Source organism: Arachis ipaensis, chromosome B4 (assembly GCF_059453495.1).
Source record: "Arachis ipaensis isolate K30076 ecotype BB chromosome B4, ASM5945349v1, whole genome shotgun sequence".
Taxonomy (NCBI): domain Eukaryota; kingdom Viridiplantae; phylum Streptophyta; class Magnoliopsida; order Fabales; family Fabaceae; genus Arachis; species Arachis ipaensis.
Genome location: NC_142439.1, coordinates 85633137 through 85705225, shown reverse-complemented (window position 1 = coordinate 85705225; position 72089 = coordinate 85633137). Strand labels below are relative to the sequence as shown.

Below are 72089 nucleotides of genomic sequence, written 5' to 3'. Positions count from 1 at the left end.
TCTTCCTCTGAAGAGGATAAAGATATTATTGAAGAGCAAGTTGCTCAGTATTTATGAGCAATCATGAAACTGAATGCCAAGTTATTTGGTAATGAGACTTGGAAGGATGAACCTACATTGCTCATCAATGAACTGAATGCTTTGGGGCAACTAAAGTTACCTCAAAAGAAATCGGATCCCAGAAAGTTCTTAATCCCTTGTACCATAGGCACCATGACCTTTAAGAAGGCTCTGTGTGACCTTGGTTCAAGTATAAACCTCATGCCACTCTTTGTAATGGAGAAACTAGGGATCTTTAAGGTACAAGCTGCTAAATTCTCACTAGAATTGGCAGACAATTCAAGGAAACAGGCATATGGACTTGTAGAGGATGTCTTAGTGAAGGTTGAAGGCCTGTACATTGATGCCAAGGCATCTTAGCCAAGTTTTACTAGTCTTTTTCCTTTGTTTTTAATAGGTTTTATACACTTTCTTGAGTTACAAGTAAGCCATTTGGATGGAAATTCATGTGTATTTAGATTTAGTCAACCATGAGTAAATTGATGCATTTTCATGAGATTTTGTGCTATAATTACTTATATGTCAAGGATGATAATAAGTCTCATGATTTTAGCATAGGTTTGATGCATTTGTTAATTGATGACAGGTGACGAAAAGGCTTGGAGGAAAGTTGAAGAATGTGGATGGCAGAAGGCAGCAAAACCACCCTAGGGGAAGCTCAAGTTTGTGCCAACGTTTGCCTCAAACTTGAGGTCAAACGTTGGCTTAAGAAAGAACCCAGGAGATGCCAAAGTTTGCACCAACGTTTACCTCAAACTTGAGGTCAAACGTTGGTTCAAAAACTAACTCTGTAGGAGCCAACGTTCACGCCAACGTTTGCCTCAAACTTGAGGTCAAACGTTGGATAAATTACTACCCAGGGGAGGCCAACGTTCACGCCAATGTTTGCCTCAAACTTGAGGTCAAACGTTGGCTCAACAACAAGCCCTGGAGGAGCCAACGTTCACGCCAACGTTTGCCTCAAACTTGAGGTCAAACGTTGGCACAGTTACTACACCAGGGGAGGCCAACGTTCACGCCAACGTTTGCCTGGCTTCAAAATGTTCTTGGAGGGAGCGCGTTTGAGCTTACGTTTAACCTCAAACGTGAACTCAAACGTGAGTGATAGAAAAGCACCGTTCTGCATAATTTGTGACACACATACGTTTGAGTTAAAGTTTGCCTCAAACGTTAACTCAAACTTAAAGGCTCCAAAGTCCAAATTGCAAAAGGATTTCTTCTCAAGTCCAAGACCAATCAACTGAGGCTATCTTCAATCCAATTCCATCAAGGCCAAGGCCCAAATTCAAGGCTTAATGATCAATAGAAGGAAATGTATAAATAGAAGTTAGTTTGATTTAGAATAGGACGTCAACTTTTATTTTTGAATTTTTCACCTCTCTTAGAATTTTGAATTGTAATTGGGAGAGCTTTTATTCGGATCCTGGAGAATTGGGAGAGGAATTGAGTTCTTCTCTCCTCTGGGTTTTCTATTTTCTTTTCTGCAAAGCTTGTTTGAGTCTTGAGTGTGGAGAGTTGAGGAAATTCTGTCTCAATCTCACCTTGAGATCTCTTTGTTTCTTTCTCTGCATAATTCAAATTTAGTGATTTGAATTCAAGTTTCTCTACTGTTTTAAATTTTAATTTATTGCAATTGCTTTCTGAATTGGATCGAGGAAGGTAGTGAGATCTAGACTTAGTTTTCTAGTCTCTTAACCCCAGAGATCTGAAATTTCCTTTTAATTCTTCTGTTGAATGCTTCTTCAAGCTAATTCACCTTTCTGTTTGAGATCTACTTCAATTCAATTCATCTTTTACTTTCCTGCTTGTTACAATTTACTTTTCCCTGTTTAAATTTCTGCAATCCCAATTCCCAATTCCTTTTATAATTCAAGCAATTTACAGTCCTTGCACTTTAAGCTTCAGTCATTTACATTTCTTACAATTTAAGTTTATGAAATTTACATTACTTACACTTTAAGATTTAGCTTCTTTACTTTCTTTGTCCTTTAATTTACAGTCAATTACCCCTCTCCTTTTACAACTCATGCAATTTAGCTTCTGTCAAATACAAATCACTCAAATCAACTCTTGTTCGCTTGACTAAATCAACCACTAAACTAAAATTGCTCAATCCTTCAATCCCTGTGGGATTGACCTCACTCACGTGAGTTATTATCACTTGATGCGACCCGGTACACTTGCCGTTGAGTTTTGTGTTGGATCGTTTTCCACACATTAAGTTTTTGGCACCGTTGCCAGGGATTGATTAGATTGACAATGATTAAGTGAAGTGGAGGTCTAGATCAAGCACTTTTTCTTTTCTGTTTCTTTACTTTTCGAGTAACCCACTAACTGTTTGAATTTTTGCCTAAGCTAACCAAAACTTCACTCTAGCAATGGATTGAAGTGTTACTGTTTTTCTGGGTTGTGTGTGATTTTCTTTGTTTTAGTTGTATGTCAGGAACAAGGGGAGCTATACCCACTTTTTGTGAACAAGACGAAAGAACCCTCAGGAGATTAAGAAGAGCAGAAAGAGGAAAAGGCATTGTTGGAGAAGAGGATTCAAAAGAAGAATTCTAGGACATGGAAGAACACTCAACAAACCCAACAAATCCTCCAGGAGGAGCAGCCAACAACAACAATAATCCACCACAGAGAAGAGTTTTCGCTTCCTACACATTTGCAAATCCTAGACATTGTGGGAGTAGCATCCTTACCCCAAATGTCAATGCAAACAACTTTGAACTGAAGCCACAACTCATCACCTTGGTTCAAAACAACTGCTCTTTTGGAGGAGGGCCACTTGAAGACCCAAACCAACACTTATCCACTTTCCTGAGGATATGTGATACTGTCAAATCTAACGGTGTGCATCCAGACATCTATAAGCTTTTGCTATTCCCATTCTCTCTCAGAGACAAAGCCACTCAGTGGTTGGAGACATTTCCAAGAGAGAGCATCAACACTTGGGAAGATCTAGTGAGCAAGTTCCTTGCCAAATTTTACCCACCTTAAAGGATTATTAGATTGAAGACTAAAGTACAAACATTCACACAATTGGATGCTGAAACTCTATATGAGGCATGGGAGAGATACAAGGCTTTTCTCAAGAAATGTCCACTAGACATGTTCACTAAATGGGACAAGCTTCAAAACTTCTATGAAGGACTTACTTTGAAGGCTCAAGAAGCACTGGATCACTCAGCTGGAGGTTCTTTGCAACTCATGAAAACTGCAGAGGAGGCCCAAAATCTCATTGATATGGTGGCTAACAACCAATATTTCTTTGCTCACCAAAGGCAACGCCAACCATCACAAAGGAAAGGAGTGATGGAGTTGGAAGGAGTGGACTCAATCCTAGCACAAAACAAAATGATGCAGTAGCAAATTCAGTAATAATTTGAGCAAATGGCCAAGAGGATTGATAGCCTCCAAGTTGCAGTAGTAAATACAAGTCAGCCATCAACCACATGGGGACAAGGTGAAGAAGTTTGTGAAGATCAACAGCAAGAGCAAGTGAACTACATGCACAATCAAGGCTCTGGACACAATGAGGTCTATGGTGACACTTACAACCCCTCCTAGAAGAACCATCCGAACCTTAAATGGGGAGACAATCACACTCAGACTCAACAGCCATGGCAAAGGAATTCAAACCAAAACTGTTGGAAAAACACAAACCACAACAACCAGTAGAATAATAACTAAAATACATACAGAAAATCACAAAACACTTACCCCAACTCTAACCATCATCCGTCCAATAACCAAGCCCCCAATCAAAATACTTACCATCAACCCTCAACATCTCATAACCAACCAATCTCACAAGACTCTCAGAGGATTACCAACTTGGAGCTCTTAATGGAGAAAATGATGAAGCACCAAGAGATGACAACAAAGAACCAGGAAGCATCCATGAAGAATATGGAGAGGCAGATTGGATAGCTTTCCAAGCAAATTGCTATTGAGAGACCATCAAGCTCATTACCAAGCGACACCATTCCTAATCCAAAATAAAAGTTCAAAGCTATACAACTGAGGAGTGGAAAGACATTGGTGGGCAACAAAGAAGCAACCAAGAAGCCTAAGGAAAGCAAAAAAGAGCCAACAGAGAAAGAGGGAGCCAGCAACAAGGACATGACAACAAGCAAAAATGTCCCAGAGAAGCTCAAAGAGAAGGACAGCCAGCCACACAATTCAAGGGGAGAAAAGGAGGAACAAACCCAAGGACAGCAGCAAGTAGAGAAGAGCTTTACACCTCCACTGCCATATCCCCAAAGATTCAACAAAGAAGCAAAGGATCAACACTTTCATAAGTTCCTTGAGACTTTTAAGAAATTGGAGATCAACATTCCCTTGGCTGAGGTATTAGAGAAGATGCCTCTATATGTGAAATTTTTGAAGGAGCTTATTAACAAGAAGAGAAGTTGGCACGAGAAAGAAACTATACTGCTCACTGAAGAATGCAGGGCATTAATTCAGAAAGGGCTTCCACCCAAACTTGAAGATCCTGGAAGTTTCCTTCTACCTTGTACCATGGGCAGTATGATCATCAACAAGGCAATGTGTGACTTAGGGGCTAGTATCAATCCGATGCCCTCATCACTGGTGAGAAAACTGTGCATAGAGGAAGTAAAGCCAATACAAATGTCTCTAGAATTAGTAGACAAGTCAATAACCTGTCCTAGGGGTGTGATTGAAAACCTTCTAGTTAAGGTGGACAAATTCATATTCCCTGTAGACTTTGTGTTCTTAGACTCAGATGCGGATGAAGGTGATTCCGTCATACTTGGAAGACCATTCTTGGCCACTGCTAGGGCCATTATAGATGTGGAGCAAGAAAAGCTAACCCTCAGAATGCATGATGAAAGCATCACTCTGAATTTATTTCCGGAAACACAAACCATTAATGAAAAGAAGAATTGCATGGAAATTGACAAGGAAGACTTGCAATGGAAGGAAGGAATCAACAAGACAACCAGTAGTCACCTTCCAAAGCAAGAAACAGACAACACAGCAAGAAGAAAAGGGAATGAGACAATGCAGAGTGATGAAGGAACTCAAAAAGAAATTGAAGCGTTGACCACTAAGAAGGAGAAGCCCAAAACAAAGTCCACTGTCAAAGAAGAAGGATCAACAAAAAGAAGAAAGAAAAGCAAGAAAAAGACTCAAAAGGGGTGGAAGAACAAGAAGATCCCAACTGAGGGGTTCTCCAAGGGTGATGATGTACAGTTGATCTATCAACAGTTAGGAACAAGCCAACAAGCCAATGACTACTACACAGTTTACAAAATACTCTCACTTGAGCATGCTGAAATTGAGCACCAAGGAACAAAAAGGAAGCTCACAGTGAGGGGAGACAAGCTGAGACACTACAGTCATCAACCACCCTAATGGGGGCTCAATGTCAAGCTAGTGACAATAAACGAGCGCTCCATGGGAGGCAACCCATGATTTAATTTTCTTGTCTTTAATAATTCAATATGAATAATAATTGTTGCACTAACTTGAATTCAATTCTTTCTAGACAAAATTGGCAACTGTTCATTGCATTAGAGGGCATATGATCGAATTCTAAGTTTGGTGTGCCCACAAGCACACCATGACATATGTTCCTTGGGCTGTGTAATCAATCATTCAGCCTGATTTGGTACATATTGCAAGAACAAGCCATGAAAGTCAAGAATCTTTTAAGTTTTGAATCTCATGAAAGTACAACAATATAAAAAAATAAATAAATAAATAAATATATATATATATATATATATATATATATATATATATATATATATATATAAAGATCTAACCGAAAGTGGCATTGAAATTTTAAAAAGGCAATAGTTGGAGTAAGTATCATTTTGGACTATAGAACCAAACATTAAGTTTGGTGTTTTCCAAAAATGTACAAAAGAAAGCCACGGTTAAATAAGCATAAGGAATGATATTCAATCTATAGTTTTAGATATGAAAGGTTCTCTTGTTGCAATTTGATAATGCTTGTTTTGTTGTGATTATTAGGTAGTCAGAGAACTATTCAATGGAGGGGACAAGACAAAGAAAGGCAATCTATCATGAGGACAAAAATGGATCACATGGCTTGAAGGGAGAATCTGCACAACCCTGGGAAAGCAGCTTGATGGCCGAAGAGATACACTTCATGAAGAGGCAAAACTTTGTCCTTATTCAACTTTGCATGCACTCCCTTGATTTGCAAATTGTCCAAATGAATCCTAACCATCCATCCCTCATTAAAGTGACTATAAAAAGCCTCCCTTAAGCCATGCACATGAACGAAGAAACTGCACACATCTTGGATTCCAACCATTCAAACCTTGTGTTCTTCATTACCAAAATCCTAACACCTTGGTTCATCATCATCTACCATACTACCTTAGCCTCAAACACTTCTCCTCCAAGAGCACACAAAAATATCCAATCTTCTCCACACACCCGTAACCTCAACAATATCAACCAATCAAAGGAGCATGGCTTCTTCTTCAAGGACCAAACGAAGAAGAGGAAAGGAACCCATGGTTGAAGAAAGTGAACCTGAATATGATCAATAGAAGTTCAAATTATGGTACCATCAATTGTAAATGGAATGGATGAATGGTAGACATATATATTCGGAAGTCCCACTTTTATTACCGGATGAAGGATGCCAGGAAATGAAAGCCAAGATTAAAAAGAGGAGATGGGAAGAGCTCACCTCACCAATCACTAGGATCAATGCAAACATTACAAGGGAATTTTATGCTAATACCCCAAGGCTTGACGTGAATGAAGCCCCAACTTACAAGAGTTATGTACGGTGAACGGAAGTGGATTTTAGTTCAAAGAATATCATGAAAGTCTTAGGACTAAAAACAGTCCATTTTTATGAGCCAGGGTACCACCAAAGAATAAATGAAGACCCTAATTATGATGAAATTGCTAGTGAAATCTGTGTGGTGAACACGGAGTGGGTAAAAGATGCTGACAACAAGTACAAATACTTGAGAAGAGGAGAGCTCACCCCTGAAGCAAAAGGGTGGTATGAGCTAATAAAGAGATCGATCTTAGGCACAGTGAACACTTCAGAGGTCATAAAAAAAAGAGCTATCATGTTATATTGTATAATAATCGGAGGAGAAGTGAAGGTTCACGAGCTCATTGCAAGTGATATTCAAAGGATTGTAGAGAAGAGTTCATCTAAAGCTTGGCTAGACTACCCAAGTACCATTATGCGGCTATGCAGGAAGGCTAAAGTGCCAATGGAGGATGCAAAACCAACATGGTTGAATCCAGGCCTACTTGTGACATTCGAGAGGATGATGATTGTCACAGAGGCACAACAGGGTCGAAGGCCAGAAAAAGGGAGAAGAAGAGAAGAACCACAAGAAGAACCACAAGGAGAACAAGAGGAACAGCAACAATTCCAACCACAGAACAACATGGACATAGTTCAGATGCAAGAGGCAATTAAGAGGTTGTCACAACAATACATGGGGATTCAAGAGAAGCAGGAAGAATTTCATTCACAGTATATGAGGTCTCAACAAAGACAAGAGGAGCTTCAGTTGAGGATGATGAGTCAACAAAGGGATTATGGGTCAAGATCCTTAGTGATGCAACAGGAACAAGCCTTCCAATTTCATGAATCATTTAACCAGTTAACCCAACTGCAATCTGAGAACATGAGAGCTTTCAAAAAATTCACAACCCTTCAAGATGCAAGGTATGGAGTTCAAGCTGACTATAACATAAATAGCCAAATAAAGTTGAGCTACATTACGGAACATCTATACAATATGGATCCAGCATTTCCAACTTATGATGAATACTTCAAGGGAAGGAGTGAAAGAGAAGTAGACAAAGCACTGCTCCTTGAAGACAGAGTAAAAGAGACAATGAAGAAAGATGGATTCTGGCAAAAGCTAAAAAGCAAAAACAAGGGAAAAACTAGTGAACAAGCAAGTGAGAAGAAAAAGAAAGACAAATGAAAGGTGGAATTGCTCTTATCTTATCACATTCAATAAAGAAAGAGCATGCTTGTTTAGTTGATAGTCTTTTTATTTTAATAGTTTTTATATCCTGTCTGTTTAACTTTGAAATAAGTAGGCTAGCCTATGTGTGTTCTTGTGTTTATTCACTATCACTTGACTAAATGCATGCTTGGTCCCCTGTGCCTTTTTAATTCAATAAAAGAGAAATGTTTGAATCAGGAAATAAATATCCAATGTTGCATAAGAAAGAATGAAAGTTAGTGGTGGTATTTATTGAATTAATGTCTGGTTCATAAAATAAATGCTGCATAATGATATGTTCTTTGAAGAAGAAACTAGTTTGTTGTTATAAAGGCTTGTATCATTAAAAGATCCCTTGAGAAGGAAATAACAAAAAGAAAAAGGAAGAGAAAAAGCCAAAAGTGGCAAAGAAAATAAACAATAAGGCTAGGCACCAATAGCTTGGACCCTAGGACACATGCCTGTGGTGTTTTTGTATTAGGATATGCTTGGACAAGTAAGTTCTGAGGAGTATTTCAAAACTTGGCCGCTTAGATCAACTGATTTGGGATTGCCAACTGAAAGTCCACAATAAAGAGCAACCTAGCTACAAAACACTTAGTTATCCAAAGAGAGGCTGGGCATCAATGATCCTAGGAAGAAAAGGGTGAGCCATGTGTCTGTGGTGAAGGAATGTTGAGCAAACTTAAGCCAAAGGCTGCTGCAACATTTGCCACCAAGCCTTCAAAGAATAACAAGCTCTCTGAGCAAAACAAAGAAGGAAAAGTTAGCAAGGGAACAAGCCAAAGTAAAGCCTTATAGCAGCAAACTTAGTGAATCTTTGAGGAAACATCTCTTATGTAACAGCAAACAATAAATGAACCACCATTGTCTGGATAAAAATCCCATCAACTGAATTCAACTATATGCTCAATAAGGATATGCACACTTCTCTGTTTCATGTCATTCTCTCTTATGTTTGATGCCTGTTAGGGAACAAGCAAGATTTAAGTTTGGTGTTGTGATGCCAAGGCATCTTAGCCTAGTTTTACTAGTCTTTTTTCTTTGTTTTTAATAGGTTTTATACACTTTCTTGAGTTACAAGTAAGCCATTTGGGTGGAAATTCATGTGTATTTGGATTCAGTTAACCATGAGTAAATTGATGCATTTTCATGAGGTTTTGTGCTATAAATGCTTATATGTTAAGGATGATAATAAGTCTCATGATTTTAGCATAGCTTTGATGCACTTGTTGATTGATGACAGGTGACCAAAAGGCTTGGAGGAAGGTTGAAGAAAGGGGATGGCAGGAGGCAGCAAAACCACCCTGGGGAAAGCTCAAGTTTGTGCCAACGTTTGCCTCAAACTTGAGGTCAAACGTTGGCTTAAGAAAGAACCCAGGAGATGCCAAAGTTTGCACCAACGTTTGCCTCAAACTTGAGGTCAAATGTTGGTTCAAAAACTAACCCTGGAGGAGCCAACATTCACGCCAACGTTTGCCTCAAACTTGAGGTCAAACGTTGGCACAATTACTACCCAGGGGAGGCCAACATTCACGCCAATGTTTGCCTCAAACTTGAGGTCAAACGTTGGCTCAACAACAAGCCCTGGAGGAGCCAACGTTCACGCCAACGTTTGCCTTAAACTTGAGGTCAAACGTTGGCACAGTTACTACACCAGGGGAGGCCAACGTTCACGCCAACGTTTGCCTCAAACTTGAGGTCAAATGTTGGCTTCAAAATGTTCATGGAGGGAGCACGTTTGAGCTCACGTTTGACCTCAAACATGAACTCAAATGTGAGTGATAGAAAAGCACTGTTCTGCATAATTTGTAACACGCAAACGTTTGAGTTAAAGTTTGCCTGAAACGTTAACTCAAACTTAAAGGCTCCAAAGTCCAAATTACAAATGGATTTCTTCTCAAGTCCAAGACCAATCAACTGAGGCTATCTTCAATCCAATTCCATCAAGGCCAAGGCCCAAATTCAAGGCTTAATGATCAACAGAAGGAAATGTATAAATAGAAGTTAGTTTGATTTAGAATAGGACGTCAACTTTTATTTTTGAATTTTTAACCTCTATTAGAATTTTGAATTGTAATTAGGAGAGCTTTTATTCAGATCCTGTAGAATTGGGAGGGGAATTGAGTGCTCCTCTCCTATGGGTTTTCTATTTTCTTTTCTGCAAAGCTTGTTTGAGTCTTAGGTGTGGAGAATTGAGGAAATTCTGTCTCAATCTCACCTTGAGATCACTTTGTTTCATTCTCTGCATAATTCAGATTTAGTGATTTGAATTCAAGTTTCTCTACTGTTTTGAATTTTAATTTGTTGCAATTGCTTTCTGAATTGGATCAAGGAAGGTAGTGAGATCTAGACTTAGTTTTCTAGTCTCTTGACCCCTAACATCTGAAATTTCCTTTTAATTCTTCTGTTGAATGCTTCTTCAAGCTAATTCACCTTTTTGTTTGAGATCTACTTCAATTCAATTCATCTTTTACTTTCTTGCTTGTTGCAATTTACTTTTCCCTGTTTAAATTTCTGCAATCCCAATTCCCAATTCCTTTTATAATTCAAGCAATTTACATTCCTTGCACTTTAAGCTTCAGTCATTTGCATTTCTTGCAATTTAAGTTTCTGCAATTTACATTGCTTACACTTTAAGATTCAGCTTCTTTACTTTCTTTGTCCTTTAATTTACAGTCAATTACCCCTCTCCTTTTACAATTCATGTAATTTAGCTTCTGTCAAATACAAATCACTCAAATCAACTCTTGTTCGCTTGACTAAATCAACCACTAAACTAAAATTGCTCAATCCTTCAATCCCTGTGGGATCGACCTCACTCATGTGAGTTATTATTACTTGATGCGACCCGGTACACTTGCCGGTGAGTTTTGTGTTGGATCATTTTCCACACATCATACATCCCTACTGACTTCATAATCCTAGACACTGGGAAGGATGAGGATGAATCCATCATCCTTGGAAGACCCTGCCTAGCCATAGCAAGAGCTGTGATTGATGTGGACAGAGGAGAGTTAGTCCTTCAATTGAATGAGGACTACCTTGTGTTTAAGGATCAAGGATTTTCTTCTGTAACCATGGAGAGGAAGCATGAAAAGCTTCTCTCAACATAGAGTCAAATAGAGCTCCCACACTCAACTTCTAAGTTTGGTGTTGGGAGGCCACCACTAAGCTCTGAGTCTCTGTGAAGCTCTCTAAGAGCTTCACTGTCAAGCTATTGACATTAAAGAAGCTCTTATTGGGAGGCAACCCAATGTTATTTAATTATATTTATTTATTTTCCATTGTTATTTTATGTTTCCTTAGGATGATGATCATCTGAAGTCATAAAAACAACTGAAAAATAAAAAACAGAATCAAAAACAACATCAAAAATAGCACACCCTGGAGGACAGGTTTACTGGCATTTAAACGCCAGTAAGGATAGCAGAATGGGCATTTAACGCCAGAAAGGGCTGTCTGGCATCTGGCTGGCGTTAAACTCCAGAAATGGGCAGTAGACTGGTGTTTAACACTAGGAAAGGTAGCAGAGCTGGCGTTTAACGCCAGGAAAGGTAGCAGAGCTGGTGTTAAACGCCAGGATTGGCATACAGTGGGCATTTGAACGCCAGAATGGTGCAGGAAGCAGAATTTCTTGACACCTCAGGATCTGTGGACACCATAGGATCCCCACCTACCCCACCTCTTCTTCTCTCCTCTTCACACCTTTCCATAACTCTTCCCCAAATACCCTTCACCTATCAAATCTTACCCTCTTCTCCATAATCTCTTCACCACTCACATCTATCCATCCCCACATACCTCACCATTCAAATTCAAACCATTTCCCTCCCAAACCCACCCCTTCACAACCAAATTCCCTCTCTCTCTTACCCTATAAATACCCCTCCTTACCACCTTTCATTTCACACATCATACACAATACACCCCCCTTGGCCGAACCCTCTCCTCACCTCTATCTCCTCCATTTCTTCTTCTTCTACTCATTTCTTTCTTCTTTTGCTCGAGGACGAGCAAACCTTTTAAGTTTGGTGTGGGAAAAGCTAAGCTCTTTTGTTTTTCCATAACCATTAATGGCACCTAAGGCCGGAAAAACCTCTAGAAAGAGGAAAGGAAAGGCAATTGCTTCCACATCCGAGTCATGAGAGATGGAAAGATTCATCTCAAAAGTACATCAAGACCACTTTTATGAAGTTTTGGCCAAGAAAAAGGTGATCCCCGATGTCCCCTTCAAGCTCAAAAACAGTGAATATCCGAAGATCTGACATGAAATTCAAAGAAGAGGTTGGAAAACTCTCACCAACCCTATTCAACAAGTCAGAATCTTAATGGTTCAAGAGTTCTATGCTAATGCATGGATCACTAGGAACCATAACCAAAGTATGAACCCGAACCCAAAGAATTGGCTCACAATGGTTCGGGGGAATTACTTAGACTTCAGTTTGGAAAATGTGAGATTGGCATTCAACTTGCCAACAATGCAAGGAGATCCTCACCCTTTCACTAGAAGGGTTAACTTTGATCAAAGGTTGGACCAAGTCCTTAGGGACATTTGTGTGGAAGGTGCTCAATGGAAGAGAGACTCAAGAGGCAAGCCGGTTCAACTAAGAAGGCTTGACCTCAAACCCGTGGCTAGGGGATAGTTGGGGTTCATCCAATGCTCTATCATTCCTACTAGCAACCATTCTGAAGTTACAATAGACCGGGCTATCATGATCCATAGTATCATGATTGGAGAGGAAGTAGAAGTTCATGAGATCATATCCCTAGAACTCTACAAGCTGGCGGACAAGCCCTCCATTTTGGCAAGGTTAGCCTTCCCTCACTCATTTGCACCATATGCAATTTAGCTGGAATTGTCATAGAGGAAGACATACTCATTAAAGAGGACAAACCCATCACTAAGAAAAGGATGGAGCAATCCAAAGAGACATGAGGGAGGAGCAACAAAGGCAAGGAAGAGACATTGAGGAGCTCAAGCACTCGATAAGATCTTCAAGAGGAAGAACTAGCCGCCATCACTATGGTGGACCCATTCTTTAATTTCCTTGTTCTTATTTTTCTGTTTTTCGATTTATATGCTTTATGTTTTATCTATGTTTGTGTCTTTATTACATGATCATTAGTGTCTAGTGTCTATGTCTTAAAGCTATGAATGTCCTATAAATCCTTCACCTTTCTTAAATGAAAAATGTTTTCTGAAAAAGAAAAAGAAGTGCATGAATTTCGAATTACATCTTGAAAATAATCTAATTATTTTGATGTGGTGGCAATACTTTTTGTTTTCTGAATGAATGCTTGAACAGTGCATATTTTTGATATTGTTGTTTATGAATGTTAAAATTGTTGGCTCTTGAAAGAATAATGAAAAAGGAGAAATGTTGCTGATAATCTGAAAAATCATAAAATTGATTCTTGAAGCAAGAAAAAGCAGTGAAAAGCTTGCAGAAAAAAATTAGCGAAAAAAAGAGAAAAAAAAGAAAAAGAAAAAGCAAGCAGAAAAAGCCAATAGCCCTTTAAACCAAAAAGCAAGGGTAAAATAGAAAGGATCCAAGGCTTTGAGCATTAATGGATAGGAGGGCCCAAAGGAATAAAATCCTGGCCTAAGCAGCTAAACCAAGCTGTCCCTAACCATGTGCTTGTGGCGTGAAGGTGTCAAGTGAAAGCTTAAGACTGAGCGGTTAAAGTCGTGGTCCAAAGCAAAAAGAGTGTGCTTAAGATCTCTGTGCACCTCTAACTTGGGACTTTAGCAAAGCTGAGTCACAATCTGAAAAGGTTCACCCAGTCATGTGTCTGTGGCATTTATGTATCCGGTGGTAATACTGGAAAACAAAATGCTTAGGGTCACAGCCAAGACTCATAAAGTAGCTGTGTTCAAGAATCAACATACTGAACTAGGAGAATTAATAACACTATCTGAATTCTGAGTTCCTATAGATGCCAATCATTTTGAACTTCAAAGGATAAAGTGAGATGCCAAAACTGTTCAGAAGCAGAAAGCCACTAGCCCCGCTCATCTAATTAGAAATGAGCTTCATTGATATTTAGAATTCATTGTATTTTCTCTTCTTTTTATCCTATTTTATTTTTAGTTGCTTGGGGACAAGCAACAATTTAAGTTTGGTGTTGTGATGAGCGGATAATTTATACCCTTTTTGGCATTGTTTTTACATAATTTTTAGTATGATTTAATCACTTTTTATTATATTTTTATTAGTTTTTATTCAAAAATCACATTTCTGGACTTTACTATGAGTTTCTGTGTTTTTCTATGATTTCAGATGTTTTCTGGCTAAAATTGAGGGACCTGAGCAAAAATCTGATTCAGAGGCTGAAAATGGACTGAAGATGCTGTTGGATTCTGACCTCCCTGCACTCGAAGTAGATTTTCTGGAGCTACAAAATCCCAATTGGTGCGCTCTTAATTGCGTTAGAAAGTAGACATCCTGGGCTTTCCAACAATATATAATAGTTCATACTTTGCCTGGGATTTGATGGCCCAAACTGGAGTCCAAATTCCGATGCCAGGGCATTTTGGCCAGTTTCACTGACCTTTTCTTTACTGTTTTTAAGGTAGTTTCATGCATTTTCTTAGAAAATAAGCTAGTTTTGGGTAGATATTCACTTACATCTTGATTCAAGCATACATTGTGCACTTTACATGATTTCATGAGAATTTTACCTGAATTATATGACAAATTAGAGGATGCATGTCTCATGATTTGGATTAGAACTTTGATGCACTTTATTGCTTGATTTCAGGACAAAGGAAGCAAGGAAGAACCACGTTAGCAGCCACGTTAGTCTAACTAACGTGACCACTAACGTGGAATGGGAGCTAGCTTGCAACGTTAATGAGAAAAGTAATCACCAATAACGCCCTCGAAGACATCATAACCCACGTTAAGAGTCACGTTAACTAAGTTAACGTGAACTCTAACGTGGAAGAAAGAAAATGGAGCCAACGTTAGTGATACTTACCTTTGTCACTAACGTTGGACCAAGCTCATAAGTGGCCACGCCAAGAGCCACGTTAACTTAGTTAACGTAGACTCTAACGTTAAGAAGCAAAAGAGAAGCCAACGTTAGTGACATTCATCTTTGTCACTAACCTTAGCCAAGCCTCCATAAGCCACGTTAACTCCCACGTTAACTTAGTTAATGTGGAAGCTAACGTGGAGAGAGCAATTGAAAGCCAACGTTAGTGACACTTACCTTTGTCACTAACGTTGGGGTGAACCACTAAGAGCCACCATGAGCTACGTTAACTCCCACGTTAACTTAGTTAACGTGGAAGCTAACGTGGATAAAGAGATGATGAGCCAACGTTAGTGACACTCACCTTTGTCACTAACGTTAGAGATGGCTAGCATGACTACGTTGGAAGCCACGTTAACTTAGTTAACGTGGACTCTAACATGGAAAATAGGGGCACATTGGAACGTTAGTGACAAAGGTAAGTGTCACTAACGTTCTCGAAGGATTGGCATTACTACGTTAGATGCCACGTTAACCTAGTTAACATGGACGCTAACCTAGGGTCAAGGGAGGACTCTCCACGTTATTGGGAAAGGTAAGTCCCAATAACGTGTGCGAAGGACCAAGAGGCAAAGTTAGTGGTCACGTTAGTGCCACTAACGTTGAAGTCAACGTGATCATATTTGGGTTAGGAGCGTTAGTGAAAAAGGAGATTGTCACTAACGTTCTCGAACCCACACTTTCACTTAGCGTTGACACCACTAACGTCTTGAGTCAAAGTCCCTGCCTACTTCACCTTTTCTCTCTGCAAGCAAAGTTAAGCCCAATGAAAAGGATAACTGCTTCAAACTCAAGATTCAGAGGCCCATACCCAAGACTTGAAGAGCCAACTAGAAGATCGGAAGAGTATTATATATAGGAGTAGCTTTGAATTAGTTTGGAGTTGGAAACTTTAGGGAGCCTTTGGCATAGAACTACTCTCTGTATTTTACTTTCTCTGCACTTCTAGTTTTACTTTCATGATGTATTCTCCATCTTTGTTTTCATCTTCCAGAGCTATGAACAACTAAACCCCTTTCATTGGGTTAGGGAGCTCTGTTGTAATTTGATGGATCAATATTAGTTTTCATTCTCCTTCTTCTATCTTTTCTCTTGATTTTAGTTGAAAGCTTTCGATCTTCATCCAATTGGGTAGTTATCTTGGAAAAGAAGCTATTCATACTTGGATCTCTTCTGAACCTTGAAAGAGGAATGAAGAGATCATGCTAGAAATGCTTTCTCATGCTGTACCAAATTGGGTTTGGATGGATACGTGACTATAATCCCACCAACACCTGATTTGGGAAATGCATGTGGTATAATCAGTGACCATACTTCATTTCTTCTCATGAGCAATTGACCAAGAAATTGGCTATTGATCAAGATTTGAGAGATTGAATTACCAAAAAATTGGAATTCGATCACTTAAGATTGCCAAGGAGATCAATGAATGCATTGATTGAGGAAGAGATGAAAATGAACTTGATCCGGAGAATGCAACATCTCCTGAGCCCAATGAACTCCCATTTCTGATCTTACCCATTCTCTTTAATTTCTGCCATTTACTTTTATGAGAAATTACCCCATTCCATTTAAGATTCTGCAATTTACTTTCCGCCATTTACATTCAGCTCTTTATTTCTGGCATTTACTTTTTCTGCTATTTACTTTCCCGCCATTTACTTTTCTGCAAATCTCAAATCAATTTCTGGTTCGCTCAACTAGAACATTCCTCTAATTAAAGTTGCTTGATCATTCAATCTCTGTGGGATTCGACCTCACTCTATTGTGAGTTTTTACTTGACAACAAATTCGGTACACTTGCCGAAGGAAAATTGTTGAGAGACAAGTTTCCGTGCGTATCAAGTTCATGGCGCCGTTGCCGGGGATTGATTTTGTATCAACAATGATTAAGTTGGAGGATCACTAGATTGAGCGTTTGTTATTCTATTGATTTAAATTTCTGTTTGAGCACTTTACTTTCGGTTTCAGTTGTTTTGTATTCCCATCCCTTTAACCCCTTTATTTCAGTTGTTTACACTCTGTTTCACTCACCCACTAACTGTTTGATATATTGCATCACTCACACTAACAGCATTTTTTTAGAATAGTTTCTGGATCTATTTCCTTGCTTGTACCTTGTTGGTTGTATGACAGGGAGGAGAAGCGGGGCTTCAACTTCCTTTGATTCTGAACTAGAGAGGACCTTCCTTAGATTAAGGAGGAAAGCAAGAGGAAAGAGAGTAGTTGGTGCTGAGGAAGAGGAAGAGTACTTTGAACCAAACATGGAGGAGAATATGGAGAACCATCATGAAGAAGAGGCTCACAACCATGGTAGAGAAGGTCTAGCAAATCATGCTGGGCAAGAGAGAAGAGTTCTGGGTTCTTACATCAACCCAAACCCAGGAAACTACGGAAGTAGCATCCAAAAGCCAACCATACATGCCAACAACTTTGAACTAAAGCCACAACTCATCACTCTTGTTCAGAATAATTGTTCATTCGGAAGAGGTGTCCAAGAAGACCCCAATCATCACCTAACCACATTTCTGAGGATATGCGATACTGTGAAGTCTAATGGTGTTCATCCTGACACCTATAGACTACTTCTGTTCCCATTCTCACTCAAGGACAAGACATCTAAATGGCTGGAGTCTTTTCCGAAGGAGAGTTTGACAACCTGGGAAGATGTGGTGAACAAATTCTTGGCAAGATTCTATCCTCCTCAACGGATTAACAGGCTGAGAGCTGAGGTGCAAATATTCAAGCAACAGAATGGTGAGACTCTATATGAAGCATGGGAGAGGTTTAAGGACCTAACAAGGAGGTGTCCACCAGATATGTTCAATGAATGGGTGCAGCTACACATTTTCTATGAAGGCATTTCTTATGAATCAAAGAAGGTAGTAGACCACTCATCCGAGGGATCTCTGAACAAGAAGAAGACCATTGAGGAGGCCATAGATGTCATTGAAATTGTAGCAGAGAATTACTACTTCTATGCCTCCGAAAGAGGGAACACTAGAGGAGTGATGGAGCTAAACAATGTGGATGCACTGTTGGCCCAAAACAAGCTCATAACCAAACAGTTGGTTGACCTCACCAAGAAGATGGAGAGGAACCAAGTAGCAGCAATCACCACCTCATCAACGACCCAAGAAGAAGTGAATAAAGAAGCATAGGGTAGTCAGGAGCAAGCCAACTACATTGAGAATTCACCTAGGTAAAACCATGATCTATACTCCAAAACCTACAACCATGGATGGAGGAACCACCCAAACTTTGGCTGGGAAAATCAACAAGACCAAGGCCTAGATCATAGACGTCCAAATTCCAACAACTTAACTCACCAACATGCCACACCTAGACCATATCAGCACCCACATAACCACCCCTCTCAACACTTCTACCAAGGCCAAACTAACCTTTCTCATCCATCCAACCCCAACCCACCATCATCTGATGATAGACTCTCAAAGATTGAAAACCTACTTAAAGGCATATGCAAAGAGATTCAAGACAACAAGATGTTCAAGGAGGAAGTGCGAGCCAATTTTAAGAACGAGGGAGACACCATCAAGAGGTTGGAATATCAAGTGGGGTATCTCTCTGAGCATATTCCCAAACCTACAGATGGATTCCCAAGTGACACAGAGAAAAATTCGAGAGGTGAAACAAAGAAAGTAAGATGGGAAGATTGCAAGATGGTCACTACAAGTGATAAGGAGACTGAGGACAAGCCAAACAGGCCGCTAGAACAACCTGGAGATACCTCAGTAGAGAAGAAGGAAAAAGATCACCAAATGCTGGTGTTGATGTTATTGTAATAATCTTTGTTGTGATTGTTTACTATTATAAGAGACATTTATTACAAAAAAAACTTCTACTGATCAGCAAGTTGATATATTGATAAAAAGTTATGGTAATATAGCACCAGTAAGATATACTTATGTAGAAGTAAAATAGATAACAAACTTATTTGGTGAGAAATTGGGACAAGGAGGATATGGTAATATAAAGCAAGTTTAAATGATGGTCATCAAGTGGCAGTGAAGATATTATGGTCATCAAAAGGAAGTGTGGAAGAATTCGTAAACGATGTTGTTATTATCAGCAAAACATCTCATGTGAACATTATTTTACTTTTGGGATTTTGTTACGAAATGAATAAACAGGCTCTTATTTATGAATTCATGTGCAATGGCTCTTTCGATAGATATAAATATAAACAGGGACGTTCCTCTCTCATTTTTCTCTTTTCTATTTTAGATTGGAATGAATTATATCATATTGTAATTAGCATTTCTCAAAGATTAGACTACTTATATGAAAGATGAAATACAAGAATTTTGCATCTTGATATCAAACCTCAAAATATGCTTCTTGATGAAAATTTTTGTCCAAAAATTACAGATTTTGGATTAGCTAAAATATGCAAAAATGATGAAAATAGTGGTTAATATTTAGCATAAGAGGGACTCCAGGTTATATTGCACGAGAATTATTTAGTCAAACGTATGGAGGAATTTCTTCCCGGTTAGATGTGTATAGTTATGAAATGTTAATTCTTGAAATGATTGGAGAAAAAAGATAATTATGATATTAGAGGATCTCATGGTAATGAATCCTACTTTCCTGATTAGTTTTATAAGGATCTAGATGAAGATTTTATTCGTTTCACGAGTTTGACTTTTGAAGAAGAAGAAAAAATTATAAAAAAAAGATTTTATTGGTGGGCTTATGGTATATTCAAATAGATCCATTAAAAAGACCATCAATGTTAAAAGTGGTGGAAATGTTACAAGGACAACTTATATCAATACCATATCTTTAGAAATCTTTCATGTCTTCTTCTACATTACCTCTCTTATTGTATTCAGATGCACCTCAAAGCGGTGTATCTGAGACAAATTCGATAATTAAAGAACTAAATGGTTAAGTTTACTTAAGTAGAAGGTATGTATTTATAATTTAATACTCAATTTTTTTTAATTTTAATTTTTTTGTTAGAATTTAGTTTAAATTTAATTGGACCTAAATTTTTAAATTTAACTTAGTTTAAAATTAAGATTTTTAAATTAAAATTAATTTTAGTTAGTGAACTTTAAATATGTTATTTTAATTTTTGAGATTGATATTGTTGATAATTTGGATAATAATTTTTTATTGATTTTGATTTGTTGGGTTTAAAATTAAAGAATTACGTGCATTTGATTTGATTGGACTGTTCTAATTATTTAGTGATATACTGTTATGCCTCTATAACACTTTGAATTTTGAATTACATCTTTGATTGTGTATCATGTTTGCATAATTCTAAAGCAAAAATTCAGCTAAAAGATTACTGATTCTGTTCAGAGATAATAAAACAATTCAACTAGGTATCTTTTAAAATTTGTATAATATTCAGTTTTTTATTACAATAATTAAAAAAATAAAACAAACATATCTAAAAATTATGAATAGATTTAGTGTCTTTTAAAATTAAATACACATCTAAAATACAAACTAAATAAAACTAAAATTTAAAATTTAAATTTTAAATTTCTATTTCAGATTTAACATATTTAATTATTAAAATATTACAATTTAAATACACATCTGATGCCAGGGCATTTTGGCCAGTTTCACTGACCGTTTCTATATGGTTTTAGGGTAGTTTCATGCACTTTCTTAGGAAATAAGCAAGTTTTGGGTAAATAATCATTTACATCTTGATTCAAGCAAACATTGTGAATTTTATATGATTTCATGAGAATTATGCATGAATTGAATGGTAAATTGAATGATGCATGATCTCATGGGTTAGAACCTAGCTTTGATGCACTTTATTTGCTTGATTTCAGGACAAAGGAAGCAAGGAAGATGCCACGTTAATAGCCACGTTAGTCCAACTAACGTGACCATTAACGTGGAAAGGAGGCTAGCTTACAACGTTAATAAGAAAAGTGAACACCAATAACGCTTTCGTGAGCCATCATAGCCCACGTTAGTGTCCACGTTAACTACGTTAACGTGGAAGCTAACGTGGAAGAGAAGTAAAGCTCCAACGTTAGTGGTAAAAGTGAATGCCACTAACGTTGGGGAGAGGGGCACACTTAGCCACGTTAAGAGTCACGTTAACTACATTAACGTGAACTCTAACGTGGGAGAAGCAATAAAGAGCCAACGTTAGTGACACTTACCTTTGTCACTAACGTTGGACTAAGCCTTTATTAGCCACGTTAATTGCATTAACGTGGAAGCTAACGTGGAGGAAAGGAATGATGAGCCAACGTTAGTGACACTTACCTTTGTCACTAACGTTGGAGATGGCTATCACTACCACGTTAGAAGTCACGTTAACCTAAGTAACGTGAACTCTAATGTGGGAAGAAGGGTGTTGGGAGCGTTAGTGACAAAGGTAAGTGTCACTAACGCTCTCGAAGTTGAGGCATACCCACATTAAGAGTCACGTTAGCTACACTAACGTGGACTCTAACGTTGGGAAAAAGGGGCAAAGGGCAACGTTATTGGCAAAGGTAAACGCCAATAATGCTGGCGATGGATCAAGAGGCAACGTTAGTGGTCACGTTAGTGCCACTAACGTTGAAGTTAACATAACTCATCTTGGGCTAGGAACGTTAGTGCAAAAGGTGATTGTCACTAACGTTCTCGAACCCACATTTTCACTTAACGTTAACGCCACTAACGTCCTAGCCAAAGTCCATGCCTACTTCACACTTTCTCTGCAAGTAAAGCTGAGCCCACTGAAGATTCCAAACTGCTTCAACTCAAGATCCAAAGGCCCATATCCAAGACTTGAAGAGCCAACTAGAAGATCAGAAGAGTAATATATATAGGGGTAGTTTTGAACTAGAGAGGAGCTTTTGGGGGATTGAGAGGACTACTCTCTGTATAATTTTACTTTCTCTGCAACTTCTAGTTTTACTTCAGAATGTACACTCCATCTTTGCTTTTCATTCCCAGAGCCATGAACAACTAAACCCCTTTCATTGGGTTAGGGAGCTCTTTTGTAATTTGATGGATTAATAATAGTTTTCATTATTCTTCTTCTTTATTTTCTCTTGATTTTACTTGAAAGCTTTCATTCTTCATCCAATTGGATAGTTGTCTTGTGAAAGAAACTATTCATACTTGGATCTCTTCTGAACCTTGGAAGAGGAATGAAGAGATCATGCTAGAAATACTTTCTCATGTTGGACCAAATTGGGGTTTGGGCGGATATGGTGACATATAATTCTCCCAATACTTTGATTTGGAAATACATGTGGTATAATCAGTGACCGCACCTCATCTCTTCTCATGAGCAATTAGAACAAGGAATTGGCTATTAATCAAGATTTGAGAGATTGAGTTACCAAGGAATTTGAATTCAATCACTTAAGATTGCCAAGGAGATCAATGAATGCATTGATTGAGGAAGAGATGAAAATGAACTTGATCTGGAGAATGCAACATCTCCTAAGCCCAATGAATTCCCCATTTCTGATCTTACCCATTCTCTTTACTTTCTGTTCTTTACTTTCATGCTCATTTCCCCAAATCCCCATTTAAGATTCTGCAATTTACTTTCCGTCATTTACATTCCGTTATTTACCTCTCGCAATTACATCTTCTGTTGTTTACTTTTCCGCCATTTACTTTTCTGTAACTATCAACTCAATTATGCTTAGCTCAACTAGAACATTCCTCCAATTAAATTTGCTTGACCAATCAATCCCTGTGGGATTCGACCTCACTCTATTGTGAGTTTTTACTTGACGACAATTCGGTATAATTGCCGAGGAAAAATTGTTGAGAGACAAGTTTCCGTGCATCATATTTATGGCACCGTTGCCGGGGATTGATTTTGTATCAACAATGGTTAAATTGGTAGATAACTAGATTGAGCATTTTTTCATTTCGTTTGATTTCACTTTCTTCCCTTTCCCCTACCATTTCCTTAGTTGTTTACAATTCAGTTCACTAACCCACTAACTGTTTGATATATTACATCACTCACACTAACAGCAATTCTAACAAGAATACTCTCTACATCTACTCCCTTCTTGCTTTTGCTTTGTTGGTTGTATGAAAGGTAGAAGCGGGGCCTCAACTTCCTTTGATTCTGAACCTGAGAGGACCTTTCTTAGATTAAGGAGGGAAGCAAGAGGAAAGAGAGTAGTTAGTACGGAGGAAGAAGAGCAGTATTTTGAACCAGACATGGATGAGAATATGGAGGACCATCATGAAGAAGAGGCTCACAACCATGGTAGAGAAGGCCCAGTGCATCATGCTGGACAAGAGAGAAGAGTTCTAGGATCCTACATCAATCCAAACCCAGGAAACTGTGGAAGTAGCATCCAAAAGCCAACCATATATGCCAATAACTTTGAAGTAAAGCCACAGCTCATCACCCTTGTTCAGAACAACTGTTCATTCGGAGGAAGTGTGCAAGAAGATCCCAATCAATACCTAACCACCTTCCTGAGGATATGTGACACTGTGAAGTCTAATGGTGTTCATCTTGACACCTTCAGACTACTTCTATTCCCCTTCTCACTTAAGGACAAGGCATCTAAATGGCTAGAATCCTTCCCGAAGGAGAGCTTAACAACCTGAAAAGATATGGTAAACAAATTCTTGGCAAGATTCTATCCTCCTCAACGGATCAACAGGTTGAGAGCTGAGGTACAAACCTTCAGACAGCAAGATGGTGAGACTCTATATGAAGCATGGGAGACATTTAAAGACTTGACAAGAAGATGCCCGCCAGATATGTTCAATGAATGGGTGCAGTTGCACATTTTCTATGAAGGTCTGTCTTATGAATCAAAGAAGGCAGTAGACCACTCATCCGGGGGATCTCTGAACAAGAAGAAGACTATTGAAGAAGCCAAAGATGTCATTGAGACTGTAGCTGAGAATGACTACTTCTATGCTTCTGAAAGAGGCAACACTAGAGGAGTGATGGAGCTGAACAATGTGGATGCGCTGCTAGCTCAAAACAAGATGATTACCAAGCAATTGGCTGACCTCACCAAGAAGATGGAGAGGAATCAAGTAGCAGCAATCACCACTTCAGCAGCAACTCAAGAAGGAGTGAATGAAGAAGCAGAGGGTAGTCAGGAGCAAGCCAACTACATTGGAAATTCACCTAGGCAGAACCATGACCCATACTCCAAGACTTATAATCCTGGTTGGAGGAACCACCCAAACTTTGGGTGGGGAAATCAACAAGACCAAGGCCAAGATCAGAGATGCCACAACCCCAACAACAATGCAGCTCACCAACATCCCACAAAGAGATCATATCAGCACTCACCTAACAACACATCACAACATCCATACCAAAGCCAAAATGGCCCTTCTTATCCCTCCAATATCAATTCTCCATCATCGGAAGAAAGACTATCAAGGATTGAGACTCTACTTGAAGGCATATGCAAGGAAATCCAAGATAGTAAGGTGTTCCGAAAGGAAGTGCGATCCAACATGCAGAATCAAGACGCTGCCATCAAGAAATTTGAGACACAAATTGGCTACCTATTTTAGCAAGTTCCCAGCCATGACCTTCACATTAACATTGAACCAAATCGGAGGAAGGAGTGTCATACTATCACCCTCAGAAGTGGAAAGGAATTGAAGGATACTTCCAAGCAACCACAAGAGAAAGATGCAATTGGAAGAAAGGAGGAGCAAAATGAAGTTCAAGTCCCCACCTCCAATGCACATACAAAGGGAGAAGAGCTGAAGCCATATATTCCGAAAGCCCCATATCCTCAACAATTGAGGGAGAAGGGGGATGACAGCCAGTTCTCCAGATTTTTAGAAATCATCAAGAAACTACAGATTAACATACCCTTTGCTGAAGCAATAGAGCAAATGTCGCTCTATGCCAAGTTCTTGAAGGAGTTGATGACCAAGAAGCGAAGCTGGAAGAACAACGATACTGTGATACTAACCGAAGAATGTAGTGCTATCATTCAGTATAAACGGCCCCAGAAATTGAAGGATCCTGGGAGCTTCCAGATTCCCTGTATTATAGGAGAAATAACAGTGGAAAAGGCTCTATGTGATTTAGGAGCCAGCATAAATCTGATGTTTGTAGCTATGAGGAGAAAAATGAAGATTGAGGAGGCCAAACCAACAAAAATGGCCTTGCAACTGGCAGACCGATCATTCAAGTTTCCTCACGGCATAGTGGAAGACTTGCTAGTGAAGGTAGGAGACTTTATCTTTCCAGCAGATTTTGTAGTGTTAGACATGAAGGAAGGAGCTAAGGCTTCTATCATCTTGGGTAGACCATTCTTAGCTACTGCCGGAGCTGTCATCGATGTCCAAAAGGGCGAACTTACCCTTAGGCTACACAATGAAACAATGATGATCAATGTGTTCAAGGCCATGAACTACCGACAGGAACCATTGGGAGAATGTATGAGGTTGGACTCACTGGAAGATGTGGTACAAGAGACTTTTGAAGAAGAAGAACTTAAGGAGTTAACAGAAGAGGAGGAATCAGCATCAAGTGAAGAAGCTGCAACAGCTAAGGTTTAGGTTCAGGGCACAATAGAGGAGAAGAATGAAAAAAAAAGAAGCACCCAAACTTGAACTGAAGGCACTGCCACCCACTCTCAAGTATGCATATCTAAGGGAAAATAAAAGTTATCCAGTGATCATAAACTAATCTCTCAGCCAAGAACAAGAGGGGGAGCTACTCCAAGTGTTAAAAAGGCACAAGGAGGCCATTGGATGGACCCTTGCTGACTTAAAGGGAATCAGTTCAGTCATATGCATGCATAAGATACTATTGGAAGATGATGCCAAACCATCCATTCAACCCCAAAGAAGGCTGAATCCAGTCATGAAGGAAGTGGTAGAGAAAGAAGTCATGAAGTTGTGGCAAGTAGGGGTGATCTATCCGATCTCAGACAGCCCTTGGGTCAGCCCTGTGCAAGTTGTCCCAAAGAACGGAGGAATCACTGTAGTCCCCAATGAGAAGAATGAACTAATCCCTACAAGGACCGTCACAGGATGGCGGATGTGCATAGACTACAGAAAACTCAATGAAGCTACACAAAAAGATCATTTCCCCCTTCCTTTCTTGGATCAAATGCTGGAAAGACTTGCAGGACACGCATATTACTGTTTTCTCGATGGTTATTTAGGATATAACCAAATAGTGGTTGATCCAAGAGACCAAGAGAAAACCTCCTTCACTTGCCCATATGGAGTGTTTGCCTACAGGCGCATGCCATTTGGGCTATGCAATGCGCCTGCAACTTTCCAACGCTGCATGCTCTCCATTTTCTCAAATATGATAGAAAAATTCATCGAAGTCTTTATGGATGACTTCTCAGTATTCAAAGATTCCTTTCCTAATTGCCTAAATCACCTGGCCCTGGTATTGAAAAGATGTCAAGAGACTAATTTGGTTTTGAACTGGGAGAAATGTCACTTTATGGTGACAGGAGGAATAGTTCTTGGCCATAAGGTTTCTAACCCAGGCATTGAGGTGGACAGAGCTAAAGTGGAATTCATTGAAAAATTACCCCCACCAAGTGATGTTAAGGCAATTAGGAGTTTTCTAGGACATGCTGGCTTTTACAGAAGGTTTATTAAAGATTTTTCAAAGATAGCCAAGCCTTTAAGAAATCTCCTTGTATCTGATACACCATTTATCTTTGATGAGAAGTGCATGCTAGCATTCGAAAACTTGAAAAAGAGGCTATCCTCTGCCCCTATCATTTTCCCACCTAATTGGAATTTACCATTTGAACTGATGTGTGATGCATCTGATTTTGCAATTGGGGCAGTGTTAGGACAGAGGAAAGATAACTTGGTCCATGTGATATACTATGCCAGCAAAGTCCTCAATGATACTCAAAGAAACTATACCACTATTGAAAAGGAGTTGCTGGCAATAGTTTTTGCATTTGACAAGTTTAGATCATACCTCATTGGTGCCAAAGTGATTGTCTTCACAGACCACACAACATTTAAATATTTATTTGCCAAGCAAGAATCAAAACTAAGACTAATAAGATGGATCTTATTGTTGCATGAATTCAATATTAAAATCAGAGACAAGAAAGGAGTGGAGAACAAGGTAGCAGATCACCTATCCAGAATCCCTCATGATAAAGGAGGAACACATGATACAAATGTAAATGAGTTCTTCCCAGATGAACAATTGATGACAATTCACAGAGCACCCTGGTTTGCAGATATTGCCAATTTTAAGGCAACTGGGGCTTTACCTCCAGAAATAAACAAACATCAAAAAAGAAAGCTCATCAATGATGCAAAGTATTTTGTTTGGGATGAACCATATCTCTTCAAGAAGTGTTCAGATGGAATCCTGAGAAGATGTGTTTTGGAAGAAGAGGGACGAGAGGTCTTGTGGAACTGCCATGGCTCGTGCTATGGAGGCCATTTTGGAGGGGATAGAACTGCGGCCAAGGTGTTACAAAGCGGATTCTTTTGGCCCACCCTGTTCAAGGATGCCAAAGAACTAGTAAAGAACTGCAATGAATGTCAAAGAGCTGGAAACCTATCCAAAAGAAATGAGATGCCACATAATTTCATCTTAGAACTGGAACTGTTTGATGTGTGGGGAATCGATTTCATGGGACCATTCCCAACCTCATATTCAAACAAGTACATCTTGGTAACAGTGGATTACGTTTCTAAGTGGGTAGAGGCTATTGCAACCTCAACGAATGACAACAAAGTGGTCATGAACTTCCTCAGAAAGAACATCTTTAGCCGGTTCGAAGTCCCACGAGCACTCATCAGTGATGGAGGGAGCCATTTTTGTAACAGACCACTAGAAGCTCTCCTCCTACGATACAGAGTGAGACACAAGGTTGCCACACCTTACCACCCTCAAACTAGTGGGCAAATCGAGATATCTAACAAAGAGCTAAAAAGGATCCTGGAAAAGACTGTAGGAGCATCGAGAAAGGATTGGTCGAAAAAGCTGGATGATGCTCTTTGGGCATACAGAACGGCATTCAAAACACCAATCGGGATGTCCCCATATCAACTGGTGTATGGAAATGCCTGTCATTTACCATTGCAGCTGGAACACAAAGCCCTCTGGGCTCTCAAGCTACTAAATTTTGATAGCATTGCTGCTGGTGAAAAGAGGGTCTTGCAGGTGCAGGAAATGAAGGAATTCAGATCTCAAGCGTTTGAAAATGCCAAAATTTATAAAGAAAATGCAAAGAGAAGGCACGACCTCCATCTGACACCCAGAAGCTTCGAGAAAGGACAGCAAGTGCTCCTCTACAACTCCAAATTAAGACTTTTCCCTGGGAAACTCAAGTCAAGATGGTCAGGACCTTTTCTTATCACAAAGGTCTCGCCATATGGACACATAGAAATCATGGAGGAAAGTTCAAGGAGGACGTTCACTGTGAACAGACAAAGGCTCAAGCACTACATGGGCAACATGGGGGAAAGCCCCAAAATGAAATATCATCTCAACTGATGGAGAAATCATCGAGCTAGAGACGCTAAAAGAGCGCTTTGTTGGGAGGCAACCCAACCTAAGGTAGTTTTCTTTTCATGATCATCTCAATAAAGGGTATAAGTATGTCCCCGTATTGTGAGGAGCTAAGTTTGGTGTTGCACACCAAAATAATCCAAGAGTGAATATGTAATTCTAAGATTGGTGTTCCACCAAAGATTTCAGTTAGAATCACATTACACCTCTTCAATGGCAAGTGCTAGCCCCAACCAATCAGGGAAACCACTTAACAATAGTTTAGTTTCTATCTTACAGTCATTTTATTAATAAAAGCACATGATGTTCTCTGCATGTATTCAATCTGTGCATTAGGCAAGGAACTAAGTTTGGTGTTCGCACACCAAATGAAGTTCAGAAAATCATAAGTATACATGCATGCTAACTATCCCTCAAGTGCTTAGGAAACAAGCAACTTCCAATAACTTTGCAGGAATTCAATCAACCTTCTGGAAAAACAGTGCACCACCACCCAAGGAGGCGAAGAAGGACGCAGAAGCTATGGATGATGACAACAAAGAGATAGACAGAAAGCACCACCAAAAGGTTGTATTGTTACTTGATTCATTGTGCCCCTGATTAATAGTTACTCTTTAACTTAAACAACTAAAATTTAATAATTGCTTTCCCTGCTTTTGTCATATGTGTGCTGGTTCAAGTTACCTATTTTCATCTGCATCTTGCTTATTGTATGTTTGTCCTTTTAAGACAAATAAAAAGAGATGTTATGAAAGACCAGAGTGATGTTCAAGTTGTGGAGTAGGTCTTTAAATTTGTGGTGTAGTAATCACTTAGCTAAGTTGGTTCACCAACAAGGTAGGAAGGCAACTATCTGTCCTGAATCATATGCTTGAAACACACCCCATGAGACTAGCCAAATAACAAGATCCTAATAAGAAAAAGGAAAAGAACAATAAGAGTTGACAAAGAAAGAAAAGTAATAAGAAATAAGGCTAGGCACTAAGGGCTTGAATCTTGAGGGATGTGTCTGTGGTGCTCTTGTACCAAGGATCTGCTTGGATGAATAAGTTCTTAGGAGTGCTTCATCACTTGGTAACTTGGGTTAACTAACCCGGGATTATCAACTAAAAATCCACTATCAAGAGCAACCTTGCTACAGAACATTTAGTAATCCAAAGAGGTGCTGGACACCAAGGCCTCAAGGAAAGAAAATAACAAACCATGTGCTTGTGGTGTGCATGTATGGCGGAGAGAGACTTGAGGGAGTAAGTCCTTAGGGGTGTTTCAACACCTAGCACCTTGAACCAACTGGTTCGGGAGTGTTGGCTGAAAGCTTATCTTAAAGAGTCGCCCCCTCACAGAACACTTAGCCTAAGGATACAATAAACCGTGGAAAGACAAAGGGATCAATAAATAAAAGTCTCAAAGAGTGAAATCAAGTAAGTATTCCAGGGCATGGCAAAAGGTCTGAAAGCCAATAAAGGAATGAACCTAAGTTGCTATGCATGAAACCCCATAAAACCAAGGATATGACTTCCACAATAATGATTCATTTCTCTTGTTATTTCATTCATCATTTTCTTGTTCCAGTACTTGCTTAGGGACAAGCAAGCTTTAAGTTTGATGTTGTGATGCCATGGCATTTTGGCCAGTTTCACTGACCGTTTCTTTATGGTTTTAGGGTAGTTTCATGCACTTTCTTAGGAAATAAGCAAGTTTTGGGTAAATAATCATTTACATCTTGATTTAAGCAAACATTGTGAATTTTATATGATTTCATGAGAATTATGCATGAATTGAATGGTAAATTGAATGATGCATGATCTCATGGGTTAGAACCTAGCTTTGATGCACTTTATTTGCTTGATTTCAGGACAAAGGAAGCAAGGAAGATGCCACGTTAATAGCCACGTTAGTCCAACTAACGTGACCATTAACGTGGAAAGGAGGCTAGCTTACAACATTAACAAGAAAAGTGAACACCAATAACGCTTTCGTGAGCCATCATAGCCCACGTTAGTGTCCACGTTAACTACGTTAATGTGGAAGCTAACGTGGAAGAGAAGTAAAGCTCCAACGTTAGTGGTAAAAGTGAATGCCACTAACGTTGGGGAGAGGGGCACACTTAGCCACGTTAAGAGTCACGTTAACTACATTAACGTGAACTGTAATGTAGGAGAAGCAATGAAGAGCCAACGTTAGTGACACTCACCTTTGTCACTAACATTGGACTAAGCCTCTATTAGCCATGTTAGTTGCTACGTTAATTGCATTAACGTAGAAGCTAACGTGGAGGAAAGGAATGACGAGCCAATGTTAGTGACACTCACCTTTGTCACTAACGTTGGAGATGGCTATCACTACCACGTTAGAAGTCACGTTAACCTAAGTAACGTGAACTCTAACGTGGGAAGAAGGGTGTTGGGAGCGTTAGTGACAAAGGTAAGTGTCACTAACGCTCTCGATGTTGAGGCATACCCACGTTAAAAGTCACATTAGCTACATTAACGTGGACTCTAACGTAGGGAAGAAGGGGCCAAGGGCAACGTTATTGGCAAAGGTAAACGCCAATAACGCTCGCGATGGATCAAGAGGCAACGTTAGTGGTCACGTTAGTGCCACTAATGTTGAAGTTAACGTAACTCATCTTGGGCTAGGAACGTTAGTGCAAAAGGTGATTGTCACTAACGTTCTCGAACCCACATTTTCACTTAACGTTAATGCCACTAACGTCCTAGCCAAAGTCCATGCCTACTTCACACTTTCTCTGCAAGTAAACCTGAGCCCACTGAAGATTCCAAACTGCTTCAACTCAAGATCCAAAGGCCCATATCCAAGACTTGAAGAGCCAACTGGAAGATCAGAAGAGTAATATATATAGGGGTAGTTTTGAACTAGAAAGGAATACTTGGGGGATTGAGAGGAATACTCTCTGTATAATTTTACTTTCTCTGCAACTTCTAGTTTTACTTCAGAATGTACTCTCCATCTTTGCTTTTCATTCCCAGAGCCATGAACAACTAAACCCCTTTCATTGGGTTAGGGAGCTCTGTTGTAATTTGATGGATCAATAATAGTTTTCATTATTCTTCTTCTTCTTTCTTTTCTCTTGATTTTACTTGAAAGCTTTCAATCTTCATCGAATTGGATAATTGTCTTGGAAAAGAAACTATTCATACTTGGATCTCTTCTGAACCTTGGAAGAGGAATGAAGAGATCATGCTAGAAATGCTTTCTCATGTTGGACCAAATTGGGGTTTGGGCGGATATGGTGACATATAATTCTCCCAATACTTTGATTTGGAAATACATGTGGTATAATCATTGACCGCACCTCATCTCTTTTCATGAGCGATTAGACCAACGAATTGGCTATTGATCAAGATTTGAGAGATTGAGTTACCAAGGAATTGGAATTCAATCACTTAAGATTGCCAAGGAGATCAATGAATGCATTGATTGAGGAAGAGATGAAAATGAACTTGATCCGGAGAATGCAACATCTCCTAAGCCCAATGAATTTCCCATTTCTGATCTTACCCATTCTCTTTACTTTTTGCTCTTTACTTTCATGCTCATTTCCCCAAATCCTCATTTAAGATTCTGCAATTTCCTTTCCGTCATTTACATTCTGTTATTTACCTCTCGCAATTACATCTTCTGTTATTTACTTTCCCGCCATTTACTTTTCTGCAACTATCAACTCAATTCTGCTTAGCTCAACTAGAACATTCCTCCAATTAAAGTTTCTTGACCAATCAATCCCTGTGGGATTCGACCTCACTCTATTGTGAGTTTTTACTTGACGATAATTCGGTATACTTGCCGAGGAAAAATTGTTGAGAGACAAGTTTCCGTGCATCAACATCCAAAAATTAAATTAATTAAAATTCAAAATTTCGATTTATAAATTCTAAAGTAAACCTTAAACCATCTAATTATTAACTAATACCATACAAAACCCTGAAGAAACCCAGAGGCGTATGCTATCTGTGGTTCGTCATCCTCCGCCGCCGTTCATTTGTGCCACTGATGTGCGGAAAACGATCTGACACAAAACTCACCGGCAAGTGCACCGGGTCGCATCAAGTAATAAAACTCACGTGAGTGAGGTCGATCCCACAGGGATTGATGGATCAAGCAACTTTAGTGGATGATTAGTTTAGTCAAGCCAACATTTATGTGAATTGAGTGAAATTGTAACCAACAGGAAGTAAAGGACAATGAATTTAAAGTTGCAGAATGTAAATTGGCAAGTAACTTTAAGAGCAAGAAATGTAAATTGCAAGAATCTTAAATTGCAAGAAAAGTAAAATTGCATTAAATGTAAAGGGGAGTGGGTGCTGGAAATTGAAGAGAGCAATAGATCAAAGCTTAGAGAAAATTTAACTTGCAGGAAAAGTAAATCAGATCATGAACAGAAATGTAAAATGTAGAGCACTTGCAGAAGAATTGAATTGCTTGAATGTAAATTGAATTCAGTGAGAACAGAAAGCAATGAGAACCAAAGATCAAAATCAAGCTCAATGTAAATTAAATTGTAAACTTGCAGTAAAGGAACATGTAGTAGAGGAGAAATTAAAATTGCAGAAGAAGAAAACAGAGAGAATTCTCAAGGTGAGATTGAAACAGAATTTCTTCAATTCTCAACCCAAGATTTAAAACAAAAAGAAAGACTAAAGAGAGAGAGTTCTGTATTCCTAATGCTCCCTAGTGGAGCTCGCCTCCCCAATAAAATGAAACAGATACCTATTTATAGGCATTTTTACAAAATGAAAATGAAATTCAAAACAAATTACAATTAAAATGAAATTTCTATTCTAACTATCTCTTGTGCCTTTGAGTGGTGTCAATTGGGCCCTTGCTCTTGATGGAATTGGGTTGATAGAGGCCTTGGTTGATTGCTCTTGGAGTTGGAGAGAGAACCAATGTGAACCGGGTTGTGAATCTTAAAAGCTTGAGTAAAAGTTTGAGTAAAAGTTTGAGGCAAACTTTTACTCAAACTTTTTACACCAGCTGCCCCATTCTTGCTTCTACCAACGTTTGAGCCAAAGTTTGGGGTCAAACTTTTGCTCAAACGTTGGCCCCCTAGTGCATATATGTGGCGCTACTTTGTCCTCTTGTCAACATTGCCAATTTTATGCCCACTATAGACTATTATATATGGTTGGAAAGCTCTGAATGTCAGCTTTCTAACCCAATTAAAATCACCTCAATTGGACATCTACAACTCAAGTTATGCTCCTTTGAAGAGGACAGGGTCGCTGGCTTTGGTGCCCAACGTTTGAGGTAAAGTTTGCCTCAAACGTGGTCGAAAACGCCAGTTTTGGAGGCTCAAACGTATTTTCCACCCCATACTATTATATATTGATGGAAAGCTCTGGATGTCTACTTTCCAATGCCGTTGCAAGCGCATCATTTGGAGTTCCACAGCTCAAGTTATACTCCGTCGAAGGTGCAGAGGTCAGTTAGCCTCACTGCAAGTTGCCACCATGTTCGTTTATGCACATTTCGGGGCGGTTTTCTCCCTCAATTTTAGTGTCCACCATGTAGTGCCATATATGCCTGGAAAGCTCTTGATTCCTACTTTCCATTGCTTTTTGAATCACCTCATTTGGAGCTCTGTAGCTCAAGTTATTCTTGTTGGAAGTATACCCCTTGTATGCCTTGTGGCGCCAACGTTTGCCAGAAAGCTTGAGGCAAACGTTGGCGCAAGCTTTTTCTCCCCTGGGTGTGTTGGTGTGGCGCCAACATTTGCCAAAAAGTTTGAGGTAAATGTTGGCGCAAGCTTTTCTCCTCCAGGGTGTTGGTTTTGTGATGCCAACGTTTGCCAAAAAGTTTGAGGCAAACGTTGGCTCAAGATCATGAGTTTGTTATTCTTTCATAATATATGACAATTATAGCATAAAATCTCATGAAATTGCATTAATTCATACATGGTTGATTGAATCAAAGGAAACATGAAAATCTACCCAATTGGCTTGCTTATGGCTCAAGAAAGTGCATAAAACCTATTGAAAACATAAGGAAAAAGCATAGAAAAACATGACGTGGTGACATGTCATCACAACACCAAACTTAAACCTTGCTTGTCCCCAAGCAAGAAAAGAATCATGCAATAAAGATTGACAATCCAAGGCAAGAAGAATAGCAACTCAATGTTCATGGTAAGCTAGTTTTCTAAGCATGCTACAATCACAAAAGAAATATAAATGATTGATGCTTCCATCTAGCTCAATTTATGAAATCTTTCTCTTATATTTCTTCCTTGAAACAAGCTTTTGATTTTCTTATTCAGCTTCTCCTTTTGGGTGCTTTGCCCCATGAGTTGATAACAAAGCTACGACTTCTAAATGCTTTGTTTTCAAGTATTACCACTTGATACATAAGCACCACAAGCATTTGATTAGAGGACTTCATTAAGCTCATTTTTCTTTTCTTTTCTTGACTCTCTAATCATTGATGCTCAGAGCCTTGAGCTTTGAGGGAGTGCTTTTGCACTTTGAGCCTAACCTTGACTTCTAAGTGTTTTGTTTTCAAGCATTTGGCTTGATACATAAACACCACAAGTACTTAACAAACAAATTGCCATTGGTACTCAGAGCCTTCAGCTTTCTCATTCTTTCCCTTTTTCTTTTCTTGCTTTAATTGTATTTGCCTCTTCAAGGTTTTCATGATTTTCAAAAGATTTCACAAAATGTTCTAGATAAAAACTTCAATTAAATAAAATCCAATGCAATTGAGCAACAATTAATCATACTAGCTTTCCAATACTTTTATGCACATGCTAAATTCTTCTTTAATGCCTTGTTTGTTTATGATCATGATGCTTGATTGCTTTTGAACTCACAAAACTCAAGTTGGTAATCATAATGACACAACACCATGTTGCAAATCAAGATTCAAGTTATGCTTTATTCATACACACATGTAAACAGAAAGGATGAAGACAATCATGCAATTTAAGTGCTGGAAACAAATGAGGAGAAAAGAAACTCTACAACCTTGTAGTTCATCTTCATTATTATTGTCCTTTTTCCTCTATTCTTCCTCCTTCCCTTGCCAAACTCAGAATGCTTGCTCATCCTCAAGCAACAATTAGAACAATGGCTATGGGGCTAAGATGGATCATGAATGTCTTACATAATGAAAAGTTAGTAGTACATGTGTTTTAAGCAAGCAAAATTAGAGATAACAATCAAGGCACAAGAGACAGAGACATTGTGGTTGCAAACTAAAGAAGGTGAGCATAATACTTTGCATAAAGAATAAGTGGCATACTGATGAGCGGATAATTTATACGCTTTTTGGCATTGTTTTTAGTAAGTTTTTAGTAGGATCTAGTTACTTTTAGGGATGTTTTCATTAGTTTTTATGTTAAATTCACATTTCTGGACTTTACTATGAGTTTGTGTGTTTTTATGTGATTTCAGGTATTTTCTGGCTGAAATTGAGGGACTTGAGCAGAAATCAGATTCAGAGGTTGAAGAAGGACTGCTGATGCTGTTGGATTCTGACCTCCCTGCACTCAAAATGGCGCACTTCCAATTGCGTTGGAAAGTAGACATCCAGGGCTTTCCAGCAATATATAATAGTCCATACTTTGGCCAAGAATAGATGACGTAAACTGGCATTCAACGCCAGCTTCCTACCCAAATCTGGCGTCCAGCGCCAGAAAAGGAGCCAAAACCAGAGTTGAACGCCCAAACTGGCACTAAAGCTAGCGTTCAACTCCAAGGAGGACCTCTACACGTGCCACACTTAAGCCCAGCCCAAGCACACAACAAGTGGGCCCCGGAAGTGGATTTATGCATCAAATACTTATTTCTGTAAACCCTAGTAGCTAGTTTATTATAAATAGGACCTTTTACTATTGTATTAGGCATCTTTGGATTACCTTATGATCCTTTGATCACGTTTTAGGGGGCTGGCCATCTCGGCCATGCCTAGACCTTTCACTTATCTATTTTCACGGTAGAGTTTCTACACTTCATAGATTAAGGTGTGGAGCTCTGCTGTTCCTCAAAGATTAATGCAAAGTACTACTGTTTTCTATTCAATTCTTCTTATTTCGCTTCTAAGATATCCATTCGCACCCAAGAACGTGATGAAGGTGATGATTATGTGTGACGCTCATCATCCTTCTCCCTTATGAACGTGTGCCTGACAAACACTTCTGTTCTACATGAAATAAGCTAGAATGAGTATCTCTTAGATCTCCTAACCAGAATCTTCGTGGCGTAAGCTAGAAAGATGGTGGCATTCAAGAGAATCCGGAAAGTCTAAACCTTGTCTGTGGTATTCCGAGTAGGATTCAATGATTGAATGACTGTGACGAGCTCCTAACTCGCGATTGCAGGGCGTTAGTAACAGACGCAAAAGGATAGTAAATCATATTCCAGCATGATCGAGAACCGACAGATGAATAGCCGTGCCGTGACAGGGTGTGTGAGCATATTATTCACTAAGAGGATAAGATGAAGCCTTTGGCAAGGGTGATGCCTCCAGACAATTAGCCGTGCCGTGACAGGTCATTGGATCATTTTCCCGAGAGATGACTGAAAGTAGCCATTGACAATGGTGATGTATCACATAAAGCCAGCCATGGAAAGGAGTAAGACTGATTGGATGAAGATAGCAGGAAAGCAGAGGTTCAGAGGAACGAAAAGCATCTCCATTCGCTTATCTAAAATTCCTACCAATGATTTACATAAGTACCTCTATCCCTATTCTATTATTTATTATTCGAAAACACCATTATCACTTTATGTCTGCCTGACTGAGATTTACAAGGTGACCATAGCTTGCTTCATACCAACAATCTCTGTGGGATTCGACCCTTACTCACGTAAGGTATTACTTGGACGACCCAGTGCACTTGCTGGTTAGTTGTATCGAAGTTGTGACAAATTATGAATGTGTAATCACGATTACGCGTACCAAGTTGCTCACATGCCAGGAATAGTTCGAGCCTGGACATCACAATTTCGTGAACCAAGTTCTTGGCGCCGTTGCCGGGGATTGTTTGAGTTTGGACAACTGACGGTTCATCTTGTTGCTCAGATTAGGTAATTTTCTTTTTGTTTTGTTTTCAAAAATTTTTCAAAAAGCTTTCAAAAATTTTTCTTTTGTTTTCGAAAAAAAAAAAATAAAATAAAATAATAAAAATAATGTTTTCAAAAATAAATTATTCTATGGCTTCAAGATTTTTAAGAATGAATTCTAGTGTTTCATGAAACATGTTGAATCCTATCTGGCTGTAAAGCCATACCCAAACTGCTTTGGGATTGGTATTCAACTAATCACTCCAGTCCATGTAATTATATACTAAAGCTTGGCTGGCTATTAAGCCATGCCTGACCCTTTGATTGGAGCTTTAGAGCATAAGATTCCTGGAATTCATATTAAAAATTTTGGAATCCTTATTTTTCTTTTTCAAAATAATTTTTCAAAAAATATAAAATAAAAATCCAAAAAAATTTAGAAAATCACAAAAATAAAAAATATTTCATGTTTCTTGTTTGAGTCTTGAGTCATATCATAAGTTTGGTGTCAATTGCATGTGCATCTTGCATTTTTTTCGAAAATTCATGCATTCATAGTGTTCTTCATGATCTTCAAGTTGTTCTTGGTAAAGTCTTCTTGTTTGATCTTGATGTTTTCTTGTTTTGCATCTTTAGTTGTTTTTCATGTGCATTTTTCGTTTGTTAGAGTCTAAACATGAAAGATTTCTAAGTTTGGTGTCTTACATGTTTTCTTTGCATTAAAAATTTTTCAAAAATGTGTTCTTGATGTTCATCATGATCTTCATAATGTTCTTGGTGTTCATCTTGACATTCATAGCATTATTGCATGCATTCATTGTTTTGATCTAAAAATTTCATGCATTGCATAATTTTCATCTTTTTCATAAAAATTTCAAAAATCAAAAAAATATCTTTCCCTTTTTCTCTCATCAAATTCTAAAATTGAGTTGACTTTTTCAAAAATTTTTAAAAATCAAAGTTGTTTCTTATGAGTCAAATCAAATTTTCAATTTGAAAATCCTATCTCTTTCAAAATCTTTTTCAAAAATCAAATCTTTTTCAAAAATTCTAAGTTATTTTCGAAAATTCCAAAAATATTTTTCAAAAATCTTTTTCTTATTTTTACATCATAATTTTCGAAAATAACAATAACAATTAATGTTTTGATTCAAAAATTTCAAGTTTGTTACTTGCTTGTTAAGAAAGATTCAAACTTTAAGTTCTAGAATCATATTTTGTGATTTCTTGTGAATCAAGTCATTAATTGTGATTTTAAAAATCAAATCTTTTTCAAAACTAATTTCAATCATATCTTTTCAAAAATATCTTCTTATCTTATCTTTTTCAAAAATATGATTTCAAAATATCTTTTCTAACTTCCTAACTTCTTATCTTTTCAAAATTTGTCCCAACTAACTAACTAACTTTTTGTTTGTTTCTTAACTTTTTCAAAACTACCTAACTAACTCTCTCTCTCTAGTTTTCGAAAATATCTCCCCTCTTTTTCAAAATTTCTTTTTAATTAACTAATTATTTTTATTTTTAATTATAAAAATTTTTTCGAAAAAAAAATACTAACATTTTTCAAAAACTATTTTCAAAAATCACTAACTCCTTTTCAAAAATTATATTTTCGAAAATTCCCTCCTTCTCTCTCATCTTATTCTATTTATTCATTCATTAACTAACATCTCTTCCTCACATCATCACCAAATTCGAACCCCCTCTTCTAACTGTGTTCGAATTTCTTCTTTTTTTTTTTCTAACAATAAGGAACCTCTTTACTGTGACATAGAGGATTCCTCTTCTTTTCTTGTTCTCTTCTCTTTCTTATGAGCAGGGACAGAGAAAAAGGCATTCTTGTTGAAGCTGATCCAGAACCTGAAAGGACTTTGAAAAGGAAATTAAGAGAAGCTAAATTACAACAATCCAGAGACAACCTGATTGAAAATTTCGAACAAGTAAAGGAAATGGCAGCCGAACCCAACAACAATGCAAGGAAAATGCTTGGTGACTTTACTGCACCTAATTCCAATTTACATGGAAGAAGCATCTCCATTCCTGCCATTGGAGCAAACAACTTTGAGCTGAAACCTCAGTTAGTTTCTCTGATGCAGCAGAACTGCAAGTTTCATGGTCTTCCATCTGAAGATCCTTTTCAGTTCTTAACTGAATTCTTGCAGATATGTGATACTGTTAAGACTAATGGGGTAGATCCTGAAGTCTACAGGCTCATGCTTTTCCCTTTTGCTGTAAGAGACAAAGCTAGATTATGGTTGGATTCTCAACCCAAAGACAGCCTGAACTCTTGGGATAAGCTGGTCATGGCTTTCTTAGCCAAGTACTTTCCTCCTCAAAAGCTGAGCAAGCTTAGAGCAGATGTTCAAACCTTCAGATAAAAAGAAGGTGAATCCCTCTATGAAGCTTGGGAAAGATACAAACAGTTGACCAAAAAGTGTCCTTCTGACATGCTTTCAGAATGGACCATCCTGGATATATTCTATGATGGTTTATCTGAGCTATCAAAGATGTCACTGGACACTTCTGCAGGTGGATCCATTCACCTAAAGAAAATGCCTGCAGAAGCTCAAGAACTCATTGACATGGTTGCTAATAACCAGTTCATGTACACTTCTGAAAGGAATCCTGTGAGTAATGGGACGCCTATGAAGAAGGGAGTTCTTGAAGTTGATACTCTGAATGCCATATTGGCTCAGAATAAAATATTGACTCAGCAAGTCAATATGATTTCTCAGAGTCTGAATGGAATGCAAGCTGCATCCAACAGTACTCAAGAGGCTTCTTATGAAGAAGAAGCTTATGATCCTGAGAACCCTGCAATAGCAGAGGTGAATTACTTAGGTGAACCTTATGGAAACACCTATAACTCATCATGGAAAAATCATCCAAATTTCTCATGGAAGGATCAAAAGCCTCAACAAGGCTTTAATAATGGTGGAAGAAACAGGTTTAACAATAATAAACCTTTTCCATCATCCACTCAGCAACAGACAGAGAACTCTGAACAAAATGCTTCTAATTTAGCAAATCTAGTCTCTGATCTATCTAAGGCCACTGTGAGTTTCATGAATGAAACCAGGTCCTCCATTAGAAATTTGGAAGCACAAGTGGGCCAGCTGAGTAAAAGGATCACTGAAATCCTTCCCAGTACTCTCCCAAGCAATACAGAAGAGAACCCAAAAGGAGAGTGCAAGGCCATTAACATAAGCAAAATGGCCGAACCCAATGAGGGAGAGGAGGACGTGAATCCCAAGGAGGAAGACCTCCTGGGACGTCCAGTGGTCAATAAGGAGCTTCCCTCTGAGGAACCAAAGGACTCTGAGGCTCATCTAGAGACCATAGAGATTCCATTAAACCTCCTTATGCCCTTCATGAGCTCTGATGAGTACTCCTCTTCTGAAGAGAATGAGGATGTTATTGAAGAGCAAACTGCCAAGTTTCTTGGTGCAATCATGAAGCTGAATGCCAAATTATTTGGCATTGATACTTGGGAAGTTGAACCTCCCTTGTTCATCAATGAACTAAGTGATCTGTATCAACTGATATTGCCTCAGAAGAGACAGGATCCTGGAAAGTTCATAATACCCTGTACCATAGGCACCATGATCTTTAAAGCTCTGTGTGACCTTGGTTCAGGAATAAACCTCATGCCCCTCTCTGTAATAGAGAAACTGGGAATCTATGGGGTGCAAGCTGCTAAAATCTCACTAGAGATGGCAGACAGTTCAAGAAAACAGGCTTATGGACAAGTAGAAGACGTGTTAGTAAAGGTTGAAGGCCTTTACATCCCTGCTGATTTCATAGTCCTGGATACTGGAAAGAAAGAGGATGAATCCATCATCCTAGGAAGACCTTTCCTGGCCACAGCAAGAGCTGTGATTGATGTTGACAGAGGTGAAATAGTCCTTCAATGGAATGAGGACTCCCTTGTGTTTAAAACTCAAGGATCTCCCTCTGCAACCATGGAGAGGAAGCATGAAAAGCTTCTCTCAAATCAGAGTCAACTAAAGCCCCCACAGTCAAACTCTAAGTTTGGTGTTGGGAGGCCACAACCAAACTCTAAGTTTGGTGTTGAACTCCCATATCCAAACTCTAAGTTTGGTGTTGGAGAGTCTCAACAAAGCTCTGCACATCTGTGAGGCTCCATGAGAGCCCACTGTCAAGCTATTGACATTAAAGAAGCGCTTGTTGGGAGGCAACCCAATGTTTATTTATCTAACTCTATTATTCTTGTTTTTCATGTTTTCTTAGGTTCATGATCATGTGGAGTCACAAAATAAATATAAAAATTAAAAACGGAGTCAAAAACAGCAGAAGAAAAATCACACCCTAGAGGAGCATCTGCCTGGCGTTCAACGCCAGAACAGAGCATGGTTCTGGCGCTGAACGCCCAAAATGGGCAACATCCTGGCACGGAACGCCCAGAACAAGCATGGTTCTGGCGTTCAACGCCAGAAATGGCAGCAAATGGGCATTGAACGCCCAAAATGGGCACCAACCTGGCGCTGAACGCCCAGAATTGTGTGCAAGGGCATTTTGTATGCCTAAAGTGGTGCAGGGATGTAAATGCCTTGACACCTCAGGATCTGTGGACCTCACAGGATCCCCACCCACCTCACCCTCTATCTCTCCATTCATGACCATCCCTTCTGTTTTCCATCCACCACTCACATCCATACACACATCCCTCCATCTCCTCCATATCTTCTTCTTCTTTTATTCCTTCTTCTTTTGCTCGAGGGCGAGCAACATTCTAAGTTTGGTGTGGTAAAAAGCATAAGCTTTTTTTTGTTTTTTTCCATAACCATTGATGGCACCTAAGGCCAGAGAAGCCTCTAGAAAGAGGAAAGGGAAGACAAAAGCTTCCATCAAGGGTCTATAGCTCAGTGGTAGAACATTTGACTGCAAATCAAGAGATCCCTGAGATACCTCAGGGGATACATTTTCTTCCACACAATTATTGGAAGCAACTAAGGGTGGAACATCAAGAGCACTCCATCATCCTTCATGAAATCAGAGAAGATCTAAAAGCAATGAAGGAGGAGCAGCAAAGACAAGGAAGAGACATAGAAGAGCTCAAGGACATCACTAAGGTGGACTCATTCCTTGTTCTTACTTTCTCTATTTTTCATTTTCTATGTTATGTGCTTATCTATGTTTGTGTCTTCATTACATGATCATTAGTAGTTAGTAACTTTGTCTTAAAGTTATGAATGTCCTATGAATCCATCACCTCTCTTAAATGAAAAATGTTTTAATTCAAAAGAACAAGAAGTACATGAGTTTCGAATTTATCCTTGAACTTAGTTTAATTATATTGATGTGGTGACAATGCTTCTTGTTTTCTGAATGTATGCTTGAACAGTGCATATGTCTTTTGAAGTTGTTGTTTAAGAATGTTAAATATGTTGGCTCTTGAAAGAATGATGACTAGGAGACATGTTATTTGATAATCTGAAAAATCATAAAAATGATTCTTGAAGCAAGAAAAAGCAGCAAAGAACAAGGCTTGCGGAAAAAAAAAATAGGCGAAAAAAAAAATAATAGAAAGAAAAGCAAGCAGAAAAAGCCAAAAGCTCTTAAAACCAAGAGGCAAGAGCAAAAAGCCAATAACCCTTAAAACGGAAAGGCAAGGGCAATAAAAAGGATCCCAAGGCTTTGAGCATCAGTGGATAGGAGGGCCTAAAAGGAATAAAATCCTGGTCTAAGCGGCTAAACCAAGATGTCCCTAACCATGTGCTTGTGGCGTGTAGGTGTCAAGTGAAAACTTGAGACTGAGCGGTTAAAGTCAAGGTCCAAAGCAAAAAAAAAAAAAAAAAGAGTGTGCTTAAGAACCCTGGACACCTCTAATTGGGGACTTTAGCAAAGCCGAGTCACAATCTGAAAAGGTTCACCCAATTATGTGTCTGTGGCATTTATGTATCCGGTGGTAATACTGGAAAACAAAGTGCTTAGGGCCACGGCCAAGACTCATAAAACATTCAAGAATCATCATACTGAACTAGGAGAATCAATAACACTATATGAACTCTGAGTTCCTATAGATGCCAATCATTCTGAACCTCAATGGATAAAGTGAGATGCCAAAACTATTCAAGAGGCAAAAAGCTATAAGTCCCGCTCATTTGATTGAAGCTATGTTACATTGATAGTTTGGAATTTATAGTATATTCTCTTCTTTTTATCCTAGTTGATTTTCAGTTGCTTGGGGACAAGCAACAATTTAAGTTTGGTGTTGTGATGAGCGGATAATTTATACGCTTTTTGGCATTGTTTTTAGTAAGTTTTTAGTAGGATCTAGTTACTTTTAGGGATGTTTTCATTAGTTTTTATGTTAAATTCACATTTCTGGACTTTACTATGAGTTTGTGTGTTTTTCTGTGATTTCAGATATTTTCTGGCTGAAATTGAGGGACTTGAGCAGAAATCAGATTCAGAGGTTGAAGAAGGACTGCTGATGCTGTTGGATTCTGACCTCCCTGCACTCAAAATGGATTTTCTGGAGCTACAGAACTCGAAATGGCGCGCTTCCAATTGCGTTGGAAAGTAGACATCCAGGGCTTTCCAGAAATATATAATAGTCCATACTTTGGTCAAGAATATACGACGTAAACTGACGATCAACGCCAGCTTCCTACCCAAATCTGGCGTCCAGCGCCAGAAAAGGAGCCAAAACCAGAGTTGAACGCCCAAACTGGCACTAAAGCTGGCGTTCAACTCCAAGGAGGACCTCTACACGTGCCACACTTAAGCCCAGCCCAAGCACACACCAAGTTGGCCCCGGAAGTGGATTTATGCATCAAATACTTATTTCTGTAAACCCTAGTAGCTAGTTTATTATAAATAGGACCTTTTACTATTGTATTAGGCATCTTTGGATTACCTTATGATCCTTTGATCATGTTTTAGGGGGCTGGCCATCTCAGCCATGCCTGGACCTTTCACTTATGTATTTTCATGGTAGAGTTTCTACACTCCATAGATTAAGGTGTGGAGCTCTGCTGTTCCTCAAAGATTAATGCAAAGTACTACTGTTTTCTATTCAATTCTTCTTATTTTGCTTCTAAGATATCCATTCGCACCCAAGAACGTGATGAAGGTGATGATTATGTGTGACGCTCATCATCCTTCTCCCTTATGAACGTGTGCCTGACAAACACTTCTGTTCTACATGAAATAAGCTAGAATGAGTATCTCTTAGATCTCCTAACCAGAATCTTCGTGGCGTAAGCTAGAATGATGGCGGCATTCAAGAGAATCCGGAAAGTCTAAACCTTGTCTGTGGTATTCCGAGTAGGATTCAATGATTGAATGACTGTGACGAGCTCCTAACTCGCGATTGCAGGGCGTTAGTGACAGACGCAAAAGGATAGTAAATCATATTCAAGCATGATTGAGAACTGACAGATGAATAGCCGTGCCGTGACAGGGTGCGTGAGCATATTATTCACTGAGAGGATAAGATGAAGCCATTGGCAAGGGTGATGCCTCCAGACGATTAGCCGTGCCGTGATAGGGCATTGGATCATTTTCCCGAGAGATGACCGAAAGTAGCCATTGATAGTGGTGATGTATCACATAAAGCCAGCCATGGAAAGGAGTAAGACTGATTGGATGAAGATAGCAGGAAAGCAGAGGTTCAGAGGAACGAAAAGCATCTCCATTCGCTTATCTGAAATTCCTACCAATGATTTACATAAGTACCTCTATCCCTATTCTATTATTTATTATTTGAAAACACCATTATCACTTTATGTCTGCCTGACTGAGATTTACAAGGTGACCATAGCTTGCTTCATACCAACAATCTCCGTGGGATTCGACCCTTACTCACGTAAGGTATTACTTGGACGACCCAGTGCACTTGCTGGTTAGTTGTATCGAAGTTGTGACAAATTATGAATGTGTAATCACGATTACGCGTACCAAATTGCTCACATGCCAGGAATAGTTCGAGCCTGGACATCACAATTTCATGCACCACATACCAAACTTGGTGTGACACTTTCACTTGGAATTGATGCAAGTATCTTGTAAAGATTAGAACCAAATTTTGTTGCATAGCAACACCAAACTTAGAATGCAACCACATGTCAATTTATTTGAAATAAATCTAGACAAAAGAAACTGTTATATGTTAAATACAATCACCAAGCCACGAATCTATCATGAATAAAGCTCTCTTGGTAATGTATTAATAAACACAGTAAATAAGCAAACTAAAATGAAAGCATTAAAAACAAAGAATTAACTAAAGTAAACAGAATAACAAAATACCAAACCAAAAGAAAATTAACACTGCAAAGACATTATGGTTATGCAGACAAGTGGTGTTGCTGAATGATTTGCATAGAAAAATAGGTGGCACACCAAACTTAGAATCTTGGTGTGTCACTTTCATGTAAAATTTATGCAATCATCCATGAAGATGGAAAACAGTTTGTTGCAGGGCAACACCAAACTTAGAATGTAACCATATGCCAATTTATTGAATTTAAACAAAGCATAGAAAGAAGACAAAGCATAGAAGAGAAACGTTACCTACTGTTGGCATGTTGTTCTTTACTTTCTTCCTCTTCTTCCAGTTTGTTAAGAGGAATGACCTCAAGGGAGGAGAAGATTCAGCTATTACCCCCTGTCTTGGTCTCTCCTCAGCAAGCTTTCTTTTGTTAATGGCTTGATTGAGCTTGCTTGCTAGATCAGGGGGAGGATTGTTTGGAGTTGACCTTCTTTTCTTCATGAATATTGTCTTTTGTAGCTTGGTCACAATCCTCTTCTTGGTGCTTTTGTTAATTGCCTTCACTTCCTTGAATTTACGACTTAGTTGCTGTGTGATTATTGGAGTTTTGTCTTCATCAAGAGTCTCTTGCAATGGTGGTTCTGTGGATTCCTCCTTCATGTACTTCTCTGCTTCACTTGAGTTTGGAATTCTTTGGTTGTCTTTCTCACTTTCTTGCTCTTTCACTTCCTCCCTTGCACCCAACATTTGACTTAATAGCTTTTTCATTGAGGAGGTTTGTTGATCTTCCCAACATTTCTTCATCTCCTCTTCATATTTTTCAATCACAGATTCAAGTGTTGAGGCGTTTTGGTCCAGGGAGGTTTGTGAGAGTTGTGAGTTGCCATGTGCTCTTGTCATCTCAAGTGCAGTTTCATTTTCAACCACCTCATTCTTCATTGAAAGTTCACTTGATGCAGTGGCCTCCTTATCTTGCTCTTCCACTTTCTCCTTCATATCCATCAATTGGCCTTCATTTTTCTTGCTCAGTGGTTCTAAGCTCCTCCTTATTTTCTCTAAATCTCTATTCATATTTTTGGGAAGAGCTTCTTGCCTTTTCCAGGATTTTTGTGCCTCTCTTTCATATTTTTCAAACATGATCTCAAGCTTTGAGAGGCCTTGGTTCATTGAAATTTGTATGGGTGGTGAGCTTTGGCAAGAATTTTGTGTGGAGCCAAAGTCCGGTGATGAAAAATTTTCAGATGAAAAACTGGAAGGTGAGGTTGGACAATTTTGCATAAGTGAATTGGAGGTACGTTCAAGTGAAGATGGCTCTTGATAAGTGAAATATGGGTTCTCAAATGTTTTCTGGTTTTGCTCCCCCCAGCCACCATTAGAATCATGACTTGCATCATTTTGTGGTGGAGGAAGATATCCCATATGATTTTCTTGCTCATCTTGTGTCTCTGAAGCAAATCTCCATGAATTGGAGTGCTCAGAATGTGTATTCTCTTGGTGATATTCCCAGCCACCATTAGAGATTGGTGATGGTGGGTGATATCCCATAAAATTTTGTTTGACCAAGTGATGAGTTGAACTCCATTTGTATTTTGCAAACATCAATGAAAATTGAACTTACTCATATCAGAGATGAGAATTTCTTAGTGAGGCAAAAACTCAAACACCTTGGTTTCAATCTAAAACAGAAAAGAAAAATAAAGAAAATGCTTGATCTAGACTTCTCACCCACTTAATCATTGTTGATCTAAATCAATCCCTGGCAACGGCGCCAAAAACTTGATGTGCGGAAAACGATCCGACACAAAACTCACCGGCAAGTGCACCGGGTCGCATCAAGTAATAAAACTCACGTGAGTGAGGTCGATCCCACAGGGATTGATGGATCAAGCAACTTTAGTGGATGCTTAGTTTAGTCAAGCTAACATTTATGTGAATTGAGTGAAATTGTAACCAACAGGAAGTAAAGGACAATGAATTTAAAGTTGCAGAATGTAAATTGGCAAGTAACTTTAAGAGCAAGAAATGTAAATTGCAAGAATCTTAAATTGTAAGAAAAGTGAAATTTCATTAAATGTAAAGGGGAGTGGGTGCTGGAAATTGAAGAGAGCAATAGATCAAAGCTTAGAGAAAATTTAACTTGCAGGAAAAGTAAATCAGATCATGAACAGAAATGTAAAATGCAGAACACTTGCAGAAGAATTGAATTGCTTGAATGTAAATTGAATTCAGTGAGAACAGAAAGCAATGAGAACCAAAGATCAAAATCAAGCTCAATGTAAATTAAATTGTAAACTTGCAGTAAAGGAACTTGTAGTAGAGGAGAAATTAAAATTGCAGAAGAAGAAAACAGAGAGAATTCTCAAGGTGAGATTGAAACAAAATTTCTTCAATTCTCAACCCAAGATTTAAAACAAAAAGAAAAACTAAAGAGAGAGAGTTCTGTATTCCTAATGCTCCCTAGTGGAGCTCGCCTCCCCAATAAAATGAAACAGATACCTATTTATAGGCATTTTTACAAAATGAAAATGAAATTCAAAACAAATTACAATTAAAATGAAATTTCTATTCTAACTATCTCTTGTGCCTTTGAGTGGTGTCAATTGGGCCCTTGCTCTTGATGGAATTGGGTTGATAGAGGCCTTGGTTGATTGCTCTTGGAGTTGGAGAGAGAACCAATGTGAACCGGGTTGTGAATCTTAAAAGCTTGAGTAAAAGTTTGAGTAAAAGATTGAGGCAAACTTTTACTCAAACTTTTTACACCAGCTGGCCCATTCTTGCTGCTACCAATGTTTGAGCCAAAGTTTGGGGTCAAACTTTTGCTCAAACGTTGGCCCCCTAGTGCATATATGGTTGGAAAGCTCTGAATGTCAGCTTTCTAACCCAATTGGAATCACCTCAATTGGACATCTACAACTCAAGTTATGCTCCTTTGAAGAGGACAGGGTCGCTGGCTTTGGTGCCCAACGTTTGAGGTAAAGTTTGCCTCAAACGTGGTCGAAAACGCCAGTTTTGGAGGCTCAAACGTATTGTCCACCCCATACTATTATATATTGTTGGAAAGCACTGGATGTCTACTTTCCAATGCCGTTGGAAGCGCATCATTTGGAGTTCCACAGCTCGAGTTATACTCCGTCGAAGGTGCAGAGGTCAGTTGGCCTCACTGCAAGTTGCCACCATGTTCGTTTATACACATTTCGGGGCAATTTTCACCCTCAATTTTAGTGTCCACCATGCAGTGCCATATATGCCTGGAAAGCTCTTGATTCCTACTTTCCATTGCTTTTTGAATCACCTCATTTGGAGCTCTGTAGCTCGAGTTATTCTTGTTAGAAGTATACCCCTTGTATGCCTTGTGGCGCCAACGTTTGCCAAAAAGCTTGAGGCAAACGTTGGCGCAAGCTTTTTCTCCCCTGGGTGTGTTGGTGTGGCGCCAACGTTTGCCAAAAAGTTTGAGGCAAACGTTGGCACAAGCTTTTCTCCTCCAGGGTGTTGGTTTTGTGATGCCAACGTTTGCCAAAAAGTTTGAGCAAAAGTTTGAGGCAAACTTTTGCTCAAGCTTTTTGTTCTCTCTTGCTCCTAGTCATTCCTTCTTTCTTCAACCTTCTTCAAAAATCTTTTCACCTATCATCAATCAACCAAACACATCAAAGCTTTGCTCAAAATCATGAGTTTGTTATTCTTTCATAATATATGACAATTATAGCATAAAATCTCATGAAATTGCATTAATTCATACATGGTTGATTGAATCAAAGGAAACATGGAAATCTACCCAATTGGCTTGCTTATGGCTCAAGAAAGTGCATAAAACCTATTGAAAACATAAGGAAAAAGCATAGAAAAATATGACATGGTGACATGTCATCAGCCACCTTCCTCCTCAGTGCTCATCCTCGACACTGCCTTCCTCCTCCATGGCGCTCATCCACAACGCTGCCTTCCTCTTCCTCGGCGCTCATCTTCGTCGCCGCCGTCCTCCTCTTCGTCGCCGTTTGTCCGCATCAGCGTCGCTGTTCGTCCACGCGGAAAACATACCTAAGGTTTGGATGGGTCTCTATTGATAGAGTTTTTCTTTGTACATTCTCTGACTCCATTGCTTTTCTTATTATTCTGTATATTATTTTTTTGTAATTAAAAATCGATGAAAATGTTCTGAAAAGATTCTCATATATATTGCAATGTTAAATTATTTTTGCATGCGCAATTTCTATATTTTGGAAGTGTTTACATTCTTCACTTTGTTTTGGATGTGTTTATGTGAATTTTAGTTGTCTGCAAGGGAATATTATGTGATTTGTACTGCTGCTTGGTTGTTCTATTCTCATACTTATGTTGATGATTAATTTGTTTTTATTGGTAATTTTTTTTGACTATTAGTTATTTGGTGTGCAAGTTTGTGATTTGGGTTGTGTAAACGTATAATTTTGTATCAGTAATATTATAAATTTCGGGTTGTGTAATAGGAATAAATTTGAAGCATCGTCTTCAAATTCTTAAGGTGGAGTTATTACCACGACTACTAATCAAGTAAGTAATTTATACAATGTAATTAGTTATTATACAGTGTTTTTGCTTGTTTGTATAGTGTGTCCAACTTGCTAATTGTTCATTCATTGTGCATAAATTACACTTGGTTACAGTAGGTAAAAATTTTTTCAAATGCTAACCAGATTGACTTACAACACATCCAAAATAATATCCCATCTTTTAAATTGATTCCTGCACACATCTAAAACTCATTCATTTGAACCAATGAACCTAGTCTTTACAACTACTAAGTAATATAACATAAATAAGGAACGTAAAAGAAGCAATTTTGCACTAGAGAATGAGATAAAAAGAAAATCGTGTTACAGAGAGAGACGGAACGTAAAAGAAGGAAATAATAACTAACTATGAAGTGGTAGGAAATTAGAAAAATTTTAGTTTTTAAAATTTAAATTAAACTTAATTACCAATGTGTATCTAAAAAATAGGAATATGTTTTAATTAAAAAATAATTAAATAATATTAAAGGCCAACCAAAGGCTGAATTTTGTTGTACAAATAGAATTTTCCATAATAAAAAATCTTAAAGCAAGAAAGCAAGAAAACCTCCAACAGTCCCATTTTCAAGATGCTAAAACTCCGTTTGGTGCAAGGTTCTTTGCTAGAGAAGGTTCTAGAAGCAATCAGGGAGCTCGTGAATGATGCGAACTTTGATTGCTCCGCCGCTGGGTTCTCACTCCAGGCCATGGACTTGAGCCGCGTTGCTCTCGTGGTGCTTCTACTGTGGTCCAAAGGGTTTGAGCACTACGGTGCGACCACAACATCTCGATGGGAATGAATCTCAACATGGCCAAGATGCTACGGTGCGCCAGAAATGATGACATCATCGCTGTCAAGGGCGATGACGGCAACGACACCATCACTTTCATATTCGAGAGCCCAAGTACTATTCATTTTCCCAAGAAATCTTGATTTCGATTTTCATTTTAATTTTGTCTGATTATTTATAGGGTTTTATTATCTGCATGGCTCATTTTCCTATTTCTATTTGATCGTTAGTTGCTAATTTTGATATGGTGTTATTTTAATTCGTTAACCTTTTTATTGACGCTTAGGACTATTTCTTGCTAGAAAATTGTACTGGAAAGGGAAGACCTATTAAATTGTTTTTTGTGTGTTTGAAAGTTTAGTATTCTACAAGGGGCATGATCTTGATTCTGTAGTTGATATGAGTTCAGTTGTTAATGAATTGCTACAAAATTTAGTGTTTGGTGATTGGATTTCTAGGATTGTAAAAATTTATATGCAGGAATTATGCTTTGGTGTTTAATTTTAAGCAAGATAGTGTACAGCTGTGTTTTGTTCATGTATTGGAATCTGTTTCTGGTAGTGCATCTGTTAATATTACATTTTGATTCAAGATCTGAATTATGAAGTTTTGGATATTGAAAAGATTTGTAATCTGACTATTCATTTTTTTTTTGTTTATGTTCTGAAGCACAAGATAAAATTTCTAATTTTGAGATGAAGTTCATGGATATCGATAGTGAGCACCTTGGAATTCCTGAGGCAGAGTACCATGCCATTATTAGAATACCGTCTACTGAGTTTGCTAGGATTTGCAGTATTGGTGAAACTAGTAATTTGCTTTGCTCTAAATTTTTGGGGGTTTTATGGTTCTCTTTTGGAAGTTAATAGTTTAGCTGATCCAATTTGTTCAGTGTGTGATGAATATTGTAGTTGTCATTTCTATTATTAGGGAAGGTGTAAAGTTTTCCACAAAAGGTGATGTTGGAACTACAAACATTGTCTGCAGGCATAACTCTTCTATGGAAAAGGTAACGGAGATTTATTTGTTCTTTTTTAATCATAACTTTATTGTTTGTACAATTTAGTTCTCTTATAATTTGAAATACATACTGATTGATGGTTTTGCATTGTATTTGGTTGATATTGCAGCCTAAAGAAGCCACTACTATAGAGATGAATGAGCCTATGTCCTTGACATTTGCATTGCGGTGCATGTACTCTTTCACAAAGGCAGCACCATTGTCTAACCAGGTTACCATCAGTCTTTCGAATGAGCTTCCAGTTGTGGTTGAATACAAGATTGCTGGACGGATGGATTCATAGCTTCCAGTTATATAATTTGAAAAATTACTGAGTACTTCTCAGTAAAAAAATTAGTTGCCCCGACTCCCATAATAATTTTGACTCCACCATCAAAATTGAAATCCCTAAGTCATAACCTTTTCCTTCTCCCCTATCTCAATTTTTGTCTCTGCTATCTTTCTCCCCTTCACGTAACCCTTCTTCTCCAGTTGTCCCCCTCGCGGCCTCGAGTAACTAGCTAACTGCACAGCTCGCCGCCCACCTCGGCACCTCCTGATTTGTCCGCAGTCCGCGTTACTGTCGTGGAATCGTCGACGTTGCTGGCTTGTCGCTGGTTTGTTGTCTCGTGTCTCCTTATCTGCCCTGCTCGCTTGCTTCGTTGACTCGTCGCTGGCTGCCTGGCTCGTTTCTCCGTCATCGCCTCTCGCAGTCTCGCCACTCGCCTCTCGCCACTCGGTCGTCTCTGCCGCTCTGCCTCTGCATCTCTAACTCTCTCACATTCTCGCCTCTCCACTCTCCAGTCTCCCGTGAGAATTGATTTTATAAATTTAGAAATAAGAATTTAAAATGGCATGGTTTTGTGATTCTCCCTCATTTTGTGCTTAAATGTGAAAACAAGCTTTTAGATCCTTAATTTGATGATTTTTTATCTTTCTTTGATTCCACTAGATGCCTTGATATATTTGTTAGTGATTTCAGATTGAAAAGGCTAGGAATGGATCAAAAGAATGAAGAGGAAAGCATGCAGAGTGGAGAACACTTGGAAAAAGTCAAAGATTTGGATGCGCCCATCCACGCGCACGCGCAGTATACGCGCACGCTGGATTGCAAAAAAACCTCAGGGACACGCATGCGTGCTGTACGCGTACGCGTCGGTCCTGGCACGTGATTTTTAAGTGAAAACATGCCCAGTGAATTCAGGGGAGCTGTGGGGCCAGTTTGTAACCAACTTTGGCGCTAAAATGCTTAAAGGACCAAGGATTGAAGGGGAATGGATCATTCATCTTTTGCTCATTCATTCACTGCACACATTAGGATTAGGATTAGTTAGTTGTAGAGAGAGAAGCTCTCACTTCTCTCCAGAATTAGGATTAGGTTTAGGTCAATAATCTTAGATCTAGGTTTTAATTCATGCTTTCATCTACTTCTACCTCTCAATTCTTTGTTGTTACATGTTTTTCTTCTATTCCTTTGTTGTAATTTCTTTTATTTTGTTCCTATGCTTTGTTGTAGATCTACTCTTGTTCCTTCCATTTTCTTTCAATTCAATTTGAGGTAATTCATAATAATTGTGTTCCTTTTTTATTGTTGTTGTCAATTCTTTGCAATAATTGTTGTTAGATTCTATTCTTGTTGTCAATTTACTATGCTTTCCTTTTATACCCTCCAAGTGTTTGTCAAAATGCTTGAGAGGATGTTAGAGTAGAATTTTATGCTCTTGGCTTGGGAAGATAACTTAGGAATTCTTGAGTTACCAATGTCCAAGTGATTGATAGTTGGTAGCCATTGACTCTAGCTCTCATTAATTCAATTCGTGGATAGCTAGGACCTATGGACTTGGATTGATATAGCTCATTTGACTTTCCTTTACTTGTTAGAGGATGACTTAGTGAGATTGATCCTTGTAATTGTCATATTGTGGTTAGTAATAAGGATAGAGATCCTTGACCACCAAACCTTGCCAAGACCTTTTTGTCATTTGATTTCCTTTGCAATTTACATTTCTTGTTTCCTATTCAAAACCCCAAAATATACATGTCCATGGCCAATAACAAAAACACTACCCTGCAATGCCTTTGAGAGACGACCTACGGTTTAAATGCTTCGGTTATTAGGATTATTAGGGGTTTGTACTTGTGACAAACAAATTTTTGTATGAAAGGATTCCTTGTTGGTTTAGAGACTATACTTCGACGAAAATTCATTTGTGAAATTCTTAACCGTCAAAAATCCACTCATCAGTCTTTTTATTAAAAATGCTATAAGATGAGGAACAAAATGTTGTGGAGCAGTTATGTTTTAGATTCACTACAATTAATTGGTGGTTTGCACTTTGATAGCTTACTATATCATGCATTATTTGAAAGAATTTTTTTTATTATGAACATCATAAAGATTTTGTAATCTTTAAATAATTATTTAGTGATATATATAATGATTGTATTGATAATGAAAAGATTATTTAATCTTTTTAAAATATAAAATCTAAAAAATAGAATTTTAAATTATTATTTTATTATTTTGATTTATTGGTTAAATAATTTAAAAAATAATTATATTTTATAATATCATAGTATAATTGTAAAAAATATTATTATATTATGTATATTTTGTTTCCACAGACCAAATTTTTTGAATTCAGACTTTGCTGAAATGAGTTATATCTGCTTCTATTTGGCTCCCAAGATAGAAGAGGAAGAAGAAGAGTCAAAACGTAAAGTTTAGGGGTTGGATTGACTCTGTTGGGTCTTTAATTCGGTTGTAGTAAGTCTTGATACATCTTGTTGAAAATGGAACCTGGCTCAGAGGAAGAAGGACATTAGTTTGAAGTCTCGAGTCTCTATCCCCTCTCTAGTGCTGCTTACAAGGACCGTTTAGTACGAGATCACTTCACACCTCGCGGTGCTTACACCTCTCGCCTATCGAAGTTCTGTTCAAAAACCTCGTCCGAGAACTTGTATAGAGAAGGATTTCCCGCGGCGCAACAGTTCTTCCATACCAACTTGGTTTCAAGGTAAAGATAGCATGATTGACTACTTGCGTCCCAAGAAGGTAAGAAATCCAACCTGTCCGATGCTTCTTCGGCCAAATACAATATACAAGTGGGACCTGCACTATGAGCAAGCTGGTATGACCAAGGAAGTTAGCTTATCCCAGTTTCTCACGCTGTAAGGGAGAGGCTCCTCTAACTGAACGCGTTCAGTGTCTTGCTCACCGCGAGTTTGACTCTGACTTAATTGAATAATAATTCAAAGTTTTTTTTAGAACGTAAATGATCTTCGTTTGACACTATTTTGCGCTGAGCGAGGCTGCTTTCCCTCCTTACGTTGGAGTTCAATGACGGGTAAGGCGGTCAAGCTACCTGCGCCTGTCTGGTCCGATCATTTAGCGGCTCTTTCTAAGAGACGGGAATGTCCTAGCCTCTGAGGAACTTCTTATGGCTACTTAATAAATTTATTTTGTACGTGAAGTTCTTACTTTTTTGGCAAACGGATTGAAAAATTTTGTTAGATATTAGTCCCTCCTAAATCTATTTTCTGTTACTTAGAACAATGATCAATAAATGGATGTGTATGTTTCATGCTGCTTTTGTTTTCATTGGAAGTTTATGAATTTTATTAGATATTAGTCCCCCTTAAATCCATTTTCTGTTACTTGGAACAATGATCAACAAATGGATGCGTATTGATAAACCACTATTTTATGGTTTATCTTGTGTTTAATTGAGTGGTTTCATCAAGTCTTTACCCACTTATTCATATGAATTGCATGATTTTACAATTCCTTCCTAAGTTTGTTCTATGGTTGAAAACTTGCTTCCTAGAGATCTTGAATTTGTGTATTTTAATTCTCCTTTATACCATTCGATGCCGTGATCCGTGTGTTAAGTGTTTCAAGCTTCATAGGGCAGGAATGTCTTAGAGAATGGAAAGGAAGCTTGCAAAAATAGAAGGAACACAAGAAACTAAGGAGATAACCAGCGAGCATCGACGCACACGCATGGCTCACGCGTGCGCGCGATATGAAGAAATTTGCAGTGACGCGTGCGCGTGCCTGACGCGTACGCGTGGATTGGAGTTCTGCAAGATGACGCGTGCGCGTGCTTGGCGCGAACGCGTGACATGCATGATCTGCAGAATTAACAGAATACACTGGGGGTGATTTTGGGCCGCGTTTTGACCCAGTTTTTGGCCCAGAAACACAGACTAAAGCCAGGGAACATGCAGAGACTCAACACACATTCTCATTAGGATAGTTTTTAGTTTTTAGATCTGAATCTAGAGAGAAACTACTCTTCCTCTAGGTTTTCTTTACATTCATAGTTTATTAGTTTTATGCTTTCGCTTTTGATTTGGATATTGAAGAGTCATCACCTCCGTTGAAGTTACTATTCTAGTTTGTTTCCTTATTCCTTTACTTTTTTGATTACTTATTAACCCTGTTCAGATAGGTATGTTGCACTTTGGATTTATTAATACAAAGAATTACTTTTTCTTTTTAATTAATTTTCAATACCTATTTTATTTAATTTATTATGTCTCTTTTCTATTCCAAACTCCCAACAATAAAGATGGTATCCATGTCAATGGAGTAGTTCCCCAACTTGACATGGGAGTTGGTTAAGAGGAGACATTTGAGTTGGAATGCTCAAGTGCTTAGTTAAATTAGAAGTTGTTGTCTAATTCTGTATTTACTAACACTAGACCTTCCCAAGGGAGAGGACTAGGATTTGCGAATAAGAGTTAGCTCAATCACTTGACTTTCCTTTATTTAGTAAGGGTTAACTAAGTGAAAACAACAACCTCTTTATACTACACTTGAGAAAATTCCAACAAGGATAGAACTTCAGTCAAGGCTTTTTAATTAGAATATATAATTTTATTTTAATTACAATTAATTATTTTCTATCATTCAACTCTCAAAAATCTCTCGGAATTTCCTAATTAATAAACTAGCACCCTTTTTAGCAACTCGTTGGGAGACGACCTGGGACTCATACTCCCAGTATTTTTATTCTAAACTTTTGTGACAAAGACAACTTTTCTAAATTGATGAGGCAGATCTTAGCTGGTTAAGAACTATACTCACAACGTATTCCCTATATTGATTTCTTAAATAGCCGACTTCTGCCCACGCATCACGTATGTTTCATGCTGTTTTTGTTTTCATTGGAAGTTTATAAATTGTCACAATCAGGAAACTTAAAATCATCACGATACAATCAATATCCTGGACTACATTATCTTTCTGGTGATTTTTTTAAAGTTTTTTTATAAAAAAAAGAGAACAAAAACAGGCATTGGTGTTTGAAATCTGATACTCTGTATATTAAAATTGAGGCGCTTGGTTATTTAATGTATGCAAAAATTCACCAGCTTCCATTAATAGCAAAATCAAAATACTATACAAGACTCTAAGGAATCAAGTTAAATGTTACATAGTAAAGGTCCAAATTCTTAAAAGGAAACATCAAAGTTCTACTAAATTTACTCTAGAATATTTGGTCAACAATATGGGCTAATCGATGTTTACTATAGTGTACAATGGTTAAGCGTGGGTAGAGGCATTCTTAGTCTAATATGGCAAAATTCACGGTGATGGTAAAATCCATCTTGGTCAGTTGGTCTATGTGGCAAAATTTAGGGTAATAAAATCAAGCAACTCTCATTTACTCCATTTCTTGGCTTCACTATATAGGTGATAAACCCTTGTGCGCGTGCGCGTGGATCGCAAAACTTCAAGGGACGTGCACACGTGCTGTACGCGTACGCGTCTGTGCTGGTGATAAACCATTATTTTATGGTTTTCATTGTGTTTAATTGTGTGGTTTTATCAAATATTTACCCACTTATTCATTAAATAAGCATGCGTTTATAAGTCCTTCCTAAAAATACTTCATGGTTGAAAACTTGCTTCCTAGAGACATTTAATTTTGTATTTTAATTCTCCTTTATTCCATTCGATGCCATGATCTGTGTGTTAAGTGTCTCAGATTTTATAGGGCATGAATGACTCGGAGATTAGAAAGGAAGCCTGCAAAAATGGAAGGAACAGAAGGAATTAAGGAGATGACCAGCGAGAAGTGACACGGATGCATGGCTCACGCGACCGCGCGACATAGAGGAAATTGCAGTGACATGGACGCATGGCTCATGCGACCGCGCGGATTGAAAAATGCACAAGTGACGCGAAGGCGTGAACGACGTGCACGTGTGGCAAGGCAAAACGCTGGATGATGCTTCCGCATGAATGACGCGATCGCGTGATGCACGGAAACTTGTCTCCCAACAAATTTCCCTCGGCAAGTATACTGAATTGTCGTCAAGTAAAAACTCACAATAGAGTGAGGTCGAATCCCACAGGGATTGATTGGTCAAGAAACTTTAATTGGAGGAATGTTCTAGTTGAGCTAAGCAAAAGTTGATTTGAGAGTTGCAGAAAATTTAATGACGGAAAAGTAAATAGCAGGAATTGTAAATGCTGGAAATAAAGAACTGAATATAAATGACAGAAAATAAATTGTAGAAAATGGGAGATGGGGAAGATGAACATAAAAGTAAATGGCAGAAAGTAAATAGAATGGGTAAGATCAGAAATGGGGAATTCATTGGGCTCAGGAGATGTTGCATTCTCTGGATCAAGTTCATTTTCATCTCTTCCTCAATCAATGCATTCATTGATCTCCTTGGCAATATTAAGTGATTGAATTCCAATTCCTTGGTAATTCAATCTCTCAAATCTTGATCAATAGCTAATTCCTTGGTCTAATTGCTCATGAGAAGAGATGAAGTATCGTCACTGATTATACCACATGTATTTCCAAATCAAAGTATTGGGAGAATTATATGTCACCATATTCGTCCAAACCCCAATTTGGTCAAACATGAGAAATTATTTCTAGCATGATCTCTTCATTCCTCTTCCAAGGTTCCGAAGAGATCCAAGTATGAATAGCTTCTTTTCCAAGACAACTACCCAATTGGATGAAGATTGAAAGCTTTCTAGTAAAATTAAGAGAAAAGAAAGAAGAAGAATAATGAAAACTATTATTAATCCATCAAATTACAACAGAGCTCCCTAACCCAATGAAAGGGGTTTAGTTGTTCATAGCTCTGGGAATGGAAAGCAAAGATGGAAAATACATTCTGAAAGTAAAACTAGAAGTTGCAGAGAAAGTAAAATTATACAGAGAGTAGTTCTCAATGCCCCAAAAGCTTTTTTCTCTAGTTCAAAACTACTCCTATATATACTACTCTTCTGATCTTCTAGTTAGCTCTTCAAGTCTTTGGATATGGGCCTTTGGATCTTGAGTTGAAGCAGTTTGGAATCTTCAGTGGGCTCAGCTTTACTTGCAGAGAAAGTGTGAAGTAGGCATGGACTTTAGCTAGGACGTTAGTGGCGTTAACGTTAAATGAAAATGTGGGTTCGAGAACGTTAGTGACAATCACCTTTTTCACTAACGTTCCTAGCCCAAGATGGTTCACGTTAACTTCAACGTTAGTGGCACTAATGCGACCACTAACGTTGCCTTTTGGTCCATCGCAAGCGTTATTGGCATTCACCTTTGCTAATAACGTTGCTCTTAGCCCCCTTTTCTCACGTTAGAATCCACGTTAGTATAACTAACGTGGCTCTTAACGTGGGCATGCCTTAGCCTCGAGAGCGTTAGTAACACTTACCTTTGTCACTAACATTCCAAACGCCCCTTCTCACGTTAGTGCCTCACGTTAATTGTCTTAACGTGGTGGTGATTGCCATCTCCAACGTTAATGACAAAGGTGAGTGTCACTAATGTTGGCTCATCATTTCTTTCCTCCACGTTAGCTTCCACGTTAATGCAATTATCGTGGCAACTAACGTGGCTCATAGTGGCTTAGTCCAACGTTAGTGACAAGGTGAGTATCACTAACGTTGGCGATTCCTTGCTCCTCCCACGTTAGAGTTCACGTTAATGTAGTTAACGTGACTCTTAACGTGGCCAATTGGGCTTAGTCCAACGTTAGTGACAAAGGTGAGTGTCACTAACGTTGGCATTGTCATCCTTTCCACGTTAGAGTTCACGTTAACTGAGTTAACGTGACTCTTAACATGGCTAATTGCCAATTTGGAGCGTTAGTGGTATTCACTTTTACCACTAACGCTGGAGCTCCCTTTCTCTCCACGTTAACTACCACGTTAATGTAGTTAACGTGGCAATTAACGTGGGCCATGATGGTTTCGAAGGCGTTATTGGCAATCACTTTTCTCATTAACGTTGCAAGTTTATTCCCATTCCACGTTAGTGGTCACGTTAATTAGATTAACGTGGCTACTAATGTGGCTCTTCCTTGCTTCCTTTGTCCTGAAATCAAGCAAATAAAGTGCGTCAAAGCTCTAATACAAGTTATGAGACATGCATTATCCAATTTGTCATTCAATTCATGCATAATTCTCATAAAATCACATGAAATTCACAATGTTTGCTTGAATCAAGATGTAAGTGATTATCTATCCAAAACTTGCTTATTAAGTAAGAAAATGCATGAAACTACCCTAAAACAGTACAGAAAAGGTCAGTGAAATTGGCCAAAATGCCCTGGCATCATCGCGTGACGTGCGTGATCTGCAGAATCTACAGAATTCACTGGAGACGATTTTGGGCCCTATTTTGACCCAGTTTTTGGCCCAGAAAAGCATACTAGAGCCAGGGAACATGCAGAAACCAGAGGGCATCATTCATTCCGCATAGTTTTAGTTTTAGATCGAATTTTTCCTCTCCTCTAGGTTTTCTCTCTACACATTCATAGTTCTTAGAATTTTAATTTTATTGCTTTTTGGATCAAGATATTGAGAAGAGTTATTATCTCCGTCAAGACTTTGTCATTCTAGTTTGTTTCCTTACCTGTCACTTACTCTTCCATATCTTTTATTTACTCAGAATTATGATTGGATTATTTTTAGAATTTATTAATACAAGAACTATTTTTATTTTTAATTGATTCCTTCGATTGTTATTTATCATGTCTTTCAATATTTCCTTTTCTTATTCCGTGGATTTTACAAACATAATGAGTGAGTAGTTCCATAACTTGATTGGGAGATGATTGAAAGGAAACCTTGAGTTGGATTACTCAAGAGAGAAATTGTAATTGGGTTATTGTTGGATCACCCTCTAGTCATTGACACTAGTCCTTCCCAAGGGAGAGGATTAGGACTTGTGACTAGAAATAGCTTTCCAACTTGCTTGACTTTCCTCTACCTAGTAAGGGATAACTAAGCAGAGCAACCCTCAATTATCAATTAGTCTTGAGAGTACTTCAACAAGAATAGGGCTTCCAACTAATCTACTCCCAGTCAAGGCTTTTATTTAAATTATCTAAATTCTCTGATTTAATTTCCTGTTTATCAACTCAAACTATTTTTTGAAAATATCTGATTAATAAAATAGCACATCTTTCTGCAACTCGTTGGGAGACGACCTGGGATTCATACTTCCAGTATTTTAATTTAAATTTTGTGACAACCCTTTTAAATTGATAAGTGGATTTTCGGTTGGTTAAGAACTGTACTTGCAACGCATCTCTTATAACAATTTCTTAGCTCGCCAATTTCCGCCACGTCAATTTTTGGCGCCGTTGCCGGGGAGTTGCAATAGAGTGCTAAGTTATTGATTCGAATTTATTTATTAACATTTTATTTTATTTTGCTACTATGAGCTGCATGTTTCTTTCGTTAAATGACGCGTTCACTTCCTGATCGAAGCTTGCCATCATTCGATCTTGAGATTGAAAGAACTATTTCACGAATAAGGCAAGCTCAGCGTTGGTTACTATTGAAAGAACTATTGAAAGAACTATTTCCTGAAACGTCACTTGAGGAAGAAACAAGCCCCGTTCTACTGATTCGATTGATTTACGTATAGGTGACATGGCAGTACCTAGGAGAGTTACTATCCAGGAGGCTGGAGCCCCTGATTTCACAATGCAACCGTTTCAAACGCATCACCCAGTAGTGGCTACAGACTTTGAAATAAAGACTGCACTGCTCAACTTGATTTCTAAGTTTCATGGCTTACCTGCTCAAGAGCCTATCAAGCACCGTAGAGATTTCCAAGCAGCCTGTTCTACTGTCAGGCACGATGGTGCGAATGAAACTTCTTTTTTGTTGAAAGCTTTCCCGTTCTCTCTTGAGGAAAAGGCGAAAGTGTGGTACTACACTCAACCCGCAGCAACTGTTTCTAGCTGGGATACGCTTAGAAGAGAATTTTTGGAAAAATTCTTTTCAACTGAAGTTACTGACAAACTGAGGAAAGACATCTCCATGATTGTTCAGGACGAATCCGAGACTCTCTATGAATATTGGGAGCACTTCAAAAACCTTCTGGAAGCATGCCCCCATCATATGATTGACAAGATAGTGTTGCTCGGCTACGTCACACAGGGCATGAGGGCCCAAGATAAGACCACATTGGAAAGTGCCTGCAATGGGTCTATGAAAAAGTACAAGACCACTGATGAGGCATGGAAACTGATCAGCAACTTAGCTGAATCTACAAGGAATCACAGGCAGAAACAAGGCTGGTCAAAAGCTGTTGCAGAAGTATCCTCTAGCAGAGAGACTGCTGCTCTAACTCAGAGTATAAATGAAATGACCACTTTACTGAAGCAGATGCAGTTGAGTCAACAATAGGTGCATCAAAGCCAACAGCTAGTCCCACAGAGAGTGTGCAGAATCTGTGCTGATTACAGCCATTATACTGATGAATGCCCGCAGCTCCAACAGGAAGACAACACTGTGGCAGCCACTCATAACTTCTATGACCGCCCCAACTAAGGGTACAATCAAGGTGGCAGTTACAACCATGGATGGCAGGACAATTCTAACCAAGGTTGGAGAGATAATTCTAACCAGAATTGGAGGGACAACAATAACAGAGGAGGCAGAGACAATCAAGGATATCAGAGATGGAATAATAACAACAACAGGCAGCAGAACCAGAACCAGCCTTATAGAGCACCTCACCTGAGGCAGTCCCAAGGACCACAGCACAACCAACAACAAGTTCCGCAGATCACTCAATCTAATTCCTCTCCGAGTGAAGAGGCCATTCAATCCATTGCACAAGGACAAAGGAACATGGAAAGTTCATTTAATGGCCTAGCATCCGCTATACAAGCTCTCATCTCTCAGCTGACACCACCCAATACTTCAAACACTCAACAGGCAAACTCCAGTGGAATTCCTTCTCAACCCTTACCCAATCCGAAGGGTGGCATCAATGCCATCACCCTAAGGTCCGGAACTACACTGCAAGAGAGGAATCAGGAGGAGCCAAAACCACCAGAACACACCTCAGCTGAAGAGGTAGCGAAAGTAGAAGATGTTGAAGAGGAAGAGGACATACAGGACATGGCTGAAGAAGAAGAAGCTCAATCACAGGAAGAAGCACGAACGGGCGCAGACACTGCAGAAAATGCCATTCCTATTCTATTTCCACAACTTGCAAGGAAGCCCAGGAAGCAGTTGGAACCTAATCCCAAAATGGTAGAAATATTCAAAAAGGTTGAGGTAACTGTTCCCCTTTTTGATGTTATTCAGCAGGTACCTAAATACGCAAAGTTTCTAAAAGATTTATGTATACACAAAGACAAAATTAATGAATTAGAAACTATTCCTTTAGGTAGTTCTATATCTGCTTTAATGGGGGGTATACCTGAGAAGTGTAGTGATCCAGGTCCATGTATGATTAATTGTACTATTAGTGGTGTGATATTTTCTGACTGTATGTGTGATTTAGGAGCATGTGTTAGTATAATGCCTTTGTCTATATATGATAATTTGAGGCTCCCTCCCTTAAAAAGGTCGGCAGCTCGTTTTGCGTTAGCAGATAAAAGCATTATTACAGTGGCTGGAGTTGCTGAAGATGTGTTAGTAAGTATTAAGGGGCTCACATTCCCCATTGACTTTTATATCTTAGAGATACCCCAAAATGACTCAGAGAAGCCATCATCAATCCTACTCGGAAGACCATTCCTGAAGACCTCAAAGTTCAAATTGGATGCCTTTTCAAGAACATACTCTTTTGAAATAGATGGCCGAGTAGTAATCTTCAATCTGAATGGAGTTGTGAAGCACTCCCCAGAAGATCATTCTATCCTCCAGTGTGACATCATAGATGAAACCGTGGCTGAAGATCATCAGGAGGAATTTGAAGAGAAGTACATAGGACAAGGTCCGAGTGTGGGGACACTTTCTGAGGACAATGACAGTACTTTACCATTGTCGCCAACTCCAGACATTCCAGAGCCTGACCATGAGCAGAAGTTAGAATTGAAACCCCTCCCTCTACACCTCAAATATGCTTACCTTGAAGACAAGCAGAAGTTTCCAGTTATCATTGCACGGGAACTCACTTCTCAACAAGAAGAGCAGTTACTTAGTGTGCTGAAGAGGCACAAGAAGGCAATTGGGTGGAGTTTGGCAGACATAGTAGGCATCAACCCTCATGTTTGTGAGCACAGAATATTTTTAGAAGAGGGAGCAAGACCTGTTCGCCAACCCCAAAGAAGACTAATCCCACTATCTTAGAGGTTGTCAAGAAGGAAGTGACCAGACTACTGGAGGCAGATATCATCTACCCCATCTCAGACAGTGAATGGGTGAGCCCAGTACAAGTGGTGCCCAAGAAGTCTGGAGTCACTACAGTGAAGAATGAGCATGGAGAGCTCATGGCAACTAGAGTTCAGAATGCCTGGAGGGTCTGCATTGACTACAGACGTCTAAACCAGGCCACTCGTAAGGATCACTATCCTCTTTCATTCATTGATCAAATGCTAGATCGCCTATCAGGTAAATCACTATCCTCTTCCATTCATATAGCTCTTGAAAATCAGGAAAAGACCACTTTTACATGTCCATTTGGGACTTATGCTTATAAGAGAATGCCCTTTGGCTTGTGCAATGCACCAGCTACTTTCCAAAGGTGCATGATGAGTCTTTTCTCTGATCTTATTGAGGACTGTATGGAGGTTTTTATGGATGATTTTAGCGTTTATGGTGACTATTTTAGCCTTTGCTTGGATAGTTTATCTAGAGTATTAGATAGATGTGTCAGTACAAACCTTGTATTGAATTTTGAAAAATGTCACTTTATGGTTAAACAAGGGATTGTGCTAGGACATGTTGTGTCTAATACTGGCATTTCTGTAGATCCAGCAAAGGTGGATGTTATTTCTAGTTTACCTTACCCCTCCTCTGTGAGGGAAGTCCGTTCGTTCTTTGGCCATGCAGGTTTTTACAGGAAATTCATTAAGGACTTTAGTAAGGTAGCACTTCCTTTATCCAGATTACTGCAGAAAGATATCGAGTTCGAGTTCAGTGAGGATTGCAAACAAGCGTTTGATAAACTGAAGATTGCCCTGACTCAAGCTCCAATTGTGAGAGGACCAGACTGGAGCCAGCCATTTGAAATCATGTGCGATGCTTCCAACCATGTAGTAGGAGCAGCGCTGGCTCAGCGTGAAGGTAAGGATCCTTTTGTCATTGCTTATGCGTCTAAGACTTTAGACACTGCTCAATCTAACTACACTACTACTGAGAAAGAGCTTCTTGCTATTGTTTTTGCTCTGGATAAATTTCGAGCCTATTTACTTGGCACTAAAGTAGTAGTGTATTCAGACCACGTAGCTCTAAAGTATTTATTAGCTAAAAAGGAGTCCAAACCAAGGCTTATACGTTGGATACTGCTACTACAAGAATTTGATTTAGAAATTAAGGATAGGAGTGGTAACCAGAATCTAGTGGCAGACCACTTGTGTCGCCTTGAGCATATTAATGATGACTCCACTCCTATAGCTGATAATTTCCTATTTGATAACCTACAAGCAGTATCTGAGGTAGTCCCTTGGTATGCACCTGTAGCTAATTATCTAGTTAGCCGCACCTTTCCTCCAAACTTTACTAACCATCAAAGAGACAAGCTGAAAAGCGAGTCTAAATATTATATATGGGATGACCCATATTTATGGAGATGTGGCGCTGACCAGGTAATTAGAAGGTGTGTGCCTCAATCAGAATTCCAGTCCATTTTAGAGGCCTGTCACTCATCTGAGAGTGGATGGCATTTTGGCCCTTAAAGAACAGCTAGAAAAATCCTAGACTGCAGATTCTGGTGGCCTACTCTTTTTAAAGACGCTGCTGAATTCGGTAAATCTTGTTTCCCATGCCAAAAATTTGGTAATATATTCAAGAAGGATGAGATGCCTCAACAAATTATGCTTTTCTGTGAAATTTTTTATGTTTGGGGTATTGACTTCATGGGTCCATTCCTATATTCTAATGGTTATTTTTATATATTGTTAGCTGTGGATTACGTTTCCAAATGGGTGGAAGCAATTCCTACCCGTACTGATGATGCTAACACTGTTGTTTCCTTTGTTAGAAACCATATCATTTGTCGCTTTGGATCACCAGGAGCAATCGTGAGCGATCAAGGCACCCATTTTTGTAACAGGAGACTAACAGGATTACTGAAGAAGCATCGGATAATTCATAAAGTAGCAATAGCCTACCATCCTCAGACTAATCGGCAAGCTGAGGTGTCAAACAGAGAGATAACGCGTATATTGCAGAAGATAGTCAAACCTCATAGAAGAGACTGGAGCACCAGGCTACAAGACGCACTTTGGGCATACATAACAGCATACAAGACATCCATTGGGATAAGTCCCTTCCGCTTGGTTTATGGAAAAGCCTATCATCTCCCAGTTGAAGTGGAGCACAAAGCCTTTTGGGCAGTAAAGGAGTGCAACATGGGATTTGAGAAAGCCGAAGCTGAAAGGAAGATGCAACTGCAAGAATTGGAGAGCCTTCGCCTAGAAGCGAATGAGAACTCACGGCTGTACAAGGAAAAGATGAAGGCTGTACATGATCAGCACATCAAGAGGAAAGAGTTCCAACCTAGGGATTTAGTCCTCCTTTACAACTCTTGACTGAGGCTCATGCCAGGCAAGTTGAGATCTAGGTGGGAAGGTCCATATAGAGTCGAGAAGGCTGAGCCGTACGGAGTTTTTCACCTAAGTCACCCTTCAAGCCCTGAACTCATCCAAGTTAATGGACATCGTTTGAAGCTCTATCATGGTGAGAAGGTGACGAAAAACAAAGAGTTAGATATCTTCCTCTTGGAGGATCCACTCACAGCAGAAGACTGAGCTGATGGAGCGTCCAACTTAAGGACGTTAAAGCAAAGTGCTAGGTGGGAGACAACCCACCATGGTATGATCATTCCTTTCCTTCTTCTTAGTTTTATTTTTCAATAATTCTCCTCTTTATTGGCACTTTCAGCTTGCATCTGTATTTGTATTTTTATTTAAAAAAAAATTTTCAATTTCACGCGACGCGACCACATCATCGACGGGTCCGCGTCGCAGGTGGTTCAGAGAGAATAAGAAAACGAACAGAGAGTCACGCGAGAGTGTGGCTGGAGGCGTGCCTTTGGCACGAATCACCCCACGCGACCGCATCGCTGATGCGTCCGCGTCATGCGGGAACATTGGCCTCCCATGCGTCCGCGTCACCCACGCGGCCGCGTGACCAGAAAATCAACGTAAAAAGGGTTGACGAGAGGAACTTTTGCGTGGTCTAGAAATTTGCGGATAAATTCTCGTTGCAAGTATAGTTTCTAAACCTTCAAATGTCCTTTCATACAAACGTTTTGGTTGTCACAAGTAACAAACCCCTAAATAAATTGATAACCGAAGTATTCGAACCTCGGGTCGTCTTCTCAAGGAACTGCAGGAAAGTATGTTCTTATTATTGGCTATGGGGATTGTAAATTGGGGTTTTGAGAATGAGGAGCAAGTAATTTAAGTGGCAATTAAAGTCGATGAAGAACAAGTAATTTAAATAGCAAGTGAAATAAATAAATGACTGTAAATAAACTTTTGGCAAGGTATGAGAAATTAGAGGTCCTATCCTGGCTATCCTTATCAATGATGATAATAATTGAATCTTAATTCCACTTTGTTAGCCTTTACTAAGATAAAGGAAGGTCAAGGGATTAATTGGATTGATCTTCGGATCCTATTTTATTTTCTAAGAAAAGATTGGGATTCTTGAAGCTCAATTCAATTAACAAAGATAACAATTATCAAGCATGTTTGAGTTTGATAACTCCTGAGTTGCTGATTTCTTAACCAAAACCAAAAGGAGAAAAGTAAATCCACTGGAATAAGAATGTCTTCAGATTGGGAATAATTGTAACTAATACATAAAAGAAAGCAATATTAACTGAAATACCTCAAATAACATTAATCCAAAATAATAATCTGTAACATGGAAGAATTCATAAATTAAATTGCAAAAGTAAATAATCAACTAAAGTAATGAATAAAAGTAAAAGAGAAGCTTAAAGTAAAGGAACATTAAACCTGGGATCGAGAGTCACTCCCAAATTAAGAGAAATCCTAAATCCTAATCCTAAAAGATTGAGAGAATCTCTCTCTAAACTAAATCTAAATCATGAAAACTAAAACTAAAGTCGTCTCTCCATGAATGGATACATTCCCTCACTTCATAACCTCTGGTCTATGCCTTCTGGACTTGGATTTGGGACAAAAAGGGCTTCAGAAATCACTGGGAGCATTTTCTGCAATTTCTGGTGCATGGCCTCTGTCACGCGTCCGCGTGGGTCACGCGGTCGCGTCATTCGGAGCTTTTCTTGTCACGCGGTCGCGTCAGTCATGCGGCCGCGTCATATGTGTTTTGCTTAAGGCGCGCGGTCGTGTCAGTCATGCGGCCGTGTCGCTGTTGATTCGCGCTTGGCATGCGTCCGCGTTGCCCATGCGATCGCGTGGATGCCAGTTTCTTTAGAAACTCCGTTTTGTGCTTTCCTTCCATTTTTGTATGTTTCCTTTCCATCCTTTGAGTCATTCCTGCCTTAGAAGATCTGAAACTACTCAACACACTAGTCACGGCATCGAATGGAATTAAAGGTAATTAAAATAATTAGTTTTAAAGCATAGGAAACATGTTTTTTACATACATCACATAATGAGGAAGGGAAAGTAAAACTATGCAATTAATATGAATAAGTGGGTGAAAGATTGAATAAATCACTCAAACTAAGCACAAAATATATCATAAAATATGGGTTTATCAACCTCCCCACACTTAAACAATAGCATGTCCTCATGCTAAATCCAAGGTGAAAAGTAGGGTTAAAGTGATGGAATGTCATGTAATGCAAATTCTTTTTACAAAATCCTTTTTCATATTTTTACAAAATCCCCATAGAATAAAAGATCTCTTTTATTCTACTACTCTAAATGCCTGCTTTTCACAAAATCCTTTTTCATATTTTATTAATTTAATATAATTGTTATTACAAACAGGTTGTTAGTTTGAACTCTGTGGTAATTTGACATGAACATTGAATGCTTGATCTATGCTACTCATGCCTTTGCCTGCATGCCAATAAACACCTTGCATTCCATTGTCATCACATGCCCTGGCTATTTTCTGTTGATAACTTTTCACATGTAGTCATGACCATGTGTTAACATCATTTATCTTTTAATGTGCATTGATTACCACCCATACCATCATCTTCCTTGATCTACTCCTTTACACTTTGACATACTCTCTCTTTTCTCCCTTTCAGGATGGCCACCAAGAAAGGAAAAGAGAAAGCTACTCCCAAATCAATAGCAAGGAGAGGTACTAAATGAGCATTAGTGGCAGAGCCATCTTTAACTGCAGTCAAACCCTCAACAAAGAGAATTAAGAGGATTATAAAGGTTGATGATAAAGAGAAAGCCTTCCCAGCAAAGGACACTGTGCGATTTACCAATCGCTACTGTGAGTAGATGTTCCGCATCTTGGCAGAAAGGAATTACAACAACGAACACCTTCTTACCCTCCCAAACAATATTCCAGAATTTGTTGAGCCACAAATTGCACGAAGACAATGGGGTTTACTCCAGAAACAGCCACGGCAGGTTAATCTTTCTTGGGTTGTCGAGTTCTACTCCAACTTCCACCTGCCGACCTTGCAGTATGTCTATGTCCGACAGAAGCAAATCCCCATTACAGAAGATGCTATTCAACGATCTCTGGATCTTCCCCCTACTCCAGAAGGACCGGACGCATTTCAAGAAGCCGCAATCAAGCGCCAGATGTACCAATTTTACTGGGACGCTGTTCTCAGAGTTATCGCACTACCTGGCAGCAGATGTTTCTACGGATACCATCGTTCCCGTCCTAAGGGAATATTGGCTTCTGCACTTACCTTGGAGGCTCGCGTATGGGCACAGATTATGTCCCATTACGTATTTCTAAGCACTCACGAGTCCTCCTTCACTGCAGACATGGCCGTTCTACTATGGTGCATCCTTACAGACCAGCCTCTGAACCTACCAAGACACATCCGAAATGCCATGGGACACATACAAATTGCGGGCAACTTACCTTTCCCCGCCATGGTCTCAGATCTTATCTCAGCAGCCGGAGTTTCCTACAGAGCTGGGGACACCAAAGCCATGCTTCCACGGGATGATCAGTATGTCCCTAACGGGAAATACATCAGACCTCCAGCAGCCACTACAAGCCAGTCCCCTGAACCGGCTGAAGAGCTTCCTCCTTCAACACCACAAGCACCTACAACCAATCAACTGCTCCATCAGATACTTGAAAGGTTGGATCGGCTGGAACACAAAGCAAAGCTAAGAGAGCGCCGTAACAAGCGCCAATTCACATACCTCAAGGAGCTACTTAAAGGAAAATACAGAGACTCAGACACCCCGGACTCCACTTCTTTTACCAGCACAGGGAGCCATGATGGTCCCGACTGTGGAGATACTGCTACCAGCCCACCCCTGTTCTTGACAGATGGCACCGAGGATGGTGCAAAGCCTTAAGTGTGGGGAGGTCGGTTAGTACCTGACTTCCGGAGGTAATTTCTCTTCCCTAACACCAATAAAATAGGATATTTAGTTGGTTTTTCTTTTGTAGAATAGGATAAATTGCATAGTAATAGATTAGTTGCATGCATGTTCTACTTGATTGAAAAGACAATAAGTTTCTTCTAAGACCCTATTTTTAGAACAAAAATTTCACTAATTTTAATCAAAACCTTTATGATAAATCTTCTTGAAGTTGTATTTGAAACATGGTTTTTGAGCTAAAAAACACACAACCTGTGAGATTTTGAGCTTATTTACATGGTTACATTATTTAACCATGATGATTTTGTTCGTGTGTGTTTACCTCTCTATGATTGTAATTTATATTTTGTTTCATCCTATATGTCCAATGTTTAATATATGCTTACATATGATTGAGGCCATTATTTGTTTAGTTCACTCATCCAAATTAAGCCTACCTTTGTAGCCACTTTGAGCCTTTAAATCCCATTTGTTCTTTATTTTACCATATTACTAGCCTTAAGTGGAAAAACAATTATATATCCCAATTGAATCTTTAGTTAGCTTAAGATAGAATTGTGTGTTAATTAAGAATGGGAAATTATGGGAACAAAAGGTAACAAGGGAATGTGTCATGATGATATAATGGAAATTTGGGTACCTACTCATGTGAAACTATAAGAATTAAAAATCTATGTGCATTGATAAGCTATGTTTATTTTTATATTTATATGAAAAAAATTAAAAAAATAAAAAAAATCCAAAAATATTCAATAATTGAATAAGGGGACAAAATTACCCCAATGTCAAGTTAGGAATTCAAAGATCAATGCATGTATGATAAAATTAAAAATAAAAGTTGATACATGAGTAAGGAATGTGAAAGGAAAATTTTGGGTAGCTAGGTGTGAAATTTGAGTTATATAGAATGTACATATGTGTAGGTGAAAGCTTGGGTTAATTAAAGATTCATTTTATAAGCTTACTTAACCATATATGTATCTTTACCCTTACCTTGGCCCCATTACAACCTTGAAA

The 72089-nt window shown here is 38.8% G+C and overlaps 2 non-coding genes and 1 pseudogene across 2 annotated transcripts; 1 reads left to right on the top strand and 2 right to left on the bottom strand.

The window, feature by feature from the left end:
* Positions 1-17809: 17809 nt before the first annotated feature.
* LOC148568217 (small nucleolar RNA R71) lies at positions 17810-17916 on the bottom strand. Its single transcript, XR_015882113.1, has one exon. It is a non-coding gene; the product is annotated as a small nucleolar RNA R71 (small nucleolar RNA).
* Positions 17917-23729: 5813 nt separating this feature from the next.
* Positions 23730-23836, bottom strand: LOC148568216 (small nucleolar RNA R71). Its single transcript, XR_015882145.1, has one exon. It is a non-coding gene; the product is annotated as a small nucleolar RNA R71 (small nucleolar RNA).
* Positions 23837-50947: 27111 nt separating this feature from the next.
* On the top strand, positions 50948-54876 carry LOC107637867 (DNA sliding clamp PCNA-like; annotated as a pseudogene).
* The last annotated feature ends 17213 nt before the right edge of the window (positions 54877-72089 follow it).